Genomic DNA, 72089 nt, shown 5'->3' with positions numbered 1-72089 from the left:
CTACAAGCCGGGACTCTAGTATGCTGGACTGCGGAATCCTGCTTTACCACTGCTGTGATGACACGTAGGGATAGGGATCAGTTCGGCTCATGGGATGGGCTGCATCTTCAGACGTAGACCCGTACCAGTCCCCACCACCTGTCCCAATATCTAATGAGCCCTAAACAAAGATGGCTGCCAGCAATACATACCAACACTATTAAAAGTTCAGCATCGAGTTTTCATATTCCCAACATCCAAAGCCGTGTCGTCATAGCCTGACCTCTCCCCAGCAGAGGGCAGTACAGGACTAAGGGTGACATTCTACGTATAAATCACTCCCTACCGAGATCACAACCAGATCCCAAGATTTCCAACACGTCTTCACCATGTGTGTGTGCTCACCAGAGGAGCTTACGCTCCAATGTCCCCTCCCCCACAAACGCACTATTATTATACATTTATATAGCTCTGACATACCGCAGCGCTGTACAGGGATCACTGAGCCAGTCACATCAGTCTCTGCACCATAGGAGCTTACACTCTAATGTCTTGAGCTGTACAAGGTGCCGGGGGGTTCACAGTGGGCTCCTCTTGTGCAGCGTCCTCTGTAGTGCCTTTGCTTCCTCCTGATCAGATGTCTCAGATTGGGCGCTCCTCTAACCAATCCCAGGGCAATAAAAAAGTGACACCACACCAGCCGCAGATCGGGGACGTCTCATCACGGATTGTACAGACATGGAATAAAACTTTCCATGAATCAGCTGTGATGGAACATTCCGGAATGGTGCCACCGGCACTGACCCCGGATCACCTCTACAGACCCGGACACAGGGGCCCATTGGGTGATCCAAGACGGGGCCCACGGCAGTACAATGACCCCGGAGCCCCCAATATCTGAGAAAAGTCATAGTGACCCCCCCCCCCCGACCCAATACATTCCCATGTGAGGGTCATTGAACATCGCTCTGGTATATGGGAGCTTCTTATGACTAATGAATAGTGGAAATTATTAAACGCTGAGACCTGGGACCGTGACATGCCCGCCGTCACCCAGGTCTGAGCTGCCCACTCCAAGCTGGCAGCATGCCAACATTGCCTGCACCCCACAGAATGAAGGACCCCCTATAGGGTGACCCCGACCAGACATGGCAGATTCTTCCAGCGACCCCTCACCCCTTCCTGGAGATCGGCATCCAAAATATCCGATAATTACCTTCCTCTGGTGACAGACCGCCCCATATACCGGATCTGAGCGCCGGGGGAGGGGTCACCGACAGAAGCTGGTGATCGGCTTTTTCTCCTCGCACTGTGAAGGTGAGAAGAAAAAAAATAAATGAATAGATTACCGATTTGGTTTACATCACGTGATCAGCTGTCATTGGCTGAAAGCTGATTACGTGCTAGGGGGTCGGGATCGCCCCCTTACTCCAATCTGAGTCACACGGACTCGATCACACAGCGCACCACGCAGGAAGAGCGTGTAAAGGGGAGGATGTCTATTGATGGCCTCCCGGCAATGAAGGTCCGTGCTATAGCAGTCATTCGGGTATAGCACAGACGGGAACAGGTTAAAAACAGGAAAAAAAATCCCATGTACATAGGTATCACATGCCTCCCCCCCCCCCCGCTACGAGTATCACAGGCCTCCCCACGAGTATCACAGGCCTCCCCACGAGTATCACAGGCCTCCCCACGAGTATCACAGGCCTCCCCACGAGTATCACAGGCCTCCCCACGAGTATCACAGGCCTCCCCACGAGTATCACAGGCCTCCCCACGAGTATCACAGGCCTCCCCACGAGTATCACAGGCCTCCCCCTCCCACGAGTATCACAGGCCTCCCCCTCCCACGAGTATCACAGGCCTCCCCCTCCCACGAGTATCACAGGCCTCCCCCTCCCACGAGTATCACAGGCCTCCCCCTCCCACGAGTATCACAGGCCTCCCCCTCCCACGAGTATCACAGGCCTCCCCACGAGTATCACAGGCCTCCCCCTCCCACGAGTATCACAGGCCTCCCCACGAGTATCACAGGCCTCCCCACGAGTATCACAGGCCTCCCCACGAGTATCACAGGCCTCCCCACGAGCATCACAGGCCTCCCCACGAGCATCACAGGCCTCCCCACGAGCATCACAGGCCTCCCCACGAGTATCACAGGCCTCCCAACCCCACGAGTATCACAGGCCTCCCCCCCCCCCACGAGTATCACAGGCCTCCCCCCCCCCCCACGAGTATCACAGGCCTCCCCCCCCCCCCACGAGTATCACAGGCCTCCCCACGAGTATCACAGGCCTCCCCACGAGTATCACAGGCCTCCCCACGAGTATCACAGGCCTCCCCACGAGTATCCCAGGCCTCCCCACGAGTATCACAGGCCTCCCCACGAGTATCACAGGCCTCCCCACGAGTATCACAGGCCTCCCCCTCCCACGAGTATCACAGGCCTCCCCCTCCCACGAGTATCACAGGCCTCCCCCTCCCACGAGTATCACAGGCCTCCCCCTCCCACGAGTATCACAGGCCTCCCCCTCCCACGAGTATCACAGGCCTCCCCCTCCCACGAGTATCACAGGCCTCCCCCTCCCACGAGTATCACAGGCCTCCCCACGAGTATCACAGGCCTCCCCACGAGTATCACAGGCCTCCCCCTCCCACGAGTATCACAGGCCTCCCCACGAGTATCACAGGCCTCCCCACGAGTATCACAGGCCTCCCCACGAGCATCACAGGCCTCCCCACGAGCATCACAGGCCTCCCCACGAGTATCACAGGCCTCCCAACCCCACGAGTATCACAGGCCTCCCCCCCCCCACGAGTATCACAGGCCTCCCCCCCCCCCACCAGTATCACAGGCCCCCCACCAGTATCACAGGCCCCCCACCAGTATCACAGGCCCCCCACCAGTATCACAGGCCTCCCCCCCTGAGAGTATCACAGGCCTCCCCCCCTGAGAGTATCACAGGCCTCCCCCCCTGAGAGTATCACAGGCCTCCCCCCCTGAGAGTATCACAGGCCGCCCCCCCTGAGAGTATCACAGGCCGCCCCCCCTGAGAGTATCACAGGCCGCCCCCCCTGAGAGTATCACAGGCCGCCCCCCCTGAGAGTATCACAGGCCGCCCCCCCTGAGAGTATCACAGGCCTCCCCCCCTGAGTGTATCACAGGCCCCCCCCCCCACGAGTATCACAGCCCCCCCCCCCCACGAGTATCACAGCCCCCCCCCCACCACGAGTATCACAGGCCTCCCCCACCACGAGTATCACAGGCCTCCCCCACCACGAGTATCACAGGCCTCCCCCACCACGAGTATCACAGGCCTCCCCCACACGAGTATCACAGGCCTCCCCCCCACGAGTATCACAGGCCTCCCCCCCACGAGTATCACAGGCCTCCCCCCCACGAGTATCACAGGCCTCCCCCCCACGAGTATCACAGGCCTCCCCCCACGAGTATCACAGGCCCCCCCCCACCACGAGCATCACAGGCCTCCCCCCCACCACGAGCATCACAGGCCTCCCCCCCACCACGAGCATCACAGGCCTCCCCCCCACCACGAGCATCACAGGCCTCCCCCCCACCACGAGCATGATGACCTGGGGGGGGGGGGGGAATGTACAAAAATAACTGAATCCTAGAAAAGGAAGACATATGTCTCTAAAAAGGAATATAAATATGTGGAAAGTATGGGGACCCGACCCTTTCCATCCCCATATAATGGTACCAGCCTTATAGAATAATGAACAAAAATGACCTGAAATCAATGTTGGTAGGATCAATAGGATTGAACAATTAATCATTCGAATAAAATATGCAATATATATATATATAAAAACAAAAACAAATTTGCCGGGGGTTGAAAGGAAATAGGGGGACGGGATCCGGCTCCATCTTGGAAATCCCTCCACCAGTAAACCTCCAGGAATTTAATTATCTCAAATGGAAGTGACATCAATGTCTTGCCTAGAAAAGCCAAATAAAAGATGGCAATTTGTCAAATAATCAAAGTTTGTCCATAGTTGGAAGTTTTCTGCTTCAAAGAGAATAAAAAGCGATATTGGAGTCACCTGCCGGCAGTATTAAATTAAGAATACGGGGGGGGGGGGGGGAGGGGCGAGGTGATATCCCCTCTCTCATTCGAACCCTCTGGCAGAGAATGACGGCCGAAGCCGCATTCATAGCCCCCGCGTTCCAGAAACGTCTGTCGTCATTTCCGGAACGCAGACGTCATTTCCAGGGTGCTAGTGCGCAATCCAACACGTGGGCACCGCATACGCGCAATGATCGGTCCACCATCTTGGATATGGGCTGCCAATACACCGCAAGCGCCGCTGAGCGTAAAACACCCAGAACAGCGATTATGGCAACTAGCGCAGAAGGGAGACGAGGCGGAAGGGCCTGGCTGGAACAAATCGCTCACCTACCAAGGGCAGCACCGCACTGCTATATCCTAGCGGGCTCCGATCCATATCTATATTTGATCAGCTAAAGAAGGATCGGTGCCCGGGGCGCCCGCGTGGTTACTTGCCGTGCAATCGGGTCGTTCTGATGGATTACCTTCAACAAGGAAATTTATTTTGAAAAAACATTTATTAGTAAACAACTCAAATGAAAACGACATCCCAGTGTAAAGATCCATTGTAATGCTTCAGTACAGAAGTAAATACAATTGATCTTCGTATAAGAGGAGAGATAATCGCATATACAGAGCACTTTGTTTTAAAGATACATAAATGATATCAAACCAAGAAGGTTTAGAAATTCAGTTACTTTGTTCAAAACGATTTCGAGGCCTTGCGATGCTCTGTACCTTTCTATAAGAAGGTGAGTGCGTTGTCCAAGCCGGGGGGATTTAATTCGAACTACGAATCCAACGAGCTTCGCATTGTAAGAATACTTAATCATTATTGCCCCCCCCCCCCCACCCCTTTAATTAAAGGGAATGTATTCCAATGCCAAAAAATGCATCTGAGAGCAGTCAAAGCCATGAAATAATCTCATATGGTGGCTAATCGGGATTTCCATTCTTTTTTTTAGATACTAAAGAGAGACAGTCTCAAATTCGATGGAAAAAAAAAAAGTCTTTGTTTTGCCTACATGATATTCCCCACAACTGCATAACATGATGTATACCATGCCGATCGATTGGCAGGTAGCCAAGAATTGCAGTCTGAAGAGACGCCCATCGGGAAGAGCGATTACTACCGCTTTAAGAATATACCCCAGACGACGTCACCTATGACGAAACGCACGTTGGGTGGACAGGACGCGCCGACCTCCTCGCGTTACTCTGAGCAAACGGGCGCTCGCAAGCCGGCCGGCGATATATGACATTTTAACTTCTATTGCTGTAAGTGTGACCTTATATTTGATTAAACATTTGTATCAGTATTTGACTATGGGAAGCCCCTTTGTCTTTGTTTCCGAGTGACAACTGTTTTTTTTTTCCACCGGGAGTCCGTGGATTATCCCTATACAGGTGCACCGGCTGCAGGTTGTTTCCTTATCTGAGACTCCAGATTTTCCTGGATAAAGGCCCGGGCTGGGTTTATAGCCGCAGACTCTCATTGCCTGCCCTTTGGTAAGGGTATCATTTTTGCGGAGTTCTGCACTTGGTGCTGGAAGATTACATTTAGATATCTTAGTTATCCAGTCTTTGGCGAGTTCATTTGCAGACTTTTATTTACTAGGCCGTCCACTTTGGCTCATATGTTTTAAGTTGCACATTTGTCTCAATGTCTTAACATTTTATGTACGATTATTACAATTATTATTATTTTTTTTACATTGTTGGTAACATTGTATTCACTTTGTTGCAATACTCACATTCACACTGGTTGAATTATTTCATTTTTTTTTCTTTTTTTTTTTTGGTGGAGAATGCGGGCAGCGATCTGGTTGAATTAATTCACTGCTAGCGCAACCAACTTCTTTTTTATTGCTCCGAGAATAGATCTACAAAAAAAAAAATGACAATTTATTGCAAAGGGGTAGTTCTGAATTCCTGCCTTTAATCCATAATGACTTTGGACAAGTTTGTCCTCCAGTGATTTAGATCTTCTGAAAGGGATTTCATGTTTTTAAATGCTTGGAGACGGCAGTGTCAGCCATTAGGAGATACCAATATTTTTTGCATAAATTTGGCAAACCCGTTTATGCCAACCCGAAAAATCGGGTGATGGTTCCGACTCCTGGATTCGTTTTGGGATCTTTCGGACCACAAATCAGCAAAGCTCCATCTTTGCACTTTGCGTCAGCATAGGCCCCTTTTGGGGCATTTCTTGCTGCAGCCTCGTTGTATAAGGCGTAGCTGAAGTGCATTTGCTTCTGTTTCAAAAGTCTTAATATCGCTACAATTTCTTTTTAGCCTAAGATACTTGCCCATATGGGACACTGGCCACCAAGGAAGTTGGATGCAAACTATTGGCGTGCAGGAGTGAATTTCCTGCAGAGGGTTAGCAAAAAAGAGTGGAGCCCAAGGGTCCATCAGAATTACAGTTCCAACTGTGAATTATTTTTTTTTTTTTGGATGAATATTACTAGCATTTTTCTTAAATCTCTGCTTGATTGCCGGCACAATGTGCTTTATTCCTTCTTAGAACTTTCCATCTTGCTTGTGGGCATGTGAAGCCCACAAGCACCATCTTCCGGGCTCTGGTGCAGCTGAGTAACCAGCATGCACCGCCCGTTCTCACGCATGCGCCGTATGTATCCGACGTTGCCATCACAACGGGTGGCCTTCGAAGTGCCCGCCCCCATTGTGATGGCAATGAAGCCCTTGGCGCTGCCCAGTGATGCCTGGGAAATGATGACAGACATCTCCCAGGTGCATGAGCGCTGAGGGTAATGACGTCAGGCGCCTTGGAGAGGAAGAGGCAGATTACGAGGGGGTAAAAAAAAAAAAAAAAAAATACAAAAGGTTATTTGTATTTAAAGTGGAGGGCCACCCCAAAAAAATAAAAAAGCATTAATCTTAAAAAATTAATTTTTTTTTTCACTTTCCTGAAAGCGCTGTTGCTAGGCAGTCTTTCTAATCTGCCTCTTCCTATTCCACGGCGCTTCCTCCTCTTTGGTGAGGGGTCCCGTTGCCTTCGGGGGCATGTGTGTGTCCCAGAAAACAATGGGGCCATTCACAAAGCGCCGCACGACTCGAACATGCGCAGTAGGAAACGGACAGTGAGGCTGCAAGGTTCCACTGCCCGTTTCCCTTCGTTAAGATGGAGGCGCCAGCAGCCAATCCGATGGACGGATCGGCCTCAGAGCGGCCGACATCGCAGGATTGCTGGCCAGGTAAGTGTCCTTACTAAAAAAAAAAAAGTCAGCAGCTACAGTGTTTGTAGCTGCTGACTTAAAACAAAAAAATTATAATATATATATATATATATATATAAAAAAATGTATTGGCCGGAACGCCCCTTTAATGCAGCTCAATAATGTAAAATTTGTTCTAGGACTAGAACTCCGCTTTAACATATATTTGAATATAATGCTGGCATTCTAAAGTGAATTTAAGATTGATAAATGAAAAGGTTAATGAATACAAAGAAAATGAGAATAACTCATCCTTGGTCTCAGTCCAAAATGAGGAAAAATGTTGTCACTATATCAACGCCACAGGGGTATCTTGCATAAGGAGGACAGCATTTTATCACTGCAAAATAAGTCTTGCTCCCATCCCCCCCCAGGTGCAGGTTGGCATACAATGGGGCACACCTGGTCCCCATCGCCACCCCCTTACTGTGGGGGATGGAGCTGTAGAGGGCCTCAACATCTAAAGCTACCAACCAGGCTCCCTCAGGAATGTGTAAACCAGGGATATGCAATTAGCGGACCTCCAGCTGTTGCAGAACTACGAGTCCCATGAGGCATAGCAAGACCCTGACAGCCACAACCATGACACCCAGAGGCAGAGGCATGATGGGACTTGTAGTTTTGCAACAGCTGGAGGTCCGCTAATTGCAGATCCCTGGTGTAAACCATCAAGAGCCCGAAGGAGATCTGAAGTATCCTGTAAAAAAAGGATAGAAGGCCCTCCACATGTGGTCAAAGGTAACCCTCCATCAAATGGCTTGCAAGCTTAATACAGCCACCCGGAAGACCGATAGTCTCCGGCAATGGCGGTCTCACAGAAACGGCAAGCCATTATGTTATGCAGTTGTGGGGTATACTATGTAGGCAAAACATAAAGTCCTTTACCACCCCCCCCCCCCTTCAAATTTGAGACTATGGGAGTTATTTCCGAAAGGCAAATCCACTTTGCACTACAAGTGTAAACTACAAATGCAAAGCGCACTTGGAAGTCAAGTCTCTGAAGATCCGAGGGGGGAGATGTAAGGAAAATAAACAGCATTTTAGCTTGCACATGATTGGATGATAAAAATCAGCAGAGCTTCCCCTCAGATTTACAGCGAGGGAACTTTTAAGTGCACTTGTAATGCAAAGTGGATCTGCCTTTCGTAAATAACCCCCCACATGTCTCTTTGGTATCCAAAAAAAAGAATGGAAACCCCGATTATCCGCCATACAGGATTATTTCATGGCTTGGATTGCTCTGAGATGCATTTTTTTTTTTTTTAGCATTGGAATACATTCCCTTTAATGAAGGGGGGGGGGGGGGGGCAATAATGATAAAATATTCTTACAATGCGAAGCTCGTTGGATTCATAGTTTGTCAGCATTAAAACCTCCCGGCTTGGACGGCGGAGGTACAAACCTCTTATAGAAAGGTACAGGGCTTCGCGATGACTTTTTAGAAAAAACATTTTTGAACAAAGGAACTGTGGGCAAAACAAAAATACTTTCCCCCCCCCCCCCCCATCGAATTTGAGACGGTCGCTCTTTGGTATCTAAAGGAATGGAAATCCAGATTAGCCGCCATATGGGATTATTTCATGGCTTTGATTGCTCTCAGATGCGTTTTTTGGCATTGGAATACATTCCCTTTAATGTAGGGGGGGAGGGGCAATAATGATAAAGTATTCTTACAATGCGAAGCTCGTGGGATTCGTAGTTGGAATTAAATCCCCCCGGCGTGGAGAACGCACTCACCTTCTTATAGAAAGGTACAGAGCATCGCAAGGCCTCGAAATCGTTTTGAACAAAGTATCTGAATTTCTAAACCTTCTTGGTTTGATATCATTTATGTATCTTTAAAAACAAAGTGCTCTGTATATGCGATTATCTCTCCTCTTATACGAAGATCAATTGTATTTACTTCTGTACTGAAGCATTACAATGGATCTTTACACTGGGATGTCGTTTTCATTTGAGTTGTTTACTAATAAATGTTTTTTCAAAATAAATTTCCTTGTTGAAGGTAATCCATCAGAACGACCCGATTGCACGGCAAGTAACCACGCGGGCGCCCCGGGCACCGATCCTTCTTTAGCTGATCAAATATAGATATGGATCGGAGCCCGCTAGAATATAGCAGTGCGGTGCTGCCCTTGTTCCAGCCAGGCCCTTCCGCCTCGTCTCCCTTCTGCGCTAGTTGCCATAATCGCTGTTCTGGGTGTTTTACGCTCAGCGGCGCTTGCGGTGTATTGGCAGCCCATATCCAAGATGGTGGACTGATGGACGCGCGTGTGTGGTGCCCATGTCTTGCGCACTAGCACCCTGGAAATGACGTCAGACGCTTCTGGAATGGGGGGCTATGAATGGGGCTTCAGCCGCCATTCTCTGCTAGAGGATTCGAATAAAAGAGGGGTTCATCACCTCGCCCCTCCCCCCCCCCGTATTCTTAATTTAATACTGCCGGCAGGTGAGCCCAACATCCCTTTCATTCTCTTTGAAGCAGAAAACTTCCAACTATGGACAAACTTTGATTATTTGCTGACAAAATTACCGTCTTTTATTTGGCTTTTCTAGGCAAGACATTGATGTCACTTCCATTTGAGATAATTCAATTCCTGGAGGTTTACTGGTGGAGGGATTTCCAAGATGGAGCCGGATCCCACCCCCCTATTTCCACACCCAGCAAATTTGGTTGTTTTTTCAGACCAATATATAATGGGGGCGGCACAGTGGTGTAGTGGTTAGCACTCTCGCCTAGCAGTAAGAAGGGGCGCTGGTTTGAATCCCAACCACGACACTACCTGCCTGGAGTTTGCATGTTCTCCCTGTGCCTCTGTGGGCTTCCTCCGGTACTCCGGTTTCCTCCCACACTCCAAAGACATGCTGGGAGGTCAATTGGCTTCTGTCCCAAATTGGCCCCTAGTATATGAATGGGAACCTTGGATTGGGGCTCCTGGAGGGTAGGGAGCGATGTGAGTACAATGTACAGGGATAGGGACAATTGTAGACACACTCAGGTTGAACTGGATGGACCGGTGTCTTTATTCAACCTTACTATGTAAATAAAAAAAAATAAAAAATATATATACACACACACATACACATACATACATACATACATATATTTTATATATATATATATATATATATATATATATATATATATATATATATATATATATATATATATATACATACATACACACACACACTTGAATGATAAATTGTTCAATCCTATTGATCCTACCAACATTGATTTCAGGTCATTTTTGTTCATTATTCTATAAGGCTGGTACCATTATATGGGGATGGAAAGGGTCGGGTTCCTATACTTTCCACATATTTATATTCCTTTTAGAGACATACGTTTTCCTTTTCTAGGATTCAGTTATTTTTGTACATTTGCCCCCCCCCCCCCCCCCCAGGGGTCATCATGCTCATGACATGGAGTCATCGACTGGAAAGGCTCAATTAAAATGCCGAGGCGTTCTACTACGTAATGTTTGCATACTTGGTAGGTCCATTAATGCTTCAATAAATGATCGATTGTAAAATTCCTTTTGTGGAAACATTTCATATAATCAAAAGTGTGTATTTTTGTTCATCTTTATTACTTTTTAATAAACTATAAATTATGTATTCTGTAGCAATTAATCCCAATTTTGTTGCTTTACTTTTTTTTAGTAATCATTTCATACAGCAATCTAGAACCTCCTGAAGAAGCTCGCACGAAGCGAAACATGTAAAGCGGTGGTGTCCGTATAAATAGATGATGTGAATTTGACATGCAAACAAGGGATTTTTTTTCATGTAAAATGTTTTATATTGACATTAAAAAAATAATAATAATTATAATGATACATTCTTCATTTGTTGACACCTTAAAAGTCCAACAGTTGACAGATTTTTTTCTTCATGTAAAAAAAAAAAAAAAAAAAAAAAAAAAAAAATGGGATGTGGTGCCCTCTCTGACCAGGCAACCCTCTATCTTTTTGCTTCCTATGATGGAAGGTTTGCTCAGTCTCTCCAAAGTTCCTCTTTTTCTTTGGAAAATTTGGAGTTTCTTCTTCCTCAGAATCACTTGAGTATGACACATAAGGACACATGGAATCTCCCGGGAAGGAAGTCTGGCAGTGTTTATGTGTGATGGAATGTTCCTCTTATTTATAGACTGGTCTGTCAAGATCCCTCCATACCTAGAGCCCCCTCCATACCTAGAGCCCCCCTCCATACCGAGAGCCCGAGCCCCCTCCATACCGAGAGCCCGAGCCCCCTCCATACCGAGAGCCCGAGCCCCCTCCATACCGAGAGCCCGAGCCCCCTCCATACCGAGAGCCCGAGCCCCCTCCATACCGAGAGCCCGAGCCCCCTCCATACCGAGAGCCCGAGCCCCCTCCATACCGAGAGCCCGAGCCCCCTCCATACCTAGAGCCCGAGCCCCCTCCATACCGAGAGCCCGAGCCCCCTCCATACCGAGAGCCCGAGCCCCCTCCATACCGAGAGCCCGAGCCCCCTCCATACCGAGAGCCCCCTCCATACCGAGAGCCCCCTCCATACCGAGAGCCCCCTCCATACCTAGAGCCCCCTCCATACCTAGAGCCCCCTCCATACCTAGAGCCCCCTCCATACCTAGAGCCCCCTCCATACCTAGAGCCCCCTCCATACCTAGAGCCCCCTCCATACCTAGAGCCCCCTCCATACCTAGAGCCCCCTCCATACCTAGAGCCCCCTCCATACCCAGAGCCCCCTCCATACCTAGAGCCCAGAGCCCAGAGCCCCCTCCATACCTAGAGCCCCCTCCATACCTAGAGCCCCCTCCATACCTAGAGCCCCCTCCATACCTAGAGCCCCCTCCATACCTAGAGCCCCCTCCATACCTAGAGCCCCCTCCATACCTAGAGCCCCAGCCCCCTCCATACCTAGAGCCCCAGCCCCCTCCATACCTAGAGCCCCAGCCCCCTCCATACCTAGAGCCCCGAGAGTGGAGAGCTCAGAACATTCCATGGGGCAGAATAGACAACCCTGTCCTCTTCATTCCACATCTACACAGCTGCCCCCAAAGCCATTAAAATGGAGTTGCCCCTGTTCCATCAGATTCGGCGTTCCGTCATAGCTTCTAACGGAAGCGACGGTCTGCCGTGGCCATCTTGGTACACCCCGCACTCAACCGTGGTAAGCCTACAGTCGGAAGTCGCCAAGCGGACATCTTTTTACACCCTCCCAAGTCTTGCAGTTCACATTTTTTACCACTAAATTGAGCTTATATCGTTAAAACAGTATTTAGAAGTCCGTGACACTGTTGATGTTGAATTTCAAAAGCCGCAGTCTTCTGTCACATTAGCAAACCTGTGAGATCAGCAGGCTCGCCGTTGCTTCTAAAATTCAACATCAAAACAGTGCCACTGACCTCTAAATACTGTATTTGACGACAAGCTCAGTTTAGTGGTAAAAAGAAGGGTGAAAAAAGATGTCCGCTTAGCGACTTCAGCCTGTACGCTTACTGCGGCTGAGTGTGGGGTGTACCAAGATGGCCACGACTGAACATCACTTCCGTTAGAAGTTTTGACGGGTCGCCGAATCTGACGGAGCACCTCTCTTTGTGGCTATAACAGCATCCACTCTTCTAGAAAGACTATCCACAAGATGTTGGAGGGTGTCTGGGAATTTGTGTCCATTTGTGAGGTCAGGTACTGCTGTTGGATTAGAAGACATGGCTCACATGTTGGGTCACACGTTTGGCCCCAAAAAATCTGGTTTGTAGTTGGTGTTCCAATTGATTCCAAATATTTTCAGTAGGGTTGAGGCAGTATACTATTGTGGGATGAGAGCTGTTGACATTGAGGTTCCAAGTCATACCAAAGGTGATCAGTAGGGGTGAGGTCAGGGCTCTGTGCAGGAACGTTCAAGTTCCACCACACCAAAATGGTCACACCATGTCTTTATTATACTGGGGGGGGGGGGGGGGCACAGTCATATTGGAACAGAGAAGGGTCTTCACACTAACCACAAGGATGGAAGAGCACAATTGTCTCCAAGGTCTTTGATGACGGATTACCGGGACCCTTCACTGGAGACCCTGGAACTGCCTTATTGGGAGAGAGGTTTGTATTTTCACCCACTGAGGGTCTATATGGGTGGTTTGTGGGTGGATTATGGGCTCCTCTGGCATGGAGACTGGTACAAACCAAGGGGGAATGTACAGACTTCAAGCAGATGGCCTTCCTGCTGGGTCCCACTGCAATAAGCAGTCAACCCCCACGTGTACTACCGCTGGTTCCAATGTTCCTCTGCTGGTTCAATGACCCTTCCATGTTCCCCAGATGCTGAACAGCCAATAATGGCTTTGCAATGAGTGGACAATCGTTTAGTGCATTGGATGCAGAGCATGGAGTAATGCGAGGCCTGTAAACGCCATTTGGCTTCTGGCAGATGGTCCAGTTGCAGTTTCATTGGAGGAATGTTATTGCCATCTGCCAGGAGGTGATGGAAAGCTATTGGTAGTGTATGATCTTTGGTATTTCTGGCATCAGACTATAGATGTAGAGTATGTGGGATTGGTAGCCAAGCCTAGAGACAACCGATAATCATTGGCAAGTGGTAAGTAATGGCAGCGGGAGGGATAACAGCTGTAACTGCCCATTGCTTAAAATAGAGGCATGTGACATCTGTTCATCACCGCTTAGGACCAAATGGGAGGAAGGATTCCAAGGGATATTGGCAGTTAGACAATTACAGAGGAAACCTTCCATACACAGCATGTAATACTGCAATCACCTTCTCCTCAAGGCCGATGGAAGCTTGTAGACCAATGACGCCCTTCTATGGATGACTGTAATTGGCCCGTAGACCAATGACCCCCTATATACCAGGACCAGTTAATTGGCCCATAGATTTTCTGTCTGCTGGTGACCAGTAAAATCAACCCATATACCAATGTGCGCCAAGCACTGGATGCCCTATATACCAAGATCAGGTAATCTGCCCCTATACCGATGACGCCCTGTCTGCCAATGACTAGGTAATCAGCCCATATAGCGATGGCGCCCTGTATACCAACAAACGGGTAATCGCCCCATATACCAATGTTGCCCTGTCTACCGACGACTGAGTAATGGGCTTGTATACCAAAGATGCCCCATCGAGGACTGACAAATAGCTGGCATACCAATCAAGACCTGTCTACCGATAACTGGGTAGCAACCTGTGTACCAATGACACTTTGCCTACCAAGGACTGTGTAATAGGCTTGTATACCAATGATGCCCTGTCTACCAATGACTGGGTAGCAACCTGTGTACCAATGATGCCCTTTCTACAGAGGACTGGCAATTAGCCCGTATACCAATGAAGCCCTGTGTGCTGACGGCCCAGTAATCACACACACACACACATCCTTTACATCAACATTTTATATCCTTATCTAGGCAAACAGACCAACAGCTGGATACTGAAGACGTTTCCTGGAATTAGAAATGACGTACAAAAAAATGTAAAGATTAAATAAATAGAGAATTTCAGAAAGCGTGGAGCTCATAGGAGATCCGAACCCAAGAGGAAAAGTGTCATCTATGGAGGAGAACCAGTCCTGGGGTCCGGGCGTCTTTTTTTCATCAACATTTATAACCAAGTACAGAAAATATCTGCTGATCCCGATAAGAATTCCCGTCACTGCCGGTGATCTGAACTGTTAACAAGCGTCCCGGCCCTCCCGGCCATCTTCTGTCAATTACATAAGAACACCGCGCTATATAAAGTTGTCGTCAACAACAACACTACTCTTATGTAATGGGGAGGAGGGGGGGGGTGCAATTAAAGTTAGGAATGTATCCAAGGGTGACAACACTGCCCCCCCCCCCTCCCCCCATAGATACATTACAGTGAGTGAGCATGGTCACCCTAGGACAGGAAATTTATTAGCGATAGGATAAAAAATAATAAAAAATGAACGCAGCCACCACATCCAAAGACTGGCAAGCTGCAACAGGTTACATTTTTGGTTTCGGGTTTAGACATGCTTTAAATATTTATCATCTATTTGAGAATATTTAAAAGGGCAAATGCGTCCAAAACTGTGAAAACAAACCTTATAAAAAAGATATAATTAGAGCAGCTAAAAACAGGATGGTATTTAAAAACAAATAGACCATAAAACGCTTCAAAAAAAGTACAGTGGGGGAGGGGAGCCTCTAGGAAAATCCACAGTATGTGAGAAGAACGGTCTACGGGGAATGTGAGGAAAACCAACAAAGTGGTACAAGAATGTCCTACAGAGAATACGAGAGATCCATGGAGTGGTATGAAAACTGTCTACAGGGAACGTAGAAAAGATGTAGCTGGATAGCCGCACACTCAGAATTTTTCAACTTTATTTCAAAAATGTAATTAAAATCATAGCATCTAGGCTGGTAAACAGCTGACATGTTTCACACCGAACACAGCGCTTAGTCATCAGCTATGACTAAGCATCGTGTTCGGTGTGAAACATGTCAGCGGCTGTGCAGTTAGTCTGTTTATCAGCCTAGATGCTACGATTTTAATTACATTTTTGAAATAAAGTTTAATAATTCGGAGTGTGCGGCTATCCAGCTACATCTTTTCTACTTCAGTTCCTGATGCAAACAGAGCCGGCACCCTGTGCGATTGTGGAGACAGCCGTTTTGGGAGAAGAAGTCATTACCTTAGAGCGGCAATTCTTTGTATTTATATAGTCTTCAGGGAACGTGATAAAAATCCACAGAGTTGTATAAGTGGGAAGAAGAGGAAGAGGGAGAAAAGCAGTTAACATGGAATGTGAGGAAAATCTATAGAATGATGCAAGAATGGTCTACAGAGCGAGATGGATCCACAGAGTGGTATGAAAAGGTTCTACATGGAATGTAAGGAAAATCCAAGGAGTGGCACATCAATGGTCTAGAAAGGTCGTGAGAGATCCAAGTAGTAGTATGAGAAGAATCTATAGAGAGGAGTATGGATCCACAGAGTTGTAGATCCGTTTACATTGAATGTGAGGAAAGGTGGTGCAAGAATGGAGGAGAATGAGGAAAGCCGGAGATCCATGGAGTGGTAGGAGGAGGCCAGTCTATAGAGAATGCGGAGGAAATCTATGGTATGCTATGAGAACGGTCTACAGGGAATGTAAGGAAACTCCACAGAATTGGATAAATGGTCAACGGAGATCCACAGAGTGGTATGAAAATGGTCTACAGGGAACGTGATGAAAATCCACAGAGTTGTATAAGTGGAAGGAAGAGGGAGAAAAGCGGTTCACATGGAATGTGAGGAAAATCTATAGCATGACGCAAGAATGGTCTACAGAGAGGCAGATGGATCCACAGAGTGGTATGAAAAAGTTCTACAGGGAATGTAAGGAAAATTCATGGAGTGATAGACGAATGGTCTAGAGAGCACACAAGAGACATCCATTGAGTGGTTTGAGAAGAGTTTACAGAGAACACGAGGAAACTCCATAGAGGAGAGAGATGGAAAGAGATCCATGGAATGGTAGGAGACCAGTTTACAGAGAAGGTGTGGAAAACCTACAGTATGCCAGGAGAATTGTCTACAGACCACAAGATGGATCCACAGAGATACAAAAAAAAACACATGGAATGTACATGGAATGTAAGGAAAATCCAAGGAGTGGCACATCAATGGTCTAGAAAGGGCGTGAGAGATCCACGTAGTAGTATGAGAAGAATCTATAGAGAAGAATCTATAGAGAGGAGTATGGATCCACAGAGTTGTAGATCTGTTTACATTGAATGTGAGGAATATCCACAGAGTGGTGCAAGAGCGGGGGAGAATGAGGAAAGCCGGAGATCTATGGAGTGGTAGGAGGAGGCCAGTCTATAGAGAGGAGTATGGATCCACAGAGTTGTACATCTGTTTACATTGAATGTGAGGAAAGGTGGTGCAAGAATGGAGGAGAATGAGGAAAGCCGGAGATCGATGGAGTGGTAGGAGGAGGCCAGTCTATAGAGAATGCGGAGGAAATCTATGGTATGCTATGAGAACGGTCTACAGGGAATGTAAGGAAACGCCACAGAATTGTATAAATGGTCTACAGAGATCGGCTGAGTGGTATGAAAAGAATCTATAGAAGGATCCATGGAGTGTTAGGAGACGAGTCTAAAGAGAATGTGGAGAAAATCCACAATATGCTACAAGAATGCTCTACAGAGAACGGGGAAGATCTATGGAGAGGTTTGGGAAAGACTTGCAAGGAATGACCGGAAACTCCACAGAGTGGAACGAGAACGTTCTACAGAGAAGGCAAAAATGGCCAACACGCAGAAGCGGATTAGTGTGTCCTTTGCATTTTGCACTTTTGTATTCACTACAAGTCAGTAAAAAGTTTTCACTGCAGAATTTACAAGTTGAAGGTGAACAGTTTTTGTCTGGATGTGAACGGCAGCGACCCCTCCCCCTCCCCCACAAGGCCTTTCATGTGCAATAAAATGAGGTGTCAAGAGGCATGCAAAGCCACCATTTGGTTCATCACAGCCATTATACGGATTACAGTTTTATTGGGCGGACGACAAAAGCGACAATGGAAGAGTTCAGGAGCTGAATTTCTAGAACGTTCATGTCGTGTTCATTCGTCCCCATCCCCCCAAATCTGGAGTCCTTCGCTCCATTCCAAATATATAAAAAGAGAATAGTGGAATAATCCCTCACCATAGAGTACAATCATTCCCATAGTCACATTCCGAGATACTCCCAGCAGACCGCGGCACCCATCTCCGGATGAAGGAAATCCACAACCACCATGACATCAAGTATCTTTCCAGCCGGGACCTTCTGGATTTTATATGAAAACTTCTAAGATTTAAAACCATTTTGCCGTTTTGATGATGCTGACCTAGGTCATCTATTGGCCAACACCAGACTACAAGCTTTCCATCCACATATATACATACCCCAGTGCCCTCTATTACACTTCCCATCGCCATTCACCAGGCCAAGTGGACTGAGAATTGTCGACTTTTCATTCGACCCTCAGCCCCCCCCCCCCCCCCCCCCATGCTAGTAGTTTATTCACAGAAAATGTAGAAAGCGATAGTCTGTCTGGTACGAAGGTCAGAACATCTCCTGCAAACATTAGACAGGGGTCATGCTCATCCGGTAACCGATTATTCAGGAGGGGTTGCATATTGAAAAGACATGAAGTTGCCTCACCTATGCAAAGGGTCACGTGAGTGAGGGGGAGGACCCGAAGGAGCCCCCAGGACCTCTTCCCCACAGGGGACCCCCAGCAGCCTCCGTGACCCACATCTCTGTAGGGGACCCCCAGCAGCCTCAAGGACTGCTCCCCTGCAGGGGGGACCCCAGCAGCCTCCCTGACCCCTTCTCTGCAGGGGGACCCCCCCAGCAGCCTCCCTGACCCCTTCTCTGCAGGAGGGCCCCCCCAGCACCATCCAGGACCCCTTCTCTGCAGGAGGGACCCCCAGCACCATCCAGGACCCCTTCTCTGCAGGGGGACCCCCCAGAAGCCTCCAGGACCCCTTCTCCGCAGGGGGAACCCCAGCAGCCTCCAGGACCCCTTCACTGCAGGAGGGACCCCCCAGCAGCCTCCAGGACCCCTTCACTGCAGGAGGGACCCCCCAGCAGCCTCCAGGACCCCTTCTCTGCAGGGGACCCAAGCATCCTACGCTCCCCACAGGGGTCTCCAGAAGCCTCACGATCCCCCTCCCTGCAGGGGACCCCCAGAAGCCTCCACGACCCTCTCCCTGCAGGGGACCCCCCAAGCAGTTTCCAAGACCCCCTCAAGCCTCCGACCTACCCTTCCTATAGGGGACCCCAGCAATCTCCAGGACCTCCTCCTTGCAGGGGACCCCAGCAGCCTCTGACCTACACTTCCAATAGTGGACCCCAGCAGCCACCAGGACCCTCTCCCTGCAGGGGGGCTCTCTGGGTAAACGTCTCACCCATTGAGGGAGAAAATCCTGTTTATTGGAGAGGCTGAAAAGAATGAGGAGGGGAAGGAAGGAGAAGGGGGGCTGCTGTGTTAAAAAAAAAAAAAGAAGAAGAAAAGAGGCTGGGATTGAGACAAGGTCATAAAGGATTTGCTGGTGTGCATCTTAATGGGCTGTCCTGATCTACCTCCACTTCCCTCCTCACAACTTCTCCACTCTCACACCTCGCAGGGTACAAGGTAAGACTTCAATCCTTTCTGCCAGGAGGAAGCCAAGATAACCAGGGGGTCCCCCCAACCTCAGCCTCTTCCCCCCCCCCCCCCGAATAAGGCAAGTTCACACATGAACAGAAACTTGTGCTGGAGGGGGGAAGATGGGAAGAGATTCCGATTTCACGTCCCAAATCCTCTACAAGTTACTTGGCTTCCGATCGGGGATTCTTGAATGAGATTCAGTTCACGCGAAAGTAGGAGGCTTGGTGTGCCAGGCTCCTCGAGATTGGAGCAATGTAACAACGGAAGGCTTTGGTTGTAGATTTATAACAACGGAAGGCTTTGGTTGTAGATTTATAACAACGGAAGGCTTTGGTTGTAGATTATAACAACGGAAGGCTTTGGTTGTAGATTTATAACAAGGGAACGTTTTGGTTGTAGATTTATAACAAGGGAATGTTTTGGTTGTAGATTTATAACAAGGGAACGTTTTGGTTGTAGATTATAACAAGGGGACGTTTTGGTTGTAGATTATAACAAGGGGACGTTTTGGTTGTAGATTATAACAAGGGAATGTTTTGGTTGTAGATTATAACAAGGGAATGTTTTGGTTGTAGATTATAACAAGGGAATGTTTTGGTTGTAGATTATAACAACGGAAGGCTTTGGTTGTAGATTTATAACAACGGAAGGCTTTGGTTGTAGATTTATAACAACGGAACGTTTTGGTTGTAGATTTATAACAAGGGAACGTTTTGGTTGTAGATTTATAACAAGGGAATGTTTTGGTTGTAGATTTATAACAAGGGAACGTTTTGGTTGTAGATTATAACAAGGGGACGTTTTGGTTGTAGATTTATAACAAGGGAACGTTTTGGTTGTAGATTATAACAAGGGGACGTTTTGGTTGTAGATTTATAACAAGGGAACGTTTTGGTTGTAGATTTATAACAAGGGAACGTTTTGGTTGTAGATTTATAACAAGGGGACGTTTTGGTTGTAGATTTATAACAAGGGAATGTTTTGGTTGTAGATTTATAACAAGGGAACGTTTTGGTTGTAGATTTATAACAAGGGAATGTTTTGGTTGTAGATTTATAACAAGGGAACGTTTTGGTTGTAGATTATAACAAGGGAACGTTTTGGTTGTAGATTTATAACAAGGGAACGTTTTGGTTGTAGATTTATAACAAGGGGACGTTTTGGTTGTAGATTTATAACAAGGGAATGTTTTGGTTGTAGATTATAACAAGGGGACGTTTTGGTTGTAGATTTATAACAAGGGAATGTTTTGGTTGTAGATTTATAACAAGGGAACGTTTTGGTTGTAGATTTATAACAAGGGGACGTTTTGGTTGTAGATTTATAACAAGGGGACGTTTTGGTTGTAGATTATAACAAGGGAACGTTTTGGTTGTAGATTTATAACAAGGGGACGTTTTGGTTGTAGATTTATAACAAGGGGACGTTTTGGTTGTAGATTTATAACAAGGGGACGTTTTGGTTGTAGATTTATAACAAGGGGACGTTTTGGTTGTAGATTTATAACAAGGGGACGTTTTGGTTGTAGATTTATAACAAGGGGACGTTTTGGTTGTAGATTGTGTAACAATGGAAAGTTTTGTTCTTGTAGATGACAGGAATTGAATATTTTACTTGTGTAGATTGGAAGAATTAAAAGACCGGGTTTGCAGATTTAACAATGGAATATCCTGTAGATTATTATTTTTATATTTCCTGCAATGGAAGGTAACACATATTAGTTGTAGGATAAATATAATAATAAAAGATTGTTCCTGTAGATAAAAAAAATTGTATCAATGGTATGTCTTGGTCTTGTAAATTATTATTTAAAAAGGAACTTGGCGCCATCAATTTACGCAGCACTTTACATATACATTGTATAATCACATCGGTCCCTACCCCCAAGGAGCTTACAATCCAAGGTCCCCAACTCACATTCATATACTGGGGCCAATTGACCTCCCAGCAGGGAGGAAACCGTAGAACCCGGAGGAAACCCACACAGGAACAGGAAGAACATGGCAGGTAGTGTCGTGGTTTACTGCTAGGCGAGAGTGCCAACCACTACCCCACTGTGCCGCCCTATTACTATATCAAAAGTAATAATGGAATATTTTCGTTTTGTAGAGGAGAACGGAAGGTCTTGTAGATCGTTACAATGTAACAATGGAATATATTGGATAATATTTTAGTTGTAGATTATAAAGAATGGGATGTCTTGGTCCTGTAAATTGTAACAATGTAATAATGAAATATTTTAGTTGTGTAGAAGAGAAATGGGAGGTTTTGTAGATTGTAACAAAGTAACAATGGAATCTGTTGGTCCATTAGATAATATTTTACTTGTAGATTATAAGAATGGAACGTCTTGGTCCTGTAAATTGTAACAATGGAATATTCTAGTTGTAGATAATAGAAATGGGAGGTTTTGTAGATTGTAACAATGGAATATGTTGGCCCCGTAGATGATAACAATGGAATATTTTGGTCATGTATATAAATATTTCAGTTGTAGATTATGAGAATGGAATGTCTTGGTCCTGTAGATTATAAGAATGGAATATGTTGGCCCCGTAGATAAGAATGGAATATTTTGGTTTTGCGAACAGAAGCATTTTGCACATTTCTCCGATTTCCAATAGTTTGCTCCAGTTTCGGGTTCCATTTTCCTCCTGGAAGGACATGGAATGTTCTCATGGGTGGGTTGGGAAATGTTGGGCATGTTGGGTCTTCCCAGTTGGCACAATGTGTAAGACATTTTGGGGACTTTGCACTAAAACCTCAATGAGGCCCTCGCTGAACACTTGGGGCGCCATTCAGACATGGAAATAAATTGGAGCGCCCATTAAAGCACCCGATTGGTTGAAGACATGGTAACTTATTGAGGCGTTTTGGATGGATTTGCGTCTTGCCAGATGCTTCCTATTTTTTTTATCATATGGAGTTTTGTATCATCTTGTCACTTTCTAAATGCATCTCAAAACGCACAAAAAAAAAAAAAAACGCCATGGGGCATTTGTGAAGTGTTTGCTGTGCATTTACATGGGACTTCAATGGAAGGGTTTGGGGAGCAGCAAACGGCACGTTGGGTCACTTTTGACGCGATGCCACCATGAGCGCGGCAATGCACGCAGGTTTGACAGGCAATTCGTGGACCTTCAAAAATGCTGATGAAACGCGGTTTGAGGCCCGTGTAGACGTCGGTGGGTTCGCACTATAGGAAAATCGAGTGAACGGTCGTCCGCTTTGACTCAAAGTATCACAGCTAGTCCGAAACGAGGAAGGAAATGTATGAAAATCCTCGTTACGGCAAAGACTTTGTTTTGTGGTTTGTGGTTTCTGAGCATGCGCGGTCTTTCGTATCCGATTCTTCACACATGAAAAAAAGGTAAACATAAAAAAAAAAAAAAAAAAACGAAAATCATTCATTTTGTTCACATACGAGAAAACGTGGAGTTTGTTCCTTTACGGAAATGTAAGTTTGCAAAGTCTGAACGGGAAGTGGTGTACACACTATACAGAAAAATCGAACGATCGTGCCCCTTACGATTTTCTCATAGGGTGTACCCAGCTTTAGAGGAAATCAATACCAAAGACTCAATTACAATCCAGGTTCAGTGAGACCCTTCCATAGGAGTGTGCAGGGGGTGTGCCAGGTGTTCCTGGGCACAACGTAATCACTACATGCAGTGCCGATTCCTCATACTGCCTGGGATCCCCCCCCCCCATGTTGGCCTTTCACCCCACAGTGCTGCTGGCTTGCCTTCTCTCCCCCCCAGCTGCTATGGGGGTTGTTTCAGGATGGAGAGTCGGGGGGGGGGGGGGGGGGGGGGAAGGGGCCAGTAAATATGTTATTTACCAGTGCCTTCGTTTTCTAAATTAACACAATGAACACACGCCCCTCAGTGTTCATTCATAAACTAAAGCATAGTAAACAGTTTTTAACTATGCTTAAGTTTGTGAATGAACAGGAAGCTCAGCACGGAGACCTCCCCATTCCTTCACTGTGCGGTGCAGCTGAGGCTGCAGAGGAAGGCGTGCGAGTTTGGGCTTCGGGGCGCTCGCCCGAATACAATAGGCCGCGCACACCGATGGACCCTTCCATGTTATTCTGGATAGAGAAGCATTGGTACCGCTTTGCTCATCAATACAAATCCTGGGGTCCCACCCACGCATTTATGGGGGCTCCCAACCCACAGCAGACCGCGCAACTTCTATGGGGCCCGCTGGGCGAACGTGAGGGGGGGTTCTACGCAGGTAGAGATTGGCATTTGGCACTAAAGATTAGATTACCATTTGGGAACCTCAAGATGACGGATATAAGACCAATTACTATTGTGACTCACATGAGGAAATGACTTTGAGGTGGAGATTATAGGATAGGGCGGGGGCCCGGAAAATGGTGGGGCACAGGTCACACAGTTACAGCCCTTCCCCCTACATTGGTTCTGGGGCTCAGATGCCCCAGGGAACCAGAGTGGAATACAGGATGTTAGGGAAGCAGAACACTGGGATCCTATGGGGACTCCGGGTCCAGCTGTTTGGTACCTCGCAGGGAAGGTTCGGTTCTAGAATGAACTGAGCATGCTCCATTTAGGGGAACACGGAGGGGGGGGGGGGTGCAGAAAGACATGGGGAGGGGGTGGAGATTGCAGTCACACTGTAGATTGTGGGATTTGGTGGAATGCCAGAATTCAATGGCTGCAATTAGGCTTTACGCAAGTAATCTGATTAAAGTTTACAACGTTTTTACAGAATTGCTCTTCACACACATGAACTTTGCTTCCCGTTTTTTTTGGCTTGGTGAATGCACTTAGCTTGCCGATAACGCTCCGATAAACCTCAGAGTCTTAGAGTGTCAGTTAAGCAGGGGTGTGGACTGCACTGCCTGGAATGCATCAGAATACACATCAGAAAAATAAAAACGTTATTTGGTGAAAGTCAAGCCAGCAGCCAAATGAGCAAGCCACCATTTACCTACTTTTAGGGATAGGACGGAGTAAGACCATACATCCATATAAACATCTGCTGTGTAAATCCCAGGACTGGATGGACAGAATAGAAGCTTGGGACATGTAGACCAGGCCAGGCACACCAGCTCTCCTATGGAGTTCAGTGGTGGATTCAGATTGTTTTCCTGGAGCTCTGACCATCTAAGAAGCTCCCGGCAGCCAACAAAGAGATTAATGAGATCCTTTCTGGTCTCAGTAGACTTCCAAATCCACCATTTGTGGTCACAGACACTTCCTGACCCAGGAGGACACGAGTTCATCTATTGTCCACGCATAGGGCCACCGAGTACTGTGTCTATAGTGACAAGGCCACAGGACCTTCCTGCTGCCCCCTACAGACACCAAACCACCTCCAAGGTGATCAGGAAGCTTTGGTGTCTTTGCAAAACTGGTCACCACACAATCAGAAGACGCCAGCCGTGTCCTCAGCCCCATACAGGTCCCAGTCCATGTTCCCATCTATGGGCCTCTATACAAGTACACAGCCTGGGGTCACTCTGTGGGGGGGGGTTGAACATTTATGACCACACAGGTCTATGGTCTGTCAGCAGAGTCAAGCATGTCTACATGGACATAGGAACATGTCTGGATGGGCACATGGTCTGTAGACATGCATGTCCACACACACACACGCGCACGCACACACACGCACACACACGCAGTCCACGGTCGGTCTGTGGGGTGCTGAACATTTGCTCCCGACCAGCCCCTTGGAAAGGCCCGTGACCCCGGAATCTCGGAATTGCAATCCAGGGGCTGGAGGAATCTGACTGAAGACGGGTCAGGTTACTTGTAGCGGTAGAAGGCACAGCAGGAAGCCATTAGCTGAGGCTTGTTTGACTCCAATGGAGGGAAAGAGAACCAGCGTGTGCCAGATTTCCCGATAGAGGGAAAATGAGCCAAATTCTCCGCTGCAATTAAATATCTGAGAACCAAACCTAGTCTGTTGAAGACTGAAATGTACAGGGGTAGGGGGTGCAATAGATAGGAGAGGACAAGGGTGGGGGGGTTGCAATGTACAGTAGAGGACAAGGATAGGGGGGTGCAATGTACAGTAGAGGACAGGGATAGGGGGTGCAATATATAGGAGAGGACAGGGGTGGGGGGGTTGCAATGTACAGTAGAGGACAGGGATAGGGGGGTGCAATGTACAGTAGAGGACAGGGGTGGGGGGTTGCAATGTACAGTAGAGGACAGGGATAGGGGGGTGCAATGTACAGTAGAGGACAGGGATAGGGGGGTGCAATGTACAGTAGAGGACAGGGATAGGGGGGTGCAATGTACAGTAGAGGACAGGGATAGGGGGGTTGCAATGTACAGTAGAGGACAGGGATGGGGGGGTTGCAATGTACAGTAGAGGACAGGGATGGGGGGGTTGCAATGTACAGTAGAGGACAAGGAAAGGGGGGTGCAATGTACAGTAGAGGACAAGGATAGGGGGTGCAATGTACAGTAGAGGACAGGGATAGAGGGTTGCAATGTACAATAGAGGACAGGGATAGGGGAGGCAATGTACAATAGAGGACAGGGATGGGGGGGGGGTTGCAATGTACAAGAGAGGACAGGGATGGAGGTGTAATGTACAATAGAGGACAGGGATGGGGGGGGGGGGGTTGCAATGTACAAGAGAGGACAGGGATGGAGGTGTAATGTACAAGAGAGGACAGAGGTAGGGGTCAGAAGTGTTAGGGTTTTTGCCAGGTTTGTATTTTGGTCCATTTCCCCGTTGGGGAGAGACGGCCTCTTGCTGTTCATCTAACAATTTCTGAAATTGTAGCAAACAGAAGGAGATTTGAGGGGAAATCCTTCAACGATGACAGGGAAGAGGGGATTTCCTGTTGAATCTCCAGGATAGGCAGTGATGGGAAATCTCCCCAGTGGGACACAGGCGGGAAAAGGAAGAAAAAAGCAAAAACAAAAATCAAACACATAAAAACGAAAAGCTTTGGTTTCCTGTCCTTCATCTGCAGGGGGTGAAGGGACACGACTACAACCCCATGCAGTTTGGGACACAAATGGTAACAGTGGGGGGCGGACAATTAGGACAATTAGGATGTGAATTGGGAAGGGGGGGGGGGCAGACTGGAGGACGACCGTCTCATTGATTGCAGATTGGATGATGAGATTTGTATCATTTGTCCTCCGCAGTTTCCTCCATTAACAAACAATTGTGGATTCGGATTGTGCCAATCGCATTACGTTGATGTGCCTGTAAAATCGATTTCTATTCTAGGCTCCGGGTTGCTCAATAAACAGGTTCGCCCGCTGGGGACGGGTCACCAATTCTGTACGCCAAGTTCACCCATGTTTAATTTTGCCCAAAGAGATGACAGACAACATGTCCCCGCTGGAGGGTTTCATCACAGGTGACAATCTGGCCGGGGACCAAGGTGGTTTCTCTGCCAATGTTTTTTAGTTTGTTGATTACAGTTGAGGATTTCTGAGTACAATGAGACATTGAGGGCAGCTCCAGCCATGAGAGCAGAGCCCAGATCTGAGCAGAAGGGCAGCTCCAGCCATGAGAGCAGAGCCCAGATCTGAGCGGAAGGGGAGCTCCAGCCATGAGAGCAGAGCCCAGATCTGAGCGGAAGGGCAGCTCCAGCCATGAGAGCAGAGCCCAGACATGAGCCGAAGGGCAGCTCCAGCCATGAGAGCAGAGCCCAGACATGAGCCGAAGGGCAGCTCCAGCCATGAGAGCAGAGCCCAGATCTGAGCAGAAGGACAGCCCCAGCAATGAGAGCAGAGCCCAGATCAGACGGAAAGGGTTGACATTCCTTTCACGTTCCTCCTGCGCCCCATTGGCCTTCCTTTCACATTCGTCCTGTGCTCGGCTGACCTTCCTTTCCCGCTCCCCCATGCGCTCCGCTGACCTTCCTTTCATGTTCCTCCTGCCCCCCGACCTTCCTTTCCAGCTTCCCATGCGCTCCGCCGACCTTCCTTTCACGTTCCCCCTGCGCTCCGCCGACCTTCCTTTCACGTTCCCCCTGCGCTCCGCCGACCTTCCTTTCACGTTCCCCCTGCGCTCCGCCGACCTTCCCTTCACGTTCCTCCAGTGCTCCGCCGACCTTCCCTTCACCTTCCTCCTGCCCTCCGACCTTCCTTTCACATTCCCCCTGCGCTCCGCCGATCTTCCCTTCACGTTTCTCCTGCCCTCCGACCTTCCTTTCACATTCCTCCTGCGCTCCGCCGACCTTCCTTTCACATTCCTCCTGCGCTCCGCCGACCTTCCTTTCACATTCCTCCTGCGCTCCGCTGACCTTCCTTTCACGTTCCCCCTGCGCTCCGCTGACCTTCCTTTCATGTTCCTCCTGCGCTCCGCTGACCTTCCTTTCACGTTCCCCCTGCGCTCCGCCGACCTTCCCTTCACGTTCCTCCAGTGCTCCGCCGACCTTCCCTTCACGTTCCTCCAGTGCTCCGCCGACCTTCCCTTCACCTTCCTCCTGCCCTCCGACCTTCCTTTCACATTCCCACTGCACTTCGCCGACCTTCCCTTCACGTTTCTCCTGCGCTCCGCCGACCTTCCTTTCACGTTCCTCCTGCGCTCCGCTGACCTTCCTTTCACGTTCCCCCTGCGCTCCGCTGACCTTCCCTTTCATGTTCCTCCTGCGCTCCGCTGCCCTTCCTTTCATGTTCCTCCTGCCCTCCGCCGACCTTCCTTTCATGTTCCTCCTGCCCTCCGACCTTCCTTTCCCGCTTCCCATGCGCTCCGCCGACCTTCCTTTCACGTTCCCCCTGCGCTCCGCCGACCTTCCTTTCACGTTCCCCCTGCGCTCCGCCGACCTTCCCTTCACGTTCCTCCAGTGCTCCGCCGACCTTCCCTTCACCTTCCTCCTGCCCTCCGCTCCGACCTTCCTTTCACATTCCCCCTGCACTCCGCCGACCTTCCCTTCACGTTTCTCCAGTGCTCCGCCGACCTTCCCTTCACCTTCCTCCTGCCCTCCGACCTTCCTTTCACATTCCTCCTGCGCTCTGCCGACCTTCCTTTCACGTTCCTCCTGCGCTCCGCTGACCTTCCTTTCACGTTCCCCCTGCGCTCCGCTGACCTTCCTTTCACGTTCCTCCTGCGCTCCGCTGACCTTCCTTTCACGTTCCCCCTGCGCTCCGCTGACCTTCCTTTCACGTTCCCCCTGCACTCCGCTGACCTTCCTTTCACATTCCTCCTGCGCTCCGCCGACCTTCCTTTCACGTTCCTCCTGCGCCTCGCTGACCTTCCTTTCACGTTCCCCCTGCGCTCCGCTGACCTTCCTTTCACGTTCCTCCTGCGCTCCGCCGCCCTTCCTTTCACGTTCCTCCTGCGCTCTGCTGACCTTCCTTTCATGTTCCTCCTGCGCTCCGTTTCATTGGACAGTTCTTATCAGACGAGAGATAAGTTTCCAGTCTCTGCACAGCTATGAAGGAGAACCGGTTTGTTGTCACCCGCGGGCACTCAGCAAGACCAGACACGATCCATGTGCCCCGACCGGCAGGGCAGAGATCTGGGTGTGATACTGGGAGGATGATTGACTGTCACATAGCAATTAGAATGCGGATCAGTGCGGCGGGGGGGGCGCGAGTCACGTCTCCCGTACATCACCCAAGTCAACCTTCAGCCTCTCCACCAGGTGGCATTAAAATGGGTACTCCGTACAAACGCTTTTAATGATATTCCTCAATGGCCATGAAGAATATAAATCCACACACCAAAAACTCCCCTACAAACCCAGATATTACCTTGTAAAGATAGTGACTGCACAGGCTATGTACAGAACGGTGATGAGAGCAGAGATGTGGGAGGGGCCCAGCTGGCTCCACCCACTACAGGCTGCCTGCAGAAAACTACAGCAGGGGGTGGAGACCAGACACTCTGCACAAAGAGAGTAGAGCTGTGGGTGGACCCCTAACAGGCCCCACCTACTCCAGAAAACGACAGGAGGCGGAGACCAGACCAATCCCCCTCCACTGCTTGCATCAGGGCTGAGGGCTGTGGAGAGGAGTACGGAGGTGAGGAGCAGGGATGTTTCCTATGTACAGCCCCCCTGCTGGCCCCTCCCACCAGCCACGATTGTTCGCTTTGCATAGAGAAGCGCAGAGACCCGGTGATGACATCACTGGATACAAACAAGGTGTGGAATGGGAACCTTTTTAGGTTTTAAAACTTTCATTATGTTGATTTTGGGGGGGGGGGGGAGTAAACGGGGAGAAGCAGAGTAAATTCCATAGAAGAGTGTGTGTGGGGCCTCCTTTCCGCTGGGATAGATGGGCGATCGCCAGCTTGTTCCCCGCAGAGAGGATGAGGATGACGGCTCCAAAGATCACATACACCTCGGAACGGTCTGCCAAACGGCTACAAACCATTCCAGTGTAAACACAATCAGGAGGAAAGAGCGGAGGATTCGTTACATAACCCGGCGCTCGTCCTCCGGCAAAGTCTCTCCCACCGCACATCATATACAGAATGTCCGGGGTACACGGATCACGGGGAGGACACGGAACCCGACGGGTTTATTAGTGTAAATCTAACACACCGGCTGTCAGATCTTCACCGCTGTCCGCTCTCCTCCATTTGTCCCGGGGTCACCTTAAAAAGGAAGTGAGGAAATCCAAAATGTTACAGGTGTCACCAGAACAGGAAGTAAGGGGAATCTTCCAATTGGGGACACCCATTCTAGTGATAAAGGGGATTTAGTCACACTTCCTCTCGTGTCTCCTGGAGGGAACTGGAAGTTCCCCGGTGTGGTCATGAAGGGCAGTCAGACGTGACAACCATTTATTCTTACCAACTCTTTACGGTAGTCAAAGCTTTGGCTGGAGATGTTGGGGAATGGGGGGGGAGGGGGGGGTAACTGGTTGAGTCTTGGATACATGTGGCAGTCCTTCTGAATATCTCTAATGCAGCTAAATCTTTATAAAGGGCACCTTTGGCTGTGATGAGGACTGACACAGGCCGGCAAAGTAGAAGTAATGACTGATAGCCATCATTGGAAGTCAGGACTCCAAATGTTTCATGAAGGTGGGCATGGATGATGGCTGGCCAAAGGATGGTGGGCATGGATGATGGCGGGCCAGTGGATGGTGGGCATGGATGATGGCGGGCCAGTGGATGGTGGGCATGGATGATGGCGGGCCAGTGGATGGTGGGCATGGATGATGGCAGGCCAGTGGATGGTGGGCATGGATGATGGCGGGCCAGTGGATGGTGGGCATGGATGATGGTGGACATGGATGGAGGTGGCCAGTGGATGGTGGGCATGGATGGGGGTGGCCAGTGGATGGTGGGCATGGATGGGGGTGGCTAGTGGATGGTGGGCATGGATGATGGGCATGGATGATGGTGGGCATGGATGGAGGCGGCCAGTGGATGGTGGGCATGGATGGGGGTGGCCAGTGGATGGTGGGCATGGATGGGGGTGGCTAGTGGATGGTGGGCATGGATGATGGGCATGGATGATGGTGGGCATGGATGGAGGCGGCCAGTGGATGGTGGGCATGGATGGGGTGGCTAGTGGATGGTGGGCATGGATGATGGGCATGGATGATGGTGGACATGGATGGAGGCGGCCAGTGGATGGTGGGCATGGATGATGGGCATGGATGGAGGTGGCCAGTGGATGGTGGGCATGGATGATGGGCATGGATGATGGTGGACATGGATGGAGGCGGCCAGTGGATGGTGGAAAAGGATGAACAAATCTTCCTCTTTCCTATATGACCAGTCACCAAAACCTGGATAGCTGAGCTGTAAGACAATCTCTCCACATCCATCCAGCCGTTACCGAGCTGATCTCAGGACACCCTACAGAAGGTGCTTCCAGACATGTTCTATATCCTCCTCTCCGCTCCCTCCAGAATTACCCTTCAGAAGGGGGAATTCCCCGAGCCTCAAGCACTGGCCCCCAGCTGGGACAATACCCAGGAGAGGAAGAAGCCTTTGGAAGGTTGTCACCAACATATATTCCCTTCCCTCCACTCCACCAACCAACCAAAACCCCCAGTGATGGTTGAGGAGAGAAATGTTCAAGACTCCTCTCCATACAGAACATCTAATGACATTTAGAAAAAAAAAAAAAAAAAGAAGAAGATTTTCCCAGCACCAAAGAGGCCATCTCATGAAGTCAAATCTTTATAGTTTTCTTTTCATTTCATGCTACTCCTCCCCGTCACCTATACTACGGATCCCGACACTCACGGGGGAGTCGGGATCCGTAGTATAGGTGACGGGGAGGAGTGTCGGGATCCGTTGTATAGGTGACAGGGGAGGAGTGTCGGGATCCGTGGTATAGGTGACAGGGGAGGAGTGTCGGGATCCGTGGTATAGGTGACAGGGGAGGAGTGTCGGGATCCGTGGTATAGGTGACAGGGGAGGAGTGTCGGGATCCGTGGTATAGGTGACAGGGGAGGAGTGTCGGGATCCGTGGTATAGGTGACAGGGGAGGAGTGTCGGGATCCGTGGTATAGGTGACAGGGGAGGAGTGTCGGGATCCGTGGTATAGGTGACAGGGGAGGAGTGTCGGGATCCGTGGTATAGGTGACAGGGGAGGAGTGTCGGGATCCGTTGTATAGGTGACGGGGAGGAGTGTCGGGATCCGTGGTATAGGTGACAGGGGAGGAGTGTCGGGATCCGTGGTATAGGTGACAGGGGAGGAGTGTCGGGATCCGTGGTATAGGTGACAGGGGAGGAGTGTCGGGATCTGTTGTATAGGTGACAGGGGAGGAGTGTCGGGATCCGTTGTATAGGTGACAGGGGAGGAGTGTCGGGATCCGTTGTATAGGTGACAGGGGAGGAGTGTCGGGATCCGTTGTATAGGTGACGGGGAGGAGTGTCGGGATCCGTTGTATAGGTGACGGGGAGGAGTGTCGGGATCCGTGGTATAGGTGACAGGGGAGGAGTGTCGGGATCTGTGGTATAGGTGACAGGGGAGGAGTGTCGGGATCCGTGGTATAGGTGACAGGGGAGGAGTGTCGAGATCCGTGGTATAGGTGACAGGGGAGGAGTGTCGAGATCCGTGGTATAGGTGACAGGGAGGAGTGTCGGGATGCATGGTATAGGTGACGGGGAGGAGTGTCGGGATCCGTGGTATAGGTGACGGGGAGGAGTGTCGGGATCCGTTGTATAGGCGACAGGGGAGGAGTGTCGGGATCCGTTTTATAGGTGACCACGGATCCTGACACTCCTCCCCGTCATCTACACCACGGAGCCTGACACTCCTCCCCTTCACCTATACCACGGAGCCCGACACTCCTCCCCGTCACCTATACCACGGAGCCCGACACTCCTCCCCGTCACCTATACCACGGAGCCCGACACTCCTCCCCGTCACCTATACCACGGATCCCGACACTCCTCCCCGTCACCTATACCACGGATCCCGACACTCCTCCCCGTCACCTATACCACGGATCCCGACACTCCTCCCCGTCACCTATACCACGGATCCCGACACTCCTCCCCGTCACCTATACCACGGATCCCGACACTCCTCCCCGTCACCTATACCACGGAGCCCGACACTCCTCCCCGTCACCTATACCACGGAGCCCGACACTCCTCCCCGTCATCTATACATCGGAGCCTGACACTCCTCCCCGTCATCTATACATCGGAGCCCGACACTCCTCCCCGTCACCTATACCACGGAGCACCTATACCACGGAGCCCGGTATAGGTGACAGGGGAGGAGTGTCGAGATCCGTGGTATAGGTGACAGGGGAGGAGTGTCGAGATCCGTGGTATAGGTGACAGGGAGGAGTGTCGGGATCCGTTGTATAGGCGACAGGGGAGGAGTGTCGGGATCCGTTTTATAGGTGACCACGGATCCTGACACTCCTCCCCGTCATCTACACCACGGAGCCTGACACTCCTCCCCTTCACCTATACCACGGAGCCCGACACTCCTCCCCGTCACCTATACCACGGAGCCCGACACTCCTCCCCGTCACCTATACCACGGATCCCGACACTCCTCCCCGTCACCTATACCACGGAGCCCGACACTCCTCCCCGTCACCTATACCACGGAGCCCGACACTCCTCCCCGTCACCTATACCACGGAGCCCGACACTCCTCCCCGTCATCTATACATCGGAGCCCGACACTCCTCCCCGTCATCTATACATCGGAGCCCGACACTCCTCCCCGTCATCTATACATCGGAGCCCGACACTCCTCCCCGTCACCTATACCACGGAGCACCTATACCACGGAGCCCGGTATAGGTGACAGGGGAGGAGTGTCGAGATCCGTGGTATAGGTGACAGGGGAGGAGTGTCGAGATCCGTGGTATAGGTGACAGGGAGGAGTGTCGGGATCCATGGTATAGGTGACGGGGAGGAGTGTCGGGATCCGTGGTATAGGTGACGGGGAGGAGTGTCGGGATCCGTTGTATAGGCGACCACGGATCCTGACACTCCTCCCCGTCATCTACACCACGGAGCCCGACACTCCTCCCCTTCACCTATACCACGGAGCCCGACACTCCTCCCCGTCACCTATACCACGGAGCCCGACACTCCTCCCCGTCACCTATACCACGGAGCCCGACACTCCTCCCCGTCACCTATACCACGGAGCCCGACACTCCTCCCCGTCACCTATACCACGGAGCCCGACACTCCTCCCCGTCACCTATACCACGGAGCCCGACACTCCTCCCCGTCACCTATACCACGGAGCCCGACACTCCTCCCCGTCACCTATACCACGGAGCCCGACACTCCTCCCCGTCACCTATACCACGGAGCCCGACACTCCTCCCCGTCACCTATACCACGGAGCCCGACACTCCTCCCCGTCACCTATACCACGGAGCCCGACACTCCTCCCCGTCACCTATACCACGGAGCCCGACACTCCTCCCCGTCACCTATACCACGGAGCCCGACACTCCTCCCCGTCACCTATACCACGGAGCCCGACACTCCTCCCCGTCACCTATACCACGGAGCCCGACACTCCTCCCCGTCACCTATACATCGGAGCCCGACACTCCTCCCCGTCACCTATACATCGGAGCCCGACACTCCTCCCCGTCACCTATACCACGGAGCCCGACACTCCTCCCCGTCACCTATACCACGGAGCCCGACACTCCTCCCCGTCACCTATACCACGGAGCCCGACACTCCTCCCCGTCACCTATACCACGGAGCCCGACACTCCTCCCCGTCACCTATACCACGGAGCCCGACACTCCTCCCCGTCACCTATACCACGGAGCCCGACACTCCTCCCCGTCATCTATACATCGGAGCCCGACACTCCTCCCCGTCACCTATACACCGGAGCCCGACACTCCTCCCCGTCACCTATACCACGGAGCCCGACACTCCTCCCCGTCACCTATACCACGGAGCCCGACACTCCTCCCCGTCACCTATACCACGGAGCCCGACACTCCTCCCCGTCACCTATACCACGGAGCCCGACACTCCTCCCCGTCACCTATACCACGGAGCCCGACACTCCTCCCCGTCATCTATACATCGGAGCCCGACACTCCTCCCCGTCACCTATACCACGGATCCCAACACTTCCTGCCATCATCTATACTACGTATCCTGATACTACTACTCAGCATTTCTAATACAACGCGGCCTGGGGAGGGGGCCGGCACCTCTGTGCAGTGTATGGAGGAGGTCGGCTGTGCGCAGATTTCACATCTGAACAGCTGTATCTCCAATTTCCGCATCATCCAGCCAGGCAGCTGCAGCCATATGGGACCCCTGAGAATTCAGATCCGACTCCGTCAGCAAAGACTCCACCAGAGGCCGCAGAAACACCTGCCGACCCATTCCAGACCCGTTGTACACCGAGAGCCTGCGCTCAGCACCACCACTTATTCCCAGTCACCCGAATATAGGTTTCCCATAAATTTGCTCTTCTATATTCGGATAACATTTGAAACCCAATTTTCTCTAGAATTAAATTATCAGAGACAAGTGGTGCAGCCAGCATTACTGCAATAATAAACTCAGTTAAAGTGGAGCGAAGAAAAAAAAAAAAAGGTTTTAATTAGTTTTGGGTGGTGTGTGGAAGGTGTAGAATCTGTCAGGTTTGCCCCCCGGGACAGAACATGAGGAGGAGATGTCACCGGGAATAAAGGGGGACCTCCCAAAGGGGACACCTATTCTGGTAGCAGCTGAGGAGATTTCCCTCACTTTCTGTTGTGTCTACAGAACAGAAAACAAATAAATCTCCATATGGGGACACAGACTTCTATCCAGTATACCCCCCCCCCCCCCCCATGAGCGTTCTGGTCTTGGGGGGGCAGACATTGTGACACTTGTATGATTGTGTTCTATGGGACACCCCCGCAGCCAGTGAAGCTCTTCTCAGTGATTAATCTGGAGGAATTATCTGATCAGTTGAAGGTAATCCAGAAATCTGCTGACAGAGGCTGCAGATACTTCAGACGTTGGGCCTCGGTGAAGACGGAGGGGTTGTGAGGATCCCACCATGACTCTGAGCAATGACACCCACATGCTGATCACAGCCGTGGTCTGCTCCTTTGTGGCTTTTATTGTCCTCATGTGTCTGTGCTACTTCACCTGCAGGCTGGCAGGGTAAGTACCGTCCTAGATGCCCCTTTTATCTAGATTTGGGTGGGGGGGCACACAGTCAGCCCGGCCAAAAGAGTACCATCCTATCTGCCCCTTGCAGGATTGGGAATGTGCCATCCTATCTGTTCCTTTTAAGTGGAGAGGTCAGCCTGGCAGGTCAAGTATTGTCCTATCCACCCTTTCATCTGGGGAGCCAGGCTTGGAACAGTCATATCTGCCTCTTGTATCTGGGGGAGTCAGTCTGGCAGGGCAAGAACCATCAGCTTCTTGTGTATGAGGAGTCAGGCTGGCAGGGGGGCAGGAACTGGCCTATCCTACCGTAGTATCCAGAGAGTCAGGCTAGCAGGGCAAGTACCCTCCTCCCTGCCCCTTGTATCTGGAGTGGTCAGCCTTGCAGGGTAAATATCCTCCTATCTGCCCCTGTATCTGGAGGGGTTAATCTTGCAGATCAAGTAGAGTCCCCTACCAGCCCCTCGTGTCCTGGAAGCCAGTTTGAAACCTTCCCATCTGCCCCTTGTATCCTGGAGAGGTCTTACATAGGAGGGCTGAGTGCAAAAACACCAAACCCAGCATTCTAGGATTCTTCATTGGCTGTCCAATTATTTCCCAGATTGTCGTCTCCAATTAAAGCTGGAGGGGCAACTTGTGTGTCAGGAGGGCAATTATTTTTTTTTGGGCCAGGGTGGGTACAAGTCAGACCCTCGGTCAAGTTTTTTTTTTTATTATTGTATGCTCCCATTGGGGAGATTTACCCCTTTTTATGCCAAGGGCACAAGGATATGAAATGAGGGTGTTGGGGTCACCAGGATAAGGCTATGATCTGACCAATCCGCTAACCCTTTCCCCAGTCCACAGAATAAATGTGCTTCTGCCACTGTCCGTGTCCCCACAAGACATCTTCCATCACCTCCTGCCCTTGTGACACCATGTCCTTGGGACTAGTATGAAAGTGACACCATCACCACCCATTTTTAACCACTTGTGAGAGAATCGTAAACATACTTACCTTTTCAGCAGCCACGTTTTCAAGTGGTCTCTTTTCTACCTTTGAAGCAACTTCTGAGTATATAGAGTAGTTGCTCCCCCCGCTGACCTCTGTGGTTCTTGCCACCCGCTTGTATGTTACTACAGGTTGTACAAGTCTACGGGAAGAACCAAAAACGGTCAGCAGGGGAGCACGTATCCGACTCATTGGGTGGCTGAATACTTGCAAAGGCTGGGCTACCAGGGGTCCCCCCTCTATAAAACCTTAGAACAGCTCTGGCCTGAGTGCGGCTCCAACCCACATGTACATAGCCTATTGTCCGGGGCCGGTAACACAACGTTCTAAGTCTTTGAGAGGATCCACAATTCAATCTATGGTGTGTGTAGGACCCAAGGAGCCAATGTAGGGGGTCCACGTGACCATTTGAGAGCCCAGATAAAAGCTCCTCATCCGTCACACCGGACATCTTCTGTTGTGCGTCCGGCCAGTGACCTGCGTCCATCTGTGTAATATCAGCCATGCTGATAGACAAGGAATGAGCCCAGTAATGGAAGGAATTGGCCCCTCCAGGGTATGACGGCTTCTTCCTGCATGGAGCCGTGTAATTAGCAGGGTGAGGAGATATGGAGCCAAACCTCAATGTTATCTCTCAGCGTGGGGTTATTATGTTAAATCTTTTCCCACATATAAAGACATGCAAAAAACACCCCCAACCCATACAACGCTGTTATACTACCGAATCTGAGAAGACCTCATGGCATCAACAGTCTAGGGCGTTTCATTTTCTAATGGAAAAAAAAATAAAACAACATTTTTGCAGACTTTGCTTACGTCCCGAGTCTGAGTGATGTAAAGGATATACCATATTTATCGGCGTATAACACGTGTCAGCTTATAACACGCACCCCAGGTTTAGGAGGGAATTTTAAGGAAAAACAAAACAAAAATAACTTAAATGCCCATCAATGCAGCCTTATCAGTGTCATTTGCAGCCTTGTCATGCAGCCCTGACCGTCATTGCAGCAGCTTGTCAGTGTTAATTTCAGATTTTATTTAAAAAAAAATGGCGCCACAGGACATCTCGGCGGCGCCTGGTAGTTCTCAGCCGCCTTCGGCCCTTCTTGGCGGCTTTCGGCCACCGAGAAGGCCCGAAAGCCGCCCAGAGGCTTGAAAATCTCACAAAAATCACGGAGGATCAGCATGTAACAAGCACCCGCGATTTTCCCCTGATTTTAAGGCCCGGTTCACACTGCTGCGGGGGGAGATCCGGATGTGATTCGCACAGCAAATCACATCCGATCTCCGTAGCGATGCGAGTTCAGCCATACAGATAGTATACAGATAGTATGGCTGAATTCGCAGCGCTCCCGCAGCAAACTCGCACGGGACCCTTTTTTGGGTCTGCAACAGAATCGGATCGCATGGGGGTTCACACCATGCGATCCGATTCCTGTGCGAGTCGGCAGATCGCACTGCGATATGCCGACGGAGCTGGGGGTGTCATTAACATAACATTGACACTCCCAGCCGTCCGCATAGGGCAGTGTGAACTGCCGGCGGGAGGTGTGCGATGCGGGTAAACGCCGCGGATTCGCGGCGTTCCCGCATCGCAGCGGTGTGAACCCAGCCTAAAGGGGAAAAAAAGTGCGTGTTATACGCCGATAAATACGGTATATGCTAAATTTCAAGAAGATTGGATAATATTTAGAAGTTGCACACTGATCCGTTTTGTAAAAGTAGGCAAAAAATAAGATTTTTCACTGTTAATTACTTTTATTGGGAAAACTAGAAATCACACAAACTTAAAATACTATTAAATCTATACACTAAGATTAGATTAATAGGTAATATGACAGGAAAAACATGTTATGTAAACTTTGAATGATGCAATCCCTTGTTTTGTTCGCTTGGTGATGACTTTTCTGTGATGCTCCACTACCCTCAGCAAGAATTGTTTTTTTTTGTTCTTCCCCGACTGACTCGTTATACTTTATCAGAGAAATTCCTCTTTCTGCGGCATCATTGACAACCTTAAGATAATTCACATGCAGTATTCTGTCACGTCGAGGATCCCAAACAATTCAAAGATCGTCTGTTTTATTAGTAATGAAATGGCTCAGGTCTTTTCCTTCCATGTTTTTACCCTCCAATCGTTTCACTTCCTTTTCTTTGCAGGGTTGGTTTCTACATTTTTAGTAATTTTTCTTAACAACCTGAGTAATACGTTCATCCGAAAAAAAGTCAATCCTAGGTTTGTTTCTGACAGATATCAAAAAGGTGTCTCTTAGCAACTGTGAGAGCGCATTTTTTGGACATCTGCATCGGGGTAAATGCTAAAAAGCTGTAGCATATCCAAATCATTCTTTGGAACCCATCGACTTACATTGCCTCATGCCAAAAGCGAACTTATACGAGGCTGACAAAATGTGCAACTCGTTTCATTCCTTCCAATTGTCGTTGAGGAAAATTCAACTGTTTAGTGAAGAGGACAATTTCAAATGTATCTATTGCCTTTGCCGTCCACCTTGCTTGATGCAGTGCCCCCTGGGATCCTGAAACTGAAGTCGTTTTTAGACCAACCTCCTAGGTAGAGGAGTGAGTATTGTAATAACTCTTTGTAGTCTTTTCTTGGAGACTTCCGTCTTTTAGGACACTTTGGATGTAGTTACCCATTTTCACTTGTTCTAGAAAGCCTTGAACGGGACTTTCTTCATCCAGCATTGTTGTATAGGACTTATCAAGTGAAGCCCACAGACTTTGCTTTGATAAACGTGATCAATGTATGCAACCCCTAATTATCCAATCTTCTTGAAATTTGCCATATATAGCTTTTACATCACGAGACTCGGGGCGTAAGCAAAGTCATGAAAATCAAATCTTTGGAAAACGAAAACACCCAGTTCACCTCCAGCACATACAGAGTTGCAGGAGAAGGCAGGATTTCAGGCCAATCACATATAGGGACACCTCATTGGGGCAATAAACAAACTTGGCTAAATAACTGGTTTCTACAGACATACCGAAAAAAAGTCAACATCCTAGATACAGCATATGGGCCATTATGTGCATCATTGGTCCCATGAGCAGAGTACCACCCATTCACCGGTCCTCCCATCTCTAGATCTTCCTCCAGGATAGGACCACCAGTCCAATGCAAGGAAAACCTAACATCAGGTGATCTATGGAAAGCAAACCTGTGTGGGATTTTGGGGGGGGGGGGGCAGGGTGTTGTGGGGCTATAAAAGAAATCTGCAGCATCTTCAAAGGGGTAATTTATGCAGTTTATAGTTTACCACCTGGCATTGCATTATGAGGTTATCTAAGGACCTAAAGCAGTGACCTTTGTAGGTACAGACACGGCTTGGATATGAATGTTGAAGACCCACCCAAGCTGCTCTATGGAAGCGGGGCGGACCAGCAACGGTCAACCAAGCGGGGCGGACCAGCAACGGTCAACCAAGCGGGGCGGACCAGCAACGGTCAACCAAGCGGGGCGGACTGAGGGCTGTATCAGAAGACAGATGGCTACCAGTCAGGTATTCACTTCTCACTCTTCTCTCTCCAGGGTTGCACACAGAGTGCTGGAATTTTTCTGAGGCCACGCCTATGAACCTGGGACTTTAGGAGAATGATCATTATGTTGTGGACCCTTCTGTTCATGGTCAAGCTGTCAACATCTGTCAGCTTCCCAGGTAAGAGTCTAAGAGGGACCTGGTTGCCCAGCATTGTATAGGGTTAAGCAATCTACTGTACCAGGATTTATATCAGTCCTCCTAGTGACCACTTACATTTCTTAGAGAAACCTGCACCCCACTTTATAGCAATCTGCTCCAAATAGGTTGGAGCACATGCGCCAAGCGGGTTGGAGCACATGCGCCGAGCGGGTTGGAGCACATGCGCCGAGCGGGTTGGAGCACATGCGCCGAGCGGGTTGGAGCACATGCGCCGAGCGGGTTGGAGCACATGCGCCGAGCGGGTTGGAGCACATGCGCCGAGCGGGTTGGAGCACATGCGCCGAGCGGGTTGGAGCACATGCGCCACCTCCCAGCTGCATTTTCGAAGGACACACATAACTGCGATATGCAAACACCCGCCATGAATGGTTTTGTTTTTTTGACTAGGGCACAGCTAGAACATCCAAAAAGGCCAACATTATGGCCCCCTACTATACACTAATACAAAACGTTGGTGTAATTTTCTAAAATGTAAAGATTTAATACTTGTGTAGGTGGGTTTTGCATTTTACCTGCTATAGGTTTGCTGCACACAGATGGCCCTTTTTGATATTCATTTCTATCACTGTAAAGGTTCCTCAGTTGCAGGAAAAATAATGAAAGCCACCCATAAAATGAATGTACCATTTGAACCTAGGCATTGAACTGTTTTAAATACAAATCACAGAATGCAGAAACAAAGGCCCATCTACATTCAAAACCTTTAGATGCCAAAATCTGCCCTCACATTGGGTTCACGTCCCAGAAGGGCGGAAGGACCTGTTGCGTAGAGTCCTCAGACCTGACAGTAGTTGGGAGCTGGTAAGGGACAAGGCAGAAGACATACAGAACCCTTCACCTTGTCTTGATTCCGTATCAAAACCTCATTAATACTTCTTTGCAGAAAAAGAGAAGAACCCCGACTACTGGCGTAAGCAGGCTCAGGAAACGCTCAGTCTGGCACTGACCCTCGAGGACCTCAATAGGAATGTCGCCAAGAATACCATCATGTTTCTGGGAGACGGTGAGTGATAGGGACCGTATTAGGGACTGTGTATGGACAATATTATGGACTGTGTCACGGGATGGACCTGGTTTAGTCTATGAAATTATTTATGTTCTGCAGGTATGGGGGTGCCGACGGTGACTGCTACCCGGATCTTAAAGGGCCAACTAGCCGGACAGCCAGGGAAGAGACTCAGTTGGAAATGGACAAGTTCCCATATGTAGCACTTTCAAAGGTGAGCCAGATCTGTGACACAACGTGCCGATGTTCTCCAAAAATTCGAAAATGGTGGTCTGGCTTTTAGAGGCTTGAAAAGAAAAAAGGGGGGAAGATAAAAAGCAGCTTGCAAAGTCCCGCCTCATCCTGCAGACTTTGCATCATGGCAAAGTAATGGAGTGTCGGTAGGGGAAAGCCCTTTTCTAGCAGAACAATCTGATTCCAATACAGAGAGGTCCAAAAGTAGAAAAGTATAACCAAAGTGACCGGCAAGGACCACACAACAGAATCCAACAAAATCCACCTTCACATATCAAACCCAATGTTCTCTAAAGGGTCCAAAAACACAAACCTGTGGTAAGGAAGACAAAAAATGGGGGGATGGGGGGGTTGGGCTCCGGTTTAGAGGATCACAAATGGGGGTTACTCCACCCAAACCAAATGCCAATGTCTGGTGGACGCTGCAAAGTAAACCCATCTGGCAGTTTGTTACTCGGAGCTCTGGTGGCTCTTCTACTGTGGCTATTGTGCGGACTTATTATCAATCGATTATGGAAAATCCAACTGGATTTTTACCCTCCAAAGCCTCAAAATACGCAGGAAGGCAGACTGAACCTCAGCTATAAAACTGAAATTTAGTTTTAGTGCCGGTTCACACAGGGGCTACCCGACTTACAGCGCGACTTTACAAGGCGATTTGGAGGAAACTTCAGCGCGACTTAAAGTCGCCTCCAGGAAAGGCCACTTTGGCTGTGGCCAATCACAGAATAATCAGCTCTGTGGGAGGGAGGGGGTGTCCTGGGTAAATTATTTTCCTTTTTCCTGTAAAGTCGCTTCAATATAGATGGAGATCCAACTTGGAGGAGACATTGATATCTATTAGGTACAAGTCGCCTTGAAGTAGTAGAGGAACCTTTTGTGAAGTCGGAGCGACTTCAGTAGTGTGCATTAAGACGGCTCCATTCACTTCCATTTCATTTCTTATGTCCAGCGACTTGGGGCAACTTGAGGACTCACAAGTCGGATCCCAAGTCGCTGTAGCGTGAACCGGCACTTCCTGTACACATGGCAGTTAAAACTAATGATGCAAGTCATGATGTAAACTGGTATATTGCCCTCTGTGGTTTTCTTTGTTCCCTTTAGGAGAATCCCTATGCCCAATCCCCTAACCCACCCCAAACAGTGATTTTCTTAGTTCCTTATAGGAGAAAGCAAAACCCCACTCCAACAGTCACCATGCCCTATCCCTCCCCAGTCCCTTCAACTGCTACCATGCCTAATCCACCAGCAGTTTACTTCACTCCCTTTTGGATAAAGCAATACCCCAATCTACCCAATGGCAACAATGCCCTACATCTTACCTTGCCCAATCCACCCAACATAAGATCCCAATCTGCCAACAGCCACCTTGCCCAATCCCTCCCCAGTCCCCCCAATGGCCACCATGTCCAATCCCTCCCCAGTGCCCCCCAATGACCACCATGTCCAATCCCTCCCCAGTCCCCCCCAATGACCACCATGTCCAATCCCTCCCCAGTCCCCCCCCAATGACCACCATGTCCAATCCCTCCCCAGTCCCCCCCAATGACCACCATGTCCAATCCCTCCCCAGTTTCCCTCCCATGGTCACCATGCCCAGTTCCTCCCCAGTTTCCCTCCCATGGTCACCATGCCCAGTTCCTCCCCAAAATGGTCACCATGCCCAATTCCCCCCACTCCCCAATGGCCACCATGCCCAATCCCTCCCCAGTCTCCGCCCCCCATGGTAACCAAGCCCAGTTCCTCCCCAGTCTCAATCCCCCCCCCCCACCCCCATGGTCACCATGCTCAATCCTACCCAAAATGGTCACCATGCCCAATTCCCCCCACCCCCCAATGGTCACCATGCCCAATCCGTGTGGTTTCTTTGTTGCTTTGAGAAAGCAAATCCCCAATCTCCCCAAATCCCCAAGCTGTTAACAACCACTATGAGCAATCCCTCCCTAGTCCCTCCAATGTTCACCATGCCCAATCCACCAACAGTAGTTTACTTTGCCATCTTTAGGAGAAAGCAAACCCCAATCCCCCCCCCCCCAAAACAGCCACCATGTTTAATAACAGCAATGGCCACCATGTGCCCCCATGTCCAAAGTGGTTTACTTTGCTTCCTTTAGGAGAAACCAACCCCCCCCCCCCCCCACCAGCCAGCCACAGTGCCCTGGCACCAGTTTACTGCTTTCATGTATAAATTCCAAGTTCCAGTTAGAGGCCGATTTGTACTGTAAATCCAGTTCCATAGGGAGAGTGTTGGCCACATCCAGCCGATGATCACTTCATTCGATGTATGTTAGCTGGTAGCCATTGGCACATTACCTTCCTCAGATACATTAAAGAGGTCAGGTTGTTTAGCAGCGATGAGCTGCTTGTGATCAGGATGCCCCAAGAACAACGCGTTCCGGGCGCATCGGTCAGACCGGACACACAGCTGCGTCATTTGCAGCAGAAAACAGTCATAAAGAGTTACAAGACAAAACTTTTAGACTAATTCTTTGGGGGGGGGAAAAAAAAAAAAAAAGGGCACAAAGTGTCCAACTAAGAAAAAAGCAAGGAGGGGGAGGGGGGGGATGAAGGAGATTAAAAAAAAAAAAAAAAAAAAGATGAAAGTTTCAGGTTTTGGTTGAAAGCCTCCAATTAAGCTCCACTGTAATCATTACACGGCAACAGATGTAAAAACACGGAAAGAATTAAAGGGAACATTGTTGTTAGAAGACGTGTTCTATGTGGTCTTCCCCCAACAAATCACATTACAAGTGCTTTCCGACAGTTTCTATTAAAATGTCCAACTTTGTGTGCCGAAACAATAGAGCTCTGACATATACCAGGGCGCTGTACAGAGATCAATGAGCCAATCACATCAGTCTCTGTACAGAGGAGCTTACACTCTAATGTCCCCTCCCCCACAGTCACATCAGTCTCTGTACAGAGGAGCTTACACTCTAATGTCCCCCCCCCCCACAGTCACATCAGTCTCTGTACAGAGGAGCTTACACTCTAATGTCCCCTCCCCCACAGTCACATCAGTCTCTGTACAGAGGAGCTTACACTCTAATGTCCCCCCCCCACAGTCACATCAGTCTCTGTACAGAGGAGCTTACACTCTAATGTCCCCTCCCCCACACAGTCACATCAGTCTCTGTACAGAGGAGCTTACACTCTAATGTCCCCTCCCCCCACAGTCACATCAGTCTCTGTACAGAGGAGCTTACACTCTAATGTCCCCTCCCCCCACAGTCACATCAGTCTCTGTACAGAGGAGCTTACACTCTAATGTCCCCTCCCCCACACAGTCACATCAGTCTCTGTACAGAGGAGCTTACACTCTAATGTCCCCTCCCCCCACAGTCACATCAGTCTCTGTACAGAGGAGCTTACACTCTAATGTCCCCTCCCCCACAGTCACATCAGTCTCTGTACAGAGGAGCTTACATTTCTCATGACTAATGAAGTCTTTACCAGAGGAGCTTACACTCCAATATCCCCTCCCCCACGGTCACATCAGTCTCTGTACAGAGGAGCTTACACTCTAATGTCCCCTCCCCCCACAGTCACATCAGTCTCTGTACAGAGGAGCTTACACTCTAATGTCCCCTCCCCCACACAGTCACATCAGTCTCTGTACAGAGGAGCTTACACTCTAATGTCCCCTCCCCCCACAGTCACATCAGTCTCTGTACAGAGGAGCTTACACTCTAATGTCCCCTCCCCCACAGTCACATCAGTCTCTGTACAGAGGAGCTTACATTTCTCATGACTAATGAAGTCTTTACCAGAGGAGCTTACACTCCAATATCCCCTCCCCCACGGTCACATCAGTCTCATGTCTTCTGTAAAACAACCTTCCATAAACCAGACCATCCACTCTAGGCCTGCAATGAGTTTGGATTGGTGGTCTGGGTGGACCGGGGGTGAGTGCAGCCCTGACCCCGAGGGGGGAGGGGGGGGGGAATCAAGAGCAGCCCTGACCCCGAGGGGGGGGGGAGAGAGCACCCCTGACCCCGAGGGGGGGGGGGAGAGAGCACCCCTGACCCCGAGGGGGGGGGGGAGAGAGCACCCCTGACCCCGAGGGGGGGGGGAGAGAGCACCCCTGACCCCGAGGGGGGGGAGGGAAGAGCAGCCCTGACCCCGAGGGGGGGGAGGGAAGAGCACCCCTGACCCCGACGGGGGGGAGGGAAGAGCAGCCCTGACCCCGACGGGGGGGAGGGAAGAGCAGCCCTGACCCCGACGGGGGGGAGGGAAGAGCAGCCCTGACCCCGACGGGGGGGAGGGAAGAGCAGCCCTGACCCCGACGGGGGGGAGGGAAAAGCAGCCCTGACCCCGAGGGGGGGAGGGAAAGCAGCCCTGACCCCGAGGGGGGGGGGGGGGGAAGAGCAGCCCTGACCCCGAGGGGGGGAGGGAAAGCAGCCCTGACCCCGAGGGGGGGGGGGGGGAAGAGCAGCCCTGACCCCGAGGGGGGGGGGGGGGGGGGGAAGAGCAGCCCTGACCCCGAGGGGGGGGGGGGGGGGAAGAGCAGCCCTGACCCTGAGGGGGGGGGGGGGGGGAAGAGCAGCCCTGACCCCGAGGGGGGGGGGAAGCAGCCCTGACCCCGAGGGGGGGGGGAAGCAGCCCTGACCCCGAGGGGGGGGGAAGCAGCCCTGACCCCGAGGGGGGGGGAAGCAGCCCTGACCCCGAGGGGGGGGGAAGCAGCCCTGACCCCGAGGGGGGGGAAGCAGCCCTGACCCCGAGGGGGGGGGAAGCAGCCCTGACCCCGAGGGGGGGGGAAGCAGCCCTGACCCCGAGGGGGGGGGGAAGCAGCCCTGACCCCGAGGGGGGGGGGAAGCAGCCCTGACCCCGAGGGGGGGGGAAGCAGCGAGTGAAGCCCGGTCTAAGCCCAGGGATTGATCTGGGAATATTTCTCCCCCCAATCACCGGGTCACGTGGCCCTCAGTGTGGATCTTCCCTTTCTCTGGGTATCCCAGAGTCTCCTCTGGTGGACCACTACATTCCTGTCCCGATCCCAACCATGGCTGGTCAGGAAACCACCAGACGGCTCCCAGAATCCTCTTCTCCCAGAACACACAGCCGCTTTATAAGTTTCCAGTAAGGGTTTCTGCTGGTCCCAGGGAAAGTTTCCAGTGTCAGCCTGCGGTTCCCGGCTGAGGTCATGTGCGATAAATACGCGCCGGCTTTCTTTACACAACAAAGTTGATCTCTTGTAATAAAACCTAAAATTACAAAGTATTTACTCCGCCGAGAAGCAAACACGGCGCAGAGCGAGGACGCGGAATTACAGCCCGCCGAGCACAGCGACTGCCGCCAATTCCCGACTCGTCTGCTGCAAGTAATAATCAGGACTACAAATATCTGCACAGCAAACACCTGCAGCATCACCTGTAATAGAACAGGCGTATGGTGCCAACATCTGCCGCAGCCCCGTACAAAGCATACACAGGAGCCAACATACACCAGTCCAGAAAAGTCTGCCGTTTGTCTGATCAATCTGATTGTAGGTGCTGCAAGACTTGGATATTAATTCAATGTAAACAAGCACGGCGCACTTACCGTCTCTGTAATGGATTTGTACAGAGCGGCCCCAATCCTCCTTCTCGGGGTCCCCCGTGGGCCCTCCTGCCCCTCTAGAGCAAACTGCTTTCTGTGGGGGCATCTGGAGTAGGCTCACTCCTGAGCCACTGCTCTGCATGTCCACTCAGACACGGAGCTGCAGCTTGGCCCCACCCCCTCGCTCTTCTCATTGGCTCAGTAGCTGTGATTGACAGCAGCAGAAGCCGATGGCTCCCTCTGCTGTCTTAGCCAATGAGGAGGGAGAGTCCCCAGAGAGCCGAGGCACTCATGCACATTGGTGGATGGAGATGGGCCTCAGGTAAGCATTAGGGGGCGCTGCACCACGCATGACGGTAAAAAACCTCGAGCCTTCAGAACCACTTTGGCCCCAGGAGGACGCAAGTTCCTTTCTTTTTTTTGTACATTCGCGGCCGGTTGTCTGAGTGTCTTTTTCAGATTGGCCGACTCACTGGTTGGGAAGTTTCACTTACTGCCCCTCGGAGTGATTCCTATTTACCTTCTGGGTTTTTCCCCTCTGGATTATCAGTTTACACACACAGTGCTCCCGGACTTGGATCTGCCGATTGTGGACCCAGATTCGTTCTCTTTTATAACTCTGCACCATTTTGATACTCCTCCAATACATGCAGTTTGCATTTTTGTTGCCATCCAATAATAAAGCTTCTTGTAACAAAAAAAGGTGGCGGACAGATGACAGAGCCCCCCCCCCCCCCCATGGGAGATTAACCCATCGGTGGCTCCTGCAGAGAATTCTTATCTACACTCCCATTATAACCCGTAGCACGAGAAGTCATGGAGGTCACATGTAATTTTACCAAAATAATAATCTGTCTGCGGCTCCCACCTCTCACGTGGGAGGTACAGCGACAGCTGAGCCAGGACGTTGCAGCCGTCACTGCGCTGATCCCCTTTCTAATGCCAATATTCTGTTTGCTTTGTTAGCAGCAGCTTGGCATTGCTGAGCCCATCATCTACTAGGACCCCCAGATCCTTCTCCACCCTAGATCCCCCCCAGAGGTTCTCCCTCCCCCCAGGTCCTTCTCCATCCTAGATCCCCCCCAGAGGTTCTCCCCCCAGGTCCTTCTCCATCCTAGATCCCCCAGAGGTTCTCCCCCCAGGTCCTTCTCCACCCTAGATCCCCCCAGAGGTTCTCCCCCCAGGTCCTTCTCCATCCTAGATCCCCCCAGAGGTTCTCCCCCCAGGTCCTTCTCCATCCTAGATCCCCCCCAGAGGTTCTCCCCCCAGGTCCTTCTCCATCCTAGATCCCCCCCAGAGTTTCCCCTCCCCCCAGGTCCTTCTCCATCCTAGATCCCCCCCAGAGGTTCCCCTCCCCCCAGGTCCTTCTCCATCCTAGATCCCCCCAGAGGTTCTCCCCCCCAGGTCCTTCTCCACCCTAGATCCCCCCCAGAGGTTCTCCCCCCCAGGTCCTTCTCCACCCTAGATCCCCCCCAGAGGTTCTCCCCCCAGGTCCTTCTCCATCCTAGATCCCCCCCAGAGGTTCCCCTCCCCCCAGGTCCTTCTCCATCCTAGATCCCCCCAGAGGTTCTCCCCCCCAGGTCCTTCTCCACCCTAGATCCCCCCAGAGGTTCCCCTCCCCCCAGGTCCTTCTCCACCCTAGATCCCCCCCAGAGGTTCTCCCCCCCAGGTCCTTCTCCACCCTAGATCCCCCCAGAGGTTCTCCCCCCAGGTCCTTCTCCATCCTAGATCCCCCCAGAGGTTCTCCCTCCCAGGTCCTTCTCCACCCTAGATCCCCCCCAGAGGTTCTCCCCCCAGGTCCTTCTCCATCCTAGATCCCCCCAGAGGTTCTCCCCCCAGGTCCTTCTCCATCCTAGATCCCCCCCAGAGGTTCCCCTCCCCCCAGGTCCTTCTCCATCCTAGATCCCCCCCAGAGGTTCTCCCCCCAGGTCCTTCTCCATCCTAGATCCCCCCCAGAGGTTCCCCTCCCCCCAGGTCCTTCTCCACCCTAGATCCCCCCCAGAGGTTCTCCCCCCCAGGTCCTTCTCCACCCTAGATCCCCCCCAGAGGTTCTCCCCCCAGGTCCTTCTCCATCCTAGATCCCCCCAGAGGTTCTCCCCCCCAGGTCCTTCTCCACCCTAGATCCCCCCAGAGGTTCCCCTCCCCCCAGGTCCTTCTCCACCCTAGATCCCCCCCAGAGGTTCTCCCCCCCAGGTCCTTCTCCACCCTAGATCCCCCCCAGAGGTTCTCCCCCCAGGTCCTTCTCCATCCTAGATCCCCCCAGAGGTTCTCCCTCTCAGGTCCTTCTCCACCCTAGATCCCCCCCAGAGGTTCTCCCCCCAGGTCCTTCTCCATCCTAGATCCCCCCAGAGGTTCTCCCCCCCAGGTCCTTCTCCATCCTAGATCCCCCCAGAGGTTCTCCCCCCAGGTCCTTCTCCATCCTAGATCCCCCCCCAGAGGTTCCCCTCCCCCCAGGTCCTTCTCCATCCTAGATCCCCCCAGAGGTTCTCCCCCCAGGTCCTTCTCCACCCTAGATCCCCCCCAGAGGTTCTCCCCCCAGGTCCTTCTCCACCCTAGATCCCCCCCAGAGGTTCTCCCCCCAGGTCCTTCTCCATCCTAGATCCCCCCAGAGGTTCTCCCCCCCAGGTCCTTCTCCACCCCAGATCCCCCCCAGAGGTTCTCCCCCCAGGTCCTTCTCCATCCTAGATCCCCCCAGAGGTTCTCCCCCCTAGGTCCTTCTCCATCCTAGATCCCCCCAGAGGTTCTCCCCCCAGGTCCTTCTCCATCCTAGATCCCCCCCAGAGGTTCCCCTCCCCCCAGGTCCTTCTCCATCCTAGATCCCCCCCAGAGGTTCTCCCCCCCAGGTCCTTCTCCATCCTAGATCCCCCCAGAGGTTCCCCTCCCCCCAGGTCCTTCTCCATCCTAGATCCCCTCCCCCCAGGTCCTTCTCCATCCTAGATCCCCCCAGAGGTTCTCCCCCCCAGGTCCTTCTCCACCCTAGATCCCCCCAGAGGTTCCCCTCCCCCCAGTCTATAGATTGCATGGTCCATGCCAACCAACCTTATTTTGCACTGTAAACGTTTATGGGGAACTGTGTCAAATGTTTTTGCAAAATCCAAATACACCACGTCTACGGGCCTTCCTTTATCTAGATACACCATGTCTACGGGCCTTCCTTTATCTAGATACACCACATCTACGGGCCTTTATCTAGATACACCACGTCTACGGGCCTTTATCTAGATACACCACGTCTACGGGCCTTTATCTAGATACACCACGTCTACGGGCCTTCCTTTATCTAGATACACCACGTCTACGGGCCTTCCTTTATCTAGATACACCACGTCTACGGGCCTTCCTTTATCTAGATACACCACGTCTACGGGCCTTCCTTTATCTAGATACACCACGTCTACGGGCCTTTATCTAGATACACCACGTCTACGGGCCTTTATCTAGATACACCACGTCTACGGGCCTTTATCTAGATACACCACGTCTACGGGCCTTTATCTAGATACACCGCGTCTACGGGCCTTTATCTAGATACACCACGTCTACGGGCCTTTATCTAGATACACCACGTCTACGGGCCTTTATCTAGATACACCACGTCTACGGGCCTTTATCTAGATACACCACGTCTACGGGCCTTTATCTAGATACACCACGTCTACGGGCCTTTATCTAGATACACCACGTCTACGGGCCTTTATCTAGATACACCACGTCTACGGGCCTTTATCTAGATACACCACGTCTACGGGCCTTTATCTAGATACACCACGTCTACGGGCCTTTATCTAGATACACCACGTCTACGGGCCTTTATCTAGATACACCACGTCTACGGGCCTTTATCTAGATACACCACGTCTACGGGCCTTTATCTAGATACACCACATCTACGGCCCTTTATCTAGATACACCACGTCTACGGCCCTTTATCTAGATACACCACGTCTACGGGCCTTTATCTAGATACACCACGTCTACGGGCCTTTCTTTATCTAGATACACCATGTCTACGGGCCTTCCTTTATCTAGATACACCACGTCTATGGACCTTCCTTTATCTAGATACACCACATCTACGGGCCTTTCTTTATCTAGATACACCACGTCTACGGGCCTTCCTTTATCTAGATACACCACGTCTACGGGCCTTCCTTTATCTAGATACACCACGTCTACGGGCCTTTCTTTATCTAGATACACCACGTCTACAGGCCTTCCTTTATCTAGAGACACCACGTCTACGGGCCTTCCTTTATCTAGATACACCACATCTACGGGCCTTCCTTTATCTAGATACACCACATCTACGGGCCTTCCTTTATCTAGATACATCACGTCTACGGGCCTTCCTTTATCTAGATACACCACGTCTACGGGCCTTCCTTTATCCAGATGGCAGCTCGCCTCCTCATAGAAGGTTAATATCTTGGCTTGGCAAGAACGATTCTTCATGAATCCATGCCGATTACTGCTTCTTTAAGGATTCATACTCCTGACAATTAGTGGACTTATTATGATTCTGTTGTTATGGACTTCCGGTATTTAGGGAGATTTATTGTCATTTTCCAATTTGTAACATTCGAAAAGCTTTCCTGGAATACTTAAAGCACCTTGCTGGACTGCAATTCTAAAATTTGCCTAATAAAAACATATTGCACAAAAAAAAAAAAAAAAAACCACATGGGCTACTCGAGGAAAATGCCAATTTCCTGGCTCTCATGTCGATTCCTGTGGACAATACTTTGAGCATTGCTGACCTGCGCAAGCATGCAGCCAGTGAAACCAACTTATGTTGTACATGCCTATTCTGGGTTATTGGCTCAAAGCTTCGAGGTCACTGAACTCAACAGCCAGGGAACTAGATTTTTTCAGGAGCAAGAGACAGCAATGACAGACCTACAAGGTGCACACACCTTCCAGGGTGGTCCCCGTTCAGCGATGCAGAGCGGCCGCTTCACTGCTCGGGAATCAGCATGCGAGTCAGGCAATGGCCTCCCTCAATGTCCTCCATCAGAAAGGTATCTACACTGAAGATACAATCTCTTTGATAAAGTGAAGGATAGCCAGAAAACCTGGTATGTGTGTGAAGACAAGAGGTGAACGTAAACCTGTCTCTTTCTTGCAGACGTACAACACGAACGCTCAGGTTGCCGACAGCGCCGGTACCGCCACAGCCTACTTGTGTGGTGTGAAAGCCAACGAGGGGACAGTTGGTGTGAACGCGGCATCGGTGAGGGGTCAATGCAACACCACTAAGGGCAATGAAGTGGCCTCCATCCTAAAGTGGGCCAAAGATGCAGGTAAGACGTGGCAAACAGACCCAATACTGAACGCAGAGGTGAACTCCTCCCGGAGGTCAGTGCCGTAGATTAGATTTCACCTTTAACCGTCCCAATTGGCAGTGGAAATAAATCTCATCTGCTCCATTATCATCAAACCACCCGCCAGGTTATGGAGGAGATTCCATAGACTCACATTTATTCAATTCCTCTACCAGGGAAATCTGTTGGAGTGGTGACCACCACCAGGGTGAACCATGCAACCCCCAGTGCCGCCTACGCCCACTGCGTCAATAGAGACTGGTTTTCGGATAACGAGATGCCCAAAGAAGCCGTGAAAGAAGGGTGCAAGGACATCGCCTGGCAGCTCATGCACAATATTGAAGATATAGAGGTGAGAATAGACATTCTGTGGCCAGTGGTGATTGGAGACTACTGGGGACCCTTTTGAGGGCCTAAATTCTGCTTCATTTTAACTGCCACGTTAAATGATCTCCTTGACACACCAGATACCACTGACATTTTATCTTCATCCTCTACCCTATAACAGCACTATACCATGTTCCCTGGCATTGCCAGAAGCTCTAACACCACTTTTTCTTTTAAGCACCCATAGTTCCAATCTAATGCCATAGATCTAAAATGGTTAACTAACTTTACGGACACCTGGCTCTTCCGCAAAATAGCCCAGATGACCAGTAGTGGAAAGAGTTCCCTCCACTACTGACCAATATATGACCCAACTGGCCCCTCCACAGTCATGAATCCCAACCGGCCCCTCCACCACACACACGGGAACCCCCAACCGGCCCCTCCACTACACACACGGGAACCCCCAACCGGCCCCTCCGCCACACACACGGGAACCCCCAACCGGCCCCTCCGCCACACACACGGGAACCCCCAACCGGCCCCTCCGCCACACACACGGGAACCCCCAACCGGCCCCTCCGCCACACACACGGGAACCCCCAACCGGCCCCTCCGCCACACACACGGGAACCCCCAACCGGCCCCTCCGCCACACACACGGGAACCCCCAACCGGCCCCTCCGCCACACACACGGGAACCCCCAACCGGCCCCTCCGCCACACACACGGGAACCCCCAACCGGCCCCTCCGCCACACACACACGGGAACCCCCAACCGGCCCCTCCGCCACACACACACGGGAACCCCCAACCGGCCCCTCCGCCACACACACACGGGAACCCCCAACCGGCCCCTCCGCCACACACACACGGGAACCCCCAACCGGCCCCTCCGCCACACACACACGGGAACCCCCAACCGGCCCCTCCGCCACACACACACGGGAACCCCCAACCGGCCCCTCCGCCACACACACACGGGAACCCCCAACCGGCCCCTCCGCCACACACACACGGGAACCCCCAACCGGCCCCTCCGCCACACACACACGGGAACCCCCAACCGGCCCCTCCGCCACACACACACGGGAACCCCCAACCGGCCCCTCCGCCACACACACACGGGAACCCCCAACCGGCCCCTCCGCCACACACACGGGAACCCCCAACCGGCCCCTCCGCCACACACACGGGAACCCCCAACCGGCCCCTCCGCCACACACACGGGAACCCCCAACCGGCCCCTCCGCCACACACACGGGAACCCCCAACCGGCCCCTCCGCCACACACACGGGAACCCCCAACCGGCCCCTCCGCCACACACACGGGAACCCCAACCGGCCCCTCCGCCACACACACGGGAACCCCAACCGGCCCCTCCACCACACACACACGGGAACCCCCAACCGGCCCCTCCACCACACACACACGGGAACCCCCAACCGGCCCCTCCACCACACACACACGGGAACCCCCAACCGGCCCCTCCACCACACACAAACACACACACACACACACACACACACACACACACACACACGGGAACCCCCAACTGGTCCCTCCACCACACACACGGGAACCCCCAACCGGCCCCTCCACCACACACACACGGGAACCCCCAACCGGCCCCTCCACCACACACACGGGAACCCCAACCGGCCCGGGAACCTCAACCGGCCCCTCCACTACACACGGGAACCCCAACTTGCCCTTTAGGTAGCTGTTCCATTAGCCAACTGATCTCTTCAGTCCATCAACCCCTTCCACCCTTGTCTGATAAATACTGACATTAATAAGTCACAAGTTTGGCAAAAGTGAAGAAATCCCAGGTTTTCACCTACAATCACATGAAAGGAGTCCATAACCAATTAACCAAAATAGTGTCATTGGTGGCATATGGTTTGTGCCATCATCTTCCAAGCCCCAGTAATACCGGCAGGATAATGTGACCTAGAGATCTGAATATCACTTTACCACTGAAAAGATTGACAGACACCTTTACTGTTGTGTTGGTTACTTACATTTTTCGGAGTTGCAGAATGGAACCGGAGCTTGAAGAGGGCGAGCTTCACTAGAAGAGAATAAATTCAGTTAGATCTCCAGGAGGACAATCATGTTTTCTCAGCACTGAAGTTTCTCCCGTTTTAGGTCATCATGGGAGGGGGAAGAAAATACATGTTCCCTAAAAACACTCCCGATATCGAGTACCCCAAAGAGGAGAAGGCAAATGGGACAAGGCTGGATGGGCTAAACCTGACCAAGATCTGGCTGGAAAATAAGCCACGTAATAAGGTGAGTTGAGTCCCACTTCGTATTTAAAAAAGGTGGAAATGACCACGGTAGGCCTCCAGGTCAAAAATCAATGCAGTTTCCAGTAACTCCTTCTACAGCCCTATAGTGAGCTATAAACCTTACCAGCTAGTCTACATTAATCAGCCACCAGGTCACGTTCTTACCAGTTTCAAATACAGCAGATAGCGATTCTTTGTCCGGTCTAGGCTCCATCTAGTTGTTGGTCACCCCGATCATCTTCAGCCCTGCAGACAACATACAGGAAAGGTTAGTCTTGTGTGGCCGGAGAGTTGTATTGCTTTTTGGCCTAGCCATTATACATTATCCCCGCCAGAGAACGCCTTGTACCCAGCAGGTTGCCAGAGGAATCCGGCAAGCCACAGACTCCAATTCTCCATACTGCGGACATGGAAAGCCTGGAAACTTCCTGTGATCCTGCCTGGCTACGAGAGCAGGAAAAACCACGTGAGGAGTATTTCAGAAATCAGCAGGAACGTCACCGGCCAGCTGGAGACAAAAGAAGTCCAACATACCAGGAGGTTTAGCTTTTGAGTTTAGGTCAGGCAGTTTTGCCAGTGACCGTCACGTGTCTCCATGTAGGCAAGGAAGTGTCATTTCTCATTATGGCCATAGGAGGACCACTTAAGACCCACAGACTGCAACATGGCAGCTAGATGGGAATCACTGGCATATATAATTTTAGTTTTTATATTACACATACATATACACAATTTTATATATCACCTTTCAACAGGCATGTACTGGTCATTGGGACTATCGGGAGTTTCCCGGTGGGCCGATGGCTCAGTGGGCCACTCTGATGCAAGGGGGCTGGTGATGGGCCACTCTGATGCAAGGGGGCCGGTGATGGGACACTCTGATGCAAGGGGGCCGGTGATGGGACACTCTGACGCAAGGGGGCCGGTGATGGGACACTCTGACGCAAGGGGGCCGGTGATGGGACACTCTGACGCAAGGGGGCCGGTGATGGGACACTCTGACGCAAGGGGGCCGGTGATGGGACACTCTGACGCAAGGGGGCCGGTGATGGGACACTCTGACGCAAGGGGGCCGGTGATGGGACACTCTGACGCAAGGGGGCCGGTGATGGGACACTCTGACGCAAGGGGGCCGGTGATGGGACACTCTGACGCAAGGGGGCCGGTGATGGGACACTCTGACGCAAGGGGGCCGGTGATGGGACACTCTGACGCAAGGGGGCCGGTGATGGGACACTCTGACGCAAGGGGGCCGGTGATGGGACACTCTGACGCAAGGGGGCCGGTGATGGGACACTCTGACGCAAGGGGGCCGGTGATGGGACACTCTGACGCAAGGGGGCCGGTGATGGGACACTCTGACGCAAGGGGGCCGGTGATGGGACACTCTGACGCAAGGGGGCCGGTGATGGGACACTCTGACGCAAGGGGGCCGGTGATGGGACACTCTGACGCAAGGGGGCCGGTGATGGGACACTCTGACGCAAGGGGGCCGGTGATGGGACACTCTGACGCAAGGGGGCCGGTGATGGGACACTCTGACGCAAGGGGGCCGGTGATGGGACACTCTGACGCAAGGGGGCCGGTGATGGGACACTCTGACGCAAGGGGGCCGGTGATGGGACACTCTGACGCAAGGGGGCCGGTGATGGGACACTCTGACGCAAGGGGGCCGGTGATGGGACACTCTGACGCAAGGGGGCCGGTGATGGGACACTCTGACGCAAGGGGGCCGGTGATGGGACACTCTGACGCAAGGGGGCCGGTGATGGGACACTCTGACGCAAGGGGGCCGGTGATGGGACACTCTGACGCAAGGGGGCCGGTGATGGGACACTCTGACGCAAGTGGGCCGGTGATGGGACACTCTGACGCAAGGGGGCCGGTGATGGGACACTCTGACGCAAGGGGGCCGGTGATGGGACACTCTGACGCAAGGGGGCCGGTGATGGGACACTCTGACGCAAGGGGGCCGGTGATGGGACACTCTGACGTAAGGGGGCCGGTGATGGGACACTCTGACGTAAGGGGGCCGGTGATGGGACACTCTGACGTAAGGGGGCCGGTGATGGGACACTCTGACGTAAGGGGGCCGGTGATGGGACACTCTGACGTAAGGGGGCCGGTGATGGGACACTCTGATGTAAGGGGGCTGGTGGTGGGACACTCAAAATGTAAGTGGGCCGGTCTGGATGAAGTCCAGGGCCAAATTTCTGTCCCAGTCCAGCCCTGCCTTTCAAACCTCTCATGGTCCAGGGCTTTAGATCAGCCTCTGAACTTGAGGTCTCTGGGAACCTCTACAGAAGTAAATCCCCCGGGGTTTATTGGGAAAGTGTCCTACATTGCTGGTCAGGGGAAAGAATACCCCTTTTAAAGTGGTCTGTCAGAATCCCATCCTTACACACCTAAAAGGATCATTGATGTCATGCGGTTGACTATGCCAAGTGCCACTGGACCCAGAACCATGCAGGCACCAACAGATGGTCAACCAGCCATCAGCTGAAGAACTCATAACCTCTGGAGGAACCCTAGGAGGTCACTTTAGAGAATAATCAGGTCTGCTGAGTGTTGGAATGAGGGGTTCATATTGGCCTGAATAAGTGAATGGGGCACATAAAGCAAGATAAACCCCCCCCCCCCCCACAGTTCCTCAACCCACCAATTTATACACAAACTTTGCTTATTTGGTTTATAACTAGTCTGGTATGCAGGTCTGACATCTACCAACCTCCTATAAAGACAAGAGTTACCAGGTTTGTCAAAAAGGTGCCAATCAAAACCGGTATCAGACCCACTCCTTTGTCTATTCACAGATTGCACGTTACGTATGGAACAGAGATCAGCTGATGGGGCTGAAGCCAGAAGAAGTTGACTATGTCCTGGGTAAGTTGTGTCACCGTTTTGTGGAATGTGTTAAAATGGGCCCGACATTGGATGTAACCGGGGGGGAGGGGGGGGTATTGGGTGCTCTGGACATCTATTCTTACAGATACAACTGGCCTTTTGATGAGGGCAACCAGAATTCTGATGTGGCCTTCAATGACATGGAATTGGACCCCTCTAAAGTAGACATTGCCGCTATTGAGGATCTCTGGAGCTCAGGGGTGGCCTTTGAGGAACACAGTTGCTGTATATGGCGACACGTCAAATGTACCCATTCATACTTCCAGTTACGTTAACAAAACACACCTAGATTCACACAGTCACAAAATAGTTACACAATCATGTAATTCTGCCAAAACACGAGGAACATTTGGCAAGTCTGCAGCAATGTTGGGCGTTTGTAGGGCTGGGCCTACAGATACATCCTGAAAATCAAATATACTGGAAAACTAGGGCATACCTACAGGGGGGGGGGGTCACAACGGCAACCTGGTCTCACGCTCCAAAGGGCCCGGGCGGCTCCCTTGTTCTACACCTGGATAGGACGGGCAACATATGAAAGAACTGATCCACCATTTTCATCCTGCAGCCACTGAAAGCCTGCTTCTCCTCTTCCTCTCGCAGGACGAAAATGGAGGGGGGCCAGTTCTTCCATGTGCCACACCTCCTATCCAGTTCAATTTCAAGCTGCCCCTGGTCCCTCCCTCTGTGTGCTCCCCTGTCCCCCCCCCCCCACAGCTTTGTTAGCTTCCCCCCTACCCTCTCCCACCAGAAGCTGCGGAGATGTGTCAGGATGGAGAACGGGGAAGGTACCAATACATATGTCATTTACTGGCCCCTTCCTTTTCTGAATGAACAGTGTCAGTGGTCCGTAACCAATCATTGACGCTCCATTCATAACTGAAGCATAGTAAATGGTTTACTATGCTTTCGTTTGTGAACAGGAAGTTCTGTACACAGCTATTCCTGTCCATTCATTCTATTCATAGCTAAGGCTGCAGAGATGAAGATTGATGGCTGTAGCCTCCGTATCCTTTCTCTGTCTCAAAAAAGGTGAAACATCAGAGGTCTGTTTTAACCACTGATATTTCAAAGCTCCCCAATGAGGCTCCAAAAAAATAAATAAAAAATAAATAAATAAAGTCAAAATAGAAAAAAAATTGTACTAAATAAAAATGGTAAAAAAAATATATATATATATTTTTTTATATATATTATATACACACACACACACACACATATATACACATATGTATGTACGTACACATACATATACATACATACATATATATATATATATATATATACACACACACACACACACACACACACACAGACACTATTGGTAGAACTACCAGGATTGCAAAGGTTGCACTTGAGACCGAGGCCCTGGTGTTCCGCCACTGCGGGGGGTGCCCCAGGACACAGCAAAACATGTGAAATGGTCCCTCTGCAGGATGGTAATGAAGAGCCCCGGGAACAGCGGGAAAGGGCCCCGGGAACAGCGGGAAAGGGCCCCAGGAACAGCGGGAAAGGGCCCCAGGAACAGCGGGAAAGGGCCCCAGGAACAGCGGGAAAGGGCCCCAGGAACAGCGGGAAAGGGCCCCAGGAACAGCGGGAAAGGGCCCCAGGAACAGCGGGAAAGGGCCCCAGGAACAGCGGGAAAGGGCCCCAGGAACAGCGGGAAAGGGCCCCAGGAACAGCGGGAAAGGGCCCCAGGAACAGCGGGAAAGGGCCCCAGGAACAGCGGGAAAGGGCCCCAGGAACAGCGGGAAAGGGCCCCAGGAACAGCGGGAAAGGGCCCCAGGAACAGCGGGAAAGGGCCCCAGGAACAGCGGGAAAGGGCCCCAGGAACAGCTGGAAAGGGCCCCAGGAACAGCGGGAAAGGGCCCCAGGAACAGCGGGAAAGGGCCCCAGGAACAGCGGGAAAGGGCCCCAGGAACAGCGGGAAAGGGCCCCAGGAACAGCGGGAAAGGGCCCCAGGAACAGCGGGAAAGGGCCCCAGGAACAGTGGGAAAGGGCCCCGGATGGGGCCTTCGTGTTTTCTTGCACCAAGCCCTTGAAGGTTGTAGTTATCCCTCTGCTGGAAAATGTTAAACGTGAACTTCCTGCGAGGAGCTCAGACATTTTCTCTTTCTTCCTCCAGGTCTCTTTGAACCCGGCGATCTGGTGTATGAACTGGACAGGAACCAGAGTACAGACCCCTCCCTGGTGGAGATGGTGAAGGTGGCCATCAATATTCTAAAGAAAAACCCCAAAGGATTCTTTCTCCTGGTGGAGGGTGAGTTTCGTCTCCCGTAGGTCTGGGAAACCCGTCACAAAGCTGGGAGTGAAGATCTACGCTCCCATAAATCACTCTGCACACCTATGCTGCGCCGGCATTCCTGTTACCCACAACACAGGGGAGAGCGGTATATAGACGGTATATAGACGGTATATAGACGGTTTGTGTTCTGGGCGGTTTCCTTAAATCTTTGACACAAACAAAGAGAAAACCAAAATATCAAAAGGAAGATGCCGACTGATGTAAATCCTTTCTAAATACTCTTGAAATCCAGGAGGGCGGAGAATCCCGGCTCTTGTTTGTACAAAGACACCCTATAGACAGAGGTCCACATCAGATCCCATATATTGTGCTGGTGTCACGCTGGATATAGAAAAGCTGCTCCAGGCAACATCTTTCATCATTTCTTCCATATTTTGACAAAGGGAAAAAAAAAAAAAAAAGGAAATCAAATTTTTCTAGTTTACGACATTTGTGGTTCTCGCCATCCCAAGGTCAGAGCGCGTGACCTTCAGATGCCCCACCATGATGTCCCACTCCACCTGGTGTCCAGGCCCGTCCACCCCAGGGCTCGTTCTATCTCAGGGTGTCGGGGAATGGCTCTGGGACCAGTCATTTGTAGGACAGGAGTGAGTGGAAAGACAGGCGAGGAACAAAAAACACACCCAGTCCCAGCTCAGACCACGCTGGCCTTAAAAAAATAAATAAAAAAGACTCACATTGGCTCTATAGATGCAAGGGGTATCTTGGCAATTACTTCCCAAGGCAGGAGAACCTAGAAGGTCCTTCTGGTAAGTTCTTCTCCCTCCAGTTACTCAACACCACCCTCCTAAGTGGGAGGACAGGCACAGGTGCCTCAATTTTAAAGCAGAGGTCTCCAAATTGCAGCCCGAGGGCTGGATGAGGCCCTTTGCTTGTGTTTATGTGGCCAATGGGGCACTATTCCTCCCACTGACACCAATGATGGGGCACTATTCCTCCCACTGACACCAATGACGGGGCACTATTCCTCCCACTGACACCAATGATGGGGCACTATTCCTCCCACTGACACCAATGACGGGGCACTATTCCTCCCACTGACACCAATGACGGGGCACTATTCCTCCCACTGACACCAATGACGGGGCACTATTCCCCCCACTGACACCAATGACGGGGCACTATTCCCCCCACTGACACCAATGACGGGGCACTATTCCCCCCACTGATACCAATGATGGGGCACTATTCCTCCCACTGATACCAATGATGGGGCACTATTCCTCCCACTGACACCAATGATGGGGCACTATTCCTCCCACCGACACCAGCGATGGGGCACTATTCCTCCCACCGACACCAGCGATGGGGCACTATTCCTCCCACTGACACCAATGATGGGGCAGCATTCCTCCCACTGACACCAACGATGGGGCAGCATTCCTCCCACTGACACCAGCGATGGGGCACTATTCCTCCCACTGACACCAGCGATGGGGCACTATTCCTCCCACCGACACCAGCGATGGGGCACTATTCCTCCCACCGACACCAACGATGCAATTTTTTTTTTATTCCTACTGACCACCAAGCCTATGGCATGGTTGACTTCCAATGATGCCAAGACATTTTCTACTCCCACCAGCTACAGTCCGGCCACCTCCTTAAGAGTGAAGGACAGTAAAGTGGCCCTTTGTTTGGAAAGTTGTCACCCCCGATGTAGGGAATACTTGCATTAGTAGGCATCTTGTAGCAATCTCCCAGATTGGAAGTCTCTTCCAACCTAAAGTCTTAGACCAGGGGTCTCCAAATTTTCTAAACAAAAATTTTCAAACTGTATGGGGAGGCCGGACTGGACAGCGGTAGTGGAAATGTTCCTGGCATCAGTGAGAGCAAACGCCATCGCCACATTTGGTATTGGGGGGGGGGGGGGGGGAACAATGCCCTATTGTCGGCACCATTGAGAGGAATAGGGCTCCATTGTCTGTCAGCAGGAAAAATGGTGGCCCATTGAGGTTAGTTGGCAGAATAGCGTCTTGTATCAGGAGGAGGAATAGTGCCTCAAGAGCCGCAGTTTGAAGACGACTGCCTTAGACTCAAGATCCGAGCACACCAACCCCACAGGTGTGGAGTCACCCCTGACCGGACCATTGTATACCTCTCAGATACCCCAGAGCATCGCTTAGGAGGGGAAAAAAATTGTCAGCCACCAAATATGAAATGTAGATTAAGAAAAACAGAATATACTATGTTGCAGAACTTAACCCCCCCCCCCCCAATATCTTTTAAGGTCTTAATACCCCCCAGGAATTTATTACATGGTATAGTCAGGAGGCAAGTAACACTGAGGACTGCCAGTAGAAATGTTCTGAACGTGATTGTGCTCCTCTGCTGATCAGGCGGACGTATAGACCACGGACACCATGAAGGAAAAGCCAAGCAGGCTCTACACGAGGCCATACAGATGGACATTGCAATTGGTGTGGCAGGGGAGATGACCTCCACCGAGGACACGCTGACCGTCGTCACCGCTGACCACTCCCACGTCTTCACATTCGGAGGATACACCCATCGGGGAAACTCCATTTTCGGCAAGTTACTAAATGTATTTATTTTTTTTAAATGTTAAAATTAAAGCAAAAAAACTAAACATTTTATAATAAAATTAGTAAAGTAAAAAGCTGGGACTTCAAATATACCATCGGTATAAAAAAAAAAAAAAACTTTTTTTGAAACATTGTTTTAAATAAAAAATAAATAAAAAAATAACAGAATCTTTTAAATAAATCCATGCAATCTCCACGTTACGGTGAAGATTGGTTATTCCCATTGCGGTCACATGCCCTTTTGCAGGTTTACACTTTTCACAAGACCACCCGCTTCCTCAGGACCAGTAGTAGCTATTTAAAGAGGAAGTAAACCCTGATGGGTGTTACTTCCTCTTTCATTCCCTGCAAAGGCAAAGCATAATGGACTACTATGCATCGCATCGCATCACATAGGAGCCCATTATGTGTCACTTACCTGACACAGGAGCCAGCAAAGTCACTGCTGTCCCCTGTAGTCCGCCGCATCCATCTTCTCAGTGGGTCTCGCTGCTCCGCCGCTGTCATTTGGCGAAGCCACGATGACGTCACTCCCGCGCATGCACACGGGAGCCGCCACGCACAGCATCTTCGTTGTTGATGGTGCCGCGCTCAGTGCGCCGCTGTCTATGGTGCCTGTCTTTCGGCAAATATCTCCTAAACCGTGTAGGTTTAGAAGATATTTCTTGGACCTCCAGGTAAGCCTTAATCTAGGCCTTAATCTAGGCTTACCTGTAGGTCAAAGTGTGTTGTAAGGGTTTACAACCACTTTAAGGACAGATTGCACAAAACACCAAAAAAAAAATCAATAAAAAAAAAAAATCTAAAAAGAAACAAAAAAGGAAAATAACAAAATAATTGAGAAATTATCCACCTCATATATTCAGCATAAGAAAAACCCGGAGAATTAGGCCAGACAGGAATAAAGAGCAATCCGATAAGACCGTATAGCCACAAACGCAAAGCAGGTGGTCCCATGAAACGCGTAGACCCACAAAAAGCAGCAATGGAAATAACCAATCTTCACTGTAACCTAGATTGCATTGATTTTACGATATGTTGGATCTTTTTAAATGAGATTTTGTATTAAAATTGTGTTTTATACATATCAAAAAAGGAAAAAAAAAAAAATCTAATGGCTTCCTAGTGCATAAAGTCCCAACTTTGTACTCCACTCAGTTTCTAGATCTATCTGAGAGGATACCCTGGTTAGCCAATTGAAACATCTCACCCTTGTATATTTCTCTCACGATTGAAACATATTGTAATATTTTCTACTGTCTTTTTAAGCAGAATGTAAAAACAAAACAAAAATAAATAAAATTAAAAAAAAACACCTCCGAGGGAAAGGAGAGAAGAAAAACAAAAAAACACATACAAATCAATGGTAATAAAGATAACAGCAGTTAGTGAGATAAGACAGAGGGAGAGCTATGGAATGGATGGGGGGGGGGGGGGTGCTAGTCACAGAGGGGGTTGTAAAACTTTAGTATAATGGGTAAGGAAACCTATATCTAAAATTCAGGCCATTATTTTTTGTGTCAAAAAGAATAGCATATCTCACAGCTCATAGCTTATCTCACTAACTCTGCTGTTATCTTTATTGCCATTGATTTGTATGTGTTTTTTTCCCTCTCTCCTTTCCCTCAGAGGTGTTTTCTTTTTGTTTTTGTTTTGTTTTTACATTCTGCTTAAAAATTTGTAAGTCGGTACTGCTTGGACCTTGAAGAAGGGGACATACCCCGAAAGCTTGTCCTGAAAAATTGAATGTTAGTGCAAATAAAAAAAAAAGTATCACAGACAGTACTAGATTTTCTCTATCATAATTGCACTAATACGGCTACAATCAGAATAAGTGTAATATTTTCTAAAACGTCTCCATTGTGTCACCTTACAGCAGGCTTTCTTTACAATTTTGGTACAAAAAAGATCCTGCACCACATATCGTTATCTTCAGGGAATGAATAACGACCCGTCACTTCCGTCTATTTCAGGTATTGCTCCGGCACTGAGCGACATCGACAACAAACCTTTCACATCCATCCTGTATGGGAACGGCCCCGGCTACAAACTAGTGGATGGAAGCAGGGAGAACGTCTCCACGGTGGACTACGGTGAGTAAAGCCAGGCAGTCCTGGAAGGGAGCGCCCCGATATCACCCGGTGGAAAAGGCCACCATACCAGGTTTAGGGAACTAAGCTCTGATCTCCATGGCCTTCAACATTCCCATAGAAAGAAGAGGCAAGCTCACATTCATGGATAGGATTACACGACTACATACATGTCAGAACTCACCCGCTGCAAACAGGAAAACTCTGTGCTTGGTCAACTGCGGTATTCCAAGACATGGAGCCACCACTGCAGACCTCCTGAAAAGGCTAGTCGCCTGGCTTCCGAGTTTTTAAAAATACTTGGCACTCTTCTACAATTTTGAAGTTCAATTTATTTAAAAAAATAAAAATAAAATCAACACTTTTCAGAGGTTTAGAAGGTCCCCTTCAGCATCTCATATCTTTACACCTCAATAGAACATCCACCTACACCAGGGATACAGCATTCCACTACTTGGAGTCCCTGCCCTGAACAAGCATATAGAGCCAGAGAGTGAGATTTGGAAGTGCTTTAAAGAGGAAGTAAACCCTGATGAGTGTTACTTCCTCTTTCATTCCCTGCAAAGGTAAAGCATAATGGACTACTGTGCATCGCATCGCATCGTAGTCCATTATGAGTCACTTACCTGACACAGGAGCCAGCGAAGTCACCGCTGTCCCCTGTAGTCCGGCGCATTCATCTTCTCGGTGGGTCTCGCTGCTCCACCGCTGTCATTCGGCGAAGCCGCAATGACATCACTCCCGTGCATGCGCACGAGAGCCGCCACTCGCGGCATATCGCCGTTGACCGCGGCGTGCTCAGTAGATATATTGCCGTAGACATCGGTGCCTGTCTTTCGGCAAATATCTCCTAAACCGTGTAGGTTTAGGAGATATTTCTTGGACCTACAGGTAAGCCTTAATCTAGGGCTTAACTGTAGGTCAAAGTTGGTTGTAAGGGTTTACATCCACTTTAAACACATTGGAACAGCTACATTGGTGACTGGGTCTCAACATCCTATAGGATACCCTACATCTTCCAATGCAGTGGTCTTCAACTGCAGCTCTTTGGGCACTATTCATCCCACTGACCCCAATGATGGGGCACTATTCATCCCACTGACCCCAATGATGGGGCACCATTCATCCCACCGACCCCAATGATGGGGCACCATTCATCCCACCGACCCCAATGATGGGGCACCATTCCTACCACCGACCCCAATGATGGGGCACCATTCCTACCACCGACCCCAATGATGGGGCACCATTCCTACCACCGACCCCAATGATGGGGCACCATTCCTACCACCGACCCCAATGATGGGGCACCATTCCTACCACCGACCCCAATGATGGGGCACCATTCCTACCACCGACCCCAATGATGGGGCACCATTCCTACCACCGACCCCAATGATGGGGCACCATTCCTACCACCGACCCCAATGATGGGGCACCATTCCTACCACCGACCCCAATGATGGGGCACCATTCCTACCACCGACCCCAATGATGAGGCACCATTCCTACCACCGACCCCAATGATGGGGCACCATTCCTACCACCGACACCAATGATGGGGCACCATTCCTACCACCGACACCAATGATGGGGTTTTGTTACTGACAGCTCATTTTTTACTCCCACTGGCCACAGTCTGGCACCTCTAAAGTAGGAAGAATAGTAAACTGGCTCTTTGTTTAGAAAGTTGAGGCCCCTGTTGTAGACGGTTGGCCAATATGTGCATTTCTTTGTCTTGCAGCTCATCCCAACTACCAGGCTCAGTCTGCTGTTCCTCTGAAGATGGAAACCCACGGCGGAGAAGACGTTGCCATATTTGCCAAGGGGCCAATGGCTCATCTCCTGCACGGCGTCCATGAGCAGAATTATATACCTCACGTCATGGCCTACGCTTCCTGCATCGGTCAGAACCAGAACCACTGCAATTCCAGGAGCTCAGGCCACAGCTTCAAGACCTCAGTCACTATGGTGTCCTCCGCTTTATCAGTCCTTGCTGCACTCCGGTTGTTTTAAGCGAAGGCATGCCGGTCCTACCTCACCCCCGGCAAGATCTGCTACCTGACTCTCCTTACACACCAATCAACAGAAGTCATAGTGGGGTCCAAGCTTGGAAGACCAGCAGGTCCAAATGGGAGCCATGCCAGGAAAAGACCCTTAAAGTGGGATTTATAAATTAAGACAGTCTGCAGCCAAAAGGGCCACAAACCACTAAGAAAATAGACTGCTAATGCGAAGGTGACAGATCGGACTGTCCCGCCGAAATTTCAACAGCTTTCTTGATTTAAATCTGCCGATATAAAAAAATAAAATCGTCTCATACTGTACATAAAGACTGAAAAAATAAAAAAAAAACTCCATAAAACATCCAAGTAAACATTTCTTCATTGTAGTTTGTCTGAAGTCTTGGCATTTGCTGTACAATATGCATGTTCCTCGGGGGATGGCCAACTCCATATCTCGCTCCTCAGCCTGACTCTGCCCCGCCGCCCATGGCTCTGGGGCTTGACTCTGGGCCACTCTCGCTCTTCAGCCTGACTCTGCCCCGCCGCCCATGGCTCTGGGGCTCGACTCTGGGCCACTCTCGCTCCTCAGCCTGGGGAGGAGGTCGCCAAAGGCCAAGCGCCAATAACGGGAGCCAAAGTGTCCAAAGCCGGACCCCCCCCCCCCCCCGCCCAAAATCAAATCTTATTCTACTCACATACATGCAGCGTAGAATTCTAGGAGAGGTCGACAAAAAGTTTCTGCATTTTTATAAATACAACTTCATTAAAAAGAAAAAGTGCGGAAACTTTTTTAACTGGTTCCCGACCAGCGCACACCGATGTACGTCGGCAGAATGGCACGGGCAGGAAATTGGCGTACCTATACGTCCAATCTTCAATGCCGCCCTGCCATCGCGAGCGCACCGCCGGCGGCACGCTTGCGTGCCGGTCGGGACCCCCGTGAGTCCGGTCGCAGGACTCGATCGCCGCTGGCATACCCGCGATCGTCTCACGAGACGGATGAATGGAGAAATGTCGTTGTAAACAGCATCTCCCCGTTCTGCCTAGCAACTAGTGATGCTGATCTCTGCTCCATGTGATTGGAGCAGAGATCAGTGTTCACTAAATTAAAGCCCAGCCCCCTCCACAGTTAGTAACACACCCCTAAGAACACTTAAAGGGGTTGTAAAGGTTCGTTTTTTATTTTCGAAATAGGTTCCTCTAAGCTAGTGCATTGTTGGTTCACTTACCTTTTCCTTCGATTTCCCTTATAAATGTTTTTTTTTCTTTGTTTTCTTTGCCTGAATTTCTCACTTCCTGTTCCTCCTCAGTAAGCTGTTCTGGCTGACTAACCACCACTCAGATGATGGTGAGAAGTTTACTGAGGAGAAACAGGAAGTGAGATATTCAGACAAAGAAAAAAAACATTTAGAAGGGAAATCGAAGGAAAAGGTAAGTGAACCAACATGGCAATAGCTTAGAGGAACCTATGTAGAAAATTAAAAACGAACCTTTACAACCCCTTTAACCCCTACACTGCCACCCACTGGTTAACCCCTTCACTGCCAGTGTCATTTACACAGGAATCACTGCATTTGTATAGCACTGATTGCTGTATAACTGACCATGGTCTCAAAAATGTCCGATGTGTCCACCGTAATGTCGCAGTCACAATAAAAAAAAAAAAAAAAAAAAATAAAATAAAAAAAGCGCTGATTTTTACATTACTAGTAAAAAAAAAAAAAAAAAAAAAACCATCAATAAAAATGCCATAAACTATCCCTATTTGTAAACGCTATAAATTTTGCGCAAACCAATCAATAATCGCTTATTGTGTTTTTCTTTACCAAAAATATGTAGAAGAATACGTATCGGCCTAAACTGAGGGGAAAAAATGTTTTTTTATATATTTTTGGGGGATATTTAATATAACAAAAAGTTTAAAAAAATGCGTTTTTTTTCAAAATTGTCGCTCTATTTTTGTTTATAGCGCAAAAAAATAAAAACCGCAGGGGTGATCAAATACCACCAAAAGAAAGCTCTATTTGTGGGAAAAAAAGGACGTCAATTTTGTTTGGGAGCCACGTCGCACGACCGTACAATTGTCAGTTAAAGCGACGCAGCGCCGAATCGCAAAAAGTGGTCTGGTCTTTGACCAGCAAAATGGTCCGGGGCTGAAAGTGGTTAAAGAACCCGCCTTACATGCGCCCTTCATTATCCAAACCACACAAGAAAGAGTCCATCCCAAAAGGTCTAAAGGACAGAGAAGTAAACTACCAAGGGTCACATTCTGAAAACTAAGTTCCCTTCAAGTGCGTGTCCAGCCAAAAAACTGGCTTGGGGTGGGGGATGGGGATGTGACCCATCTAAGTTTTTGTCATCTGGGGCTCCGTTGAGAGCTTTTCCCTCACTTCCTGTCCCAGGCAGGAAGTCGGGGTCTACCTCCCAACAGCCAGAAATGGGGGTGATGGTGAAGAATCAAATTCTTTCAGGGTGCCGTGGCTCCGGTGAGATTGCCCTCAGCCTCTTAAAAAAAAAAAAAAACAGGACTCAGTTTGGGATCCAAGTGTGCCCCAAAACAAAGATCTAATTAGGGTTGCGCCGATACTTGATCTGCTTCCTGTTGTACTGGACCAGGCATCCTCAGTGTAGAAGGGGGATGCAGCCTCACCGGTGATCGGTGGGGGGCAGATACAAAACACAAATCCCCTCATATAGCCCTTTAATAAAGCAGCTGACAGCCGCTTCTCCTCCTCTACCTCCTGCAGCTGACAGCCGCTTCTCCTCCTCTCCCTCCTGCAGCTGACAGCCGCTTCTCCTCCTCTCCCTCCTGCAGCTGACAGCCGCTTCTCCTCCTCTCCCTCCTGCAGCTGACAGCCGCTTCTCCTCCTCTCCCTCCTGCAGCTGACAGCAGCTTTATTAAAAAAAAAAAATAAATAAAATATTGGTGCTTGCACCTCCCCCCACCAAACCGATTACCCGACTGTCCCCCTGTGTCCTCGGGAAAGATGGAGCTGGTAAATCTGTCATTTACCGGCTCCTTCCTTTTCCGAATGCACAGTCAATGATCACCGACTGTCCATTCATAGATGAGCATTGTAAACTGTTTACGATGTCCAAGTTTATGAATGGAGAGGAGCCTCAGTCTCCTTTCCATTCATCTTCAGTGCAGATGAGGCTGCTGAGAAAGGGACTGGGGAAATCTGTGTCCTCAGTCCCCCTTTCTGTGTCTCAAATAGGAGATGTCAGGGGTCTGTTTAGAACCACAATATCTCACCAAATGCAAACCCCCCCCCCCCCCCCCCCCCCCCCAACAGGGCAGATTTAAAAAAAAAAAATCCCCTTTTATTTGAGACGAACCTTCATATATATATATATATATAAAAAACAACACCACACACCTGACACCGTCCAATCCCCCCCACTATAGGTGAGTACTTGGGAAAAAAAGGAACAGTACTTGTACTCGGTCCTAAAAAAATAAAAAAAAAGTGTTATTGGTGCAACTCTAGATGGAATGTTCAGGACTTCTAGGAATGTTATTTTATAACATGAACACAAAACCTCCAACATGTTTTGGGTGCTTCTTCAGGACATCATCATACAGGGATGGATACACAGCCATGAAGAAGCCCTGAGGGAGATCTTCAAGCATCTGGAACGCGGTGGATGTGTTAAGGTTTATGCCAATACCGTTTCCCACCAGCGGAATGCCTACATTGGTGGGTGGGCCTCAACTCCTGCCTGTGCCACATGCATCCTCGGGGTATCCACTGTCACGTGCCAAGTGTGCCCACTGTGTGCTCCCAGGCTGGGCGCTCAATGGTTATAATTGGCCAGCCACTGGGACGGGAGGGGGGGGGTGTTTTTCGTGGTGCGCTCAAAATGTTTGCACTTTGATCCCAAACTCTGGGCATCGTTTTGATGTTGGAGCCAGTTTATTGTGGAGGGTGTCCCTCCCATTGGCACTACGTCCCGGGTCACCTTGACTGACCTCCAAATCATGAACTAATGGATTAGCCTAACCCAGCACCTCATTCATACTGGTATATTAATTCTCTCACTTCCTGTCCAGTACAATGTTGTCAGCAGGACAGGAAGTGTGTGGAAATCTCTCCAACGCAGCCCCACACAGCAGGAAAACACAACAGGCGATTCTTCCCCCACTCCATCCAAAACTAGAAACACAGTTTTTGGCTTTCCATCCAGTCTAAACCGACTTGTATGAATTTCACAGGTTTTCCACTCTCTTGTTCTATAGGAGATCTGTAGACAGACCACTAGAGGGAGCCACACTCAGCCTTTCAATCCCAGCTTCGAGAAAGATTCAGCTGCACAGGGAGAGTATGGTTTTCAGTCTGTAAACTCAGACATCACATGCAATGAAAACCCACAAGAGACTTGCATCAAGTTGGCGTTGTGCATCTTTATGTAAGAATTAAAATGAACTCCCCCCCCCCCCCCCCAAAGGCCCAGACTGGCTACACCGGGCATTTGCCGGGACTACATGTCATGTCATAACAAGAGTGGCCTGTTGACTAGGCGGCACAGCAAGAGGCAAGCAGTGACTGGGGTTCCGGACAGGCCGAACACAAACCACTCACCCCTCCTTCCGGGTGGCCAATGCCCACGTCTCCTCGCCAGCCTCTCCCACCCACGATGTCACCCTATCAGCAGAGCAGGGGGGTGGGAGGAGCTGCAGATCCCGTCTTTGTCACATTAACAAGTGGGTAATCACCTGCCTGTTAATATGATCCGGGCCCGCAGCTCCTCCAGCCCCCTGCTCTGGTGAGGACATGGTCGGTGGGACAGGACAGCCTGAAGACAAGTCCTGCCTCTGCCCTCCTGAA

At 50.4% G+C, this 72089-nt stretch overlaps 1 protein-coding gene across 1 annotated transcript; it reads left to right on the top strand.

The window, feature by feature from the left end:
* Positions 1 to 19276: 19276 nt before the first annotated feature.
* On the top strand, positions 19277 to 67631 carry ALPL (alkaline phosphatase, biomineralization associated). The gene is given in 13 exon segments (XM_077456002.1): positions 19277 to 19427; positions 40523 to 40649; positions 41575 to 41694; positions 41797 to 41853; positions 41856 to 41911; positions 52592 to 52766; positions 52964 to 53139; positions 55267 to 55410; positions 58223 to 58292; positions 60439 to 60573; positions 62958 to 63149; positions 65138 to 65257; positions 66999 to 67631. Coding segments are annotated over 12 exon segments (1581 nt in total). The 5' UTR covers positions 19277 to 19427; positions 40523 to 40585; the 3' UTR covers positions 67271 to 67631.
* Positions 67632 to 72089: the final 4458 nt, after the last annotated feature.

The sequence above is a fragment of the Lithobates pipiens genome, unplaced genomic scaffold, assembly GCF_037356315.1.
Source record: "Lithobates pipiens isolate NorthernLeopardFrog02 unplaced genomic scaffold, aLitPip1_a1.2 Scaffold_27, whole genome shotgun sequence".
Taxonomy (NCBI): Eukaryota; Metazoa; Chordata; class Amphibia; order Anura; family Ranidae; genus Lithobates; species Lithobates pipiens.
Note: the sequence above shows the minus strand (reverse complement) of the source record. Positions and strands in the feature narration are given on the sequence as shown.